Source organism: Carassius carassius, unplaced genomic scaffold, assembly GCF_963082965.1.
Source record: "Carassius carassius unplaced genomic scaffold, fCarCar2.1 SCAFFOLD_61, whole genome shotgun sequence".
Lineage (NCBI taxonomy): Eukaryota > Metazoa > Chordata > Actinopteri > Cypriniformes > Cyprinidae > Carassius > Carassius carassius.
This window is the reverse complement of record NW_026775074.1, coordinates 248,720-312,659: the sequence shown is the minus strand read 5'-3', so window position 1 is coordinate 312,659 and position 63,940 is coordinate 248,720. Positions and strand designations below refer to the sequence as shown.

Here is a 63,940-nt window from a genome sequence, read left to right as displayed (position 1 = left end):
AAAAAACCTGGAAAAAACCTCTTCTGCTTTGTTTCACCAACAATTTCAGGGGAGAGCGCGAACGCAGTCCCCCACTACCATAAATTATGCAGTCGAGATTCCCGCATTTGGGGAATTCGCAGGGGTCAGCATGGCCGGAGTGCAATGGCCAAGCCTCGCCCTGGGTGAACCGCCTTCTTGATCATGGTGTATCCCTTGCCAGGTAAGTATGAAGGCCCAGGCGATCAGCCAGAGGTATGATTTGCGTCTCTACCGTCCACACCAATGGTTAGCCCCCCTCCAGGAAAGGAAGGACGGGTGCCTTCCGTTACTGGCCTGGAAACTGCCAAGCTCATGGGCCGGTGCTTCCCAACGCCGGTTTTAGATGACTCTCTTTAACCAAACACACCTGATTCGATGCATCACCTCGTCTGTGAAAGACCTCAGGTGGGTGCATCGTTCGTGGAAGAGTCCAAGACCCCAGGAGGGCGCATCAGGAAAAAAGTTTGCAATACACCACAGCATGGCAGATCTCATTCCTTGTTCTGCTATTCGACACAATAAACGGCAATCCCCAAAAAGGGAAAGCACACCGTTCCTGGAGACACTGCAATACCAGGCCGATGCTTGGAGTGGACGGAGCAAGCCCCGGCTCCAGCTCCATGATCTAAAAATCAATTTAATATGTAGTCCCCGGATGGGGGACGTATCAGATATTAAACTGATAAGAACAGATTTTTTTTCTTTCGAAAAAGTTTTATTGTCAACAGTTACATTTTTTCCATTTGCATTTTTACTTTCACACACATTTTTCTTTTCAAGCACACATTAAAACAAGCCATATTATATATAATAAATACACATGGTAAAATGAAAGAAACAATCATTGTTAAAAAACATTTGATTAAAACCACAGTGTTTTGCTTGTTTTTAAAAGTCCATATTTGAGGTGTGTTTAAAAGGTGCGATCGGTTTCAAAAGTAAAATACAAATTTAAAAAAGCAAACAAGCCTCATATGCATGTTAATAAAACCAATTTCATTGATAAAACACCATAAAAACCAATTTATTGGATAAAAACCAATAAAAAAAACCATCTGTTGTGCAAGACCGGGGGTGAGTCCTCATCAAGTCGGTCTTCACCCCACTCTCCAGAACAGGGACATGAGATGCTACTTTACGGGCTCAGCGGAGATCCCCTCTCCTCCGGCCCGCTGGCCCGCTGTTCCCGTAGCCAGAATGGTTAGGGTGCATCTACGGGCAGCCAGGGTCGGTGCCTGCCGGGACCCTCTCTGTGCGACCCCGGCCCCCCCGTCCGAATATCGTCGTCCGGTACCCCTGCAGCCTTGATGTTACCTTTAGCTCGCATGCATGGAGGGTTACCGTAACGCGCTTCCCCACCAGCAGGTTTCTGGTGGCCCAGATGGCATCCTTGATGATGTTGAGGGTGAGCCAGAGCGAGGTAAATTTCTGTGCCGTCAAGTCCTTCAAGCCCCGGCCCACGCCAAGGATGGCGAGCTGGTACCCGAACTGGGCCCCACCTGCTGGTAGGCACGGGAAATACACGGGGAGCCGGTCTTGGCCCACAGGTCCCGCGCAGTGCTGCAGTCCCAGAGCAGGTGGTGGGCGGTCTCCGGGGAATTGCAGCCGGACCGAGGGCAGATGGGGTTTTTGGCCATGCCTCTGGAGTGCATAACCGCCCTGACAGGGAGGATCTCATGAGCCACCATCCACGATAAGTCCTTGTGCCTGTTCTGGAGAGCAGGGTGAGCCGCATTCCGCCAAACTTGTTTGGCCTCACTTAGTGTGAGGCCCGGAACTGGACTCACCGGTTTCCGGTCCTGCACAACAGAAATGAGAGACTTGTGTTTAGTTAAATGGTGACATCTTCACTCTCTAAAAGGTATTTCTTTAAAAACTTTTTTATAAAACTGTAGTCTTTAGGCAAGTTAAAAGACACTGGGGTTTTCAAATCTACTGGTAAAATTTTCAAAGTTCTTAGGTAAGACCCCATCCAAAATAGTGCCATTGCAGCCGTCTTGTTTTCTTTGGATGGGGTCATGGCATAACTGATGTGCAAGGCGGTGAAGCGGCTGCCTAAAAACAGGTGGGGGTCTGGGAGGCCTTTTCCAACGTTCTCTGGCCTTTTCTTGACTGTCTCCCTCTTCAGGCACTCCCACTTGGACCCCCACAGGAAGTAAAACACCGCCCTCTCCAGTTTCACCAGGAACCACCGAGGGGGGCTAAAAACAGAACAGACAAGTAAAATCAGAGGTAAAATCACATATTTAAAAATAAAAATTTTACCTTCAATCGTCAACTGTCTTAGTTCCCAAAACCCTAGTCTTTTCCTAACTTTCCCTAGCAAGTCAGTCCAGTTTTCCCGTCCTCCACCCTCTTTATCAAATTTAACACCTAAAATTTTAAAGTCCTCCTGTGTCCACGTCCCCCCACGGCCCGAAGAGCTGGGCCTCAGACTTGTTTCTATTGAGTTTGGCGCCCGAGGCCCGACCGTACCAGTCAGTCAAGTCCAGTGATCTTCGTATAGATAAAATGTCCGTGGTTAAAAGAGTAACATCGCCCATGTATAAGGCACAAGTCGCTGTCAGTCCACCCGTCCCAGGAACGTCCAGTCCTTTGACCCATTTATCCTTTCTCAAGATCTGTGCCAGTGGCTCGATACAAGCCACATACAGGATAGGAGATAAAGGACATCCCTGATGGACACCACTGTGTATGTTCACAGTTTTGGAAAGATGCCCGTTTACAAGGAATTTGCTGACTAGTCCCTTGTACAGCAGTCCCACCCTGGCTACAAACCTCTTTGTTGGAAAACCCATTTTTTGCAGTACCTGAAAAAGGTACTGGTGCGAGACTCGGTCAAATGCTTTTTCAAAGTCTAAATTTAGGACTACTAGCCGAATATTTCTGTCTCTCGCATAACAGATGGCGTCTCTGATCAGTACTAGGCTGTCTGTTATCTTTCTTCCGGGCACAGAACAAGCTTGATCCGGGTGAATCACGTCCTCTAAAGCCGTTGACATGCGTGTTGCTAAAATTTTGCTAAAAAGTTTATAATCAAAATTTAAAAGTGTTATGGGTCTCCAGTTTTTAAGTCAGTCCGGTCACCTTTTTTGTGAAGTAAAGAAACTATCCCTATTCTAAAACTGTCTGGAAGTATGTCGAGGGTCTCAAACTCTTTAAAAACTGTCAAAAGCTCTTGTCCTAAAATGTCCCAAAATGTTAGACAAAACTCTAGGGGAAGTCCATCCACTCCTGGGGACTTCCCCTTCTTAAAACCTCCAAGTGCTTTTTGGATTTCTAAGATGTTAAAATCTTGGGTTAAAATCTCATTTTGACAGTCAACCCTTTCCTCAATAAAATTTAAAACTTCTTTTGCAGTGTCAAAGTGTACCTTTTTAAAACTATATAATGCCCCATAAAATTTTTCCACATCCTCTAAAATCTCTTTTGTTGTGTTAACCTCCCTATCCCCTGTTTTAACCCTGGTTAATCCCCCACCCCTTGTTATTATTTTCTTAAAAAAATATCTGGTACACTTTTCGCCTTTTTCTATTTCTCTCTCTTTACTTCTTAAAAGGACCCCTTTACTTTTTATATTGGCTAAAACTGACATTTCTTTTTTTACTTCCTGAATTTCGTCGATAAAATCAAAACCATTATTTAAAAGATTAAAATACCTTTGTAGTCTTTTCTGCAACCCCAACATGCGTTTCTTTTCCCTACTCTTCTTTTCTTTCCCTATCTTTCTAAAAAACTGTCTTGTCCGGTCCTTTACCATCTCCCACCACTGTGCACGTGTATCGTAAAAGTCTTGGAGGGTCTGCCATTGGCTGAACTGTTCCCTATATTCTAAAACTATATCCTTGTCTTCCAACAGGGAACAGTTCAGCTTCCACAGCCCTCCCCCTACCGTCACACCCATGGGCAGTGAAAGGGTGCAAGACAGCATTATGTGATCAGAGAAAAAGAGGGGGGTTAATGTAGCATCGGTCGGCGGGCAGTCCCTTGTAAAAACGTAGTCGATTCGAGAGGCTTTGGTACTATCACCACTGAACCAGGTGAAGCCCTCCTCTCTTTGATGCAAAATTTTAAAACAGTCGACTAAATTAAAATCTCTGACTAAACCCTGCAATAACACCGACGTTTTGTCCACTCTAAAATCCTCCCCTACCCTTTTCCTGTCTGTTTTGGATAAAACACAATTAAAATCCCCTGCTACCATTAGGGGGGCCCTACCTAGCATGTGGGGTTGCAAGTCTTCTAAAAGCTCATATCTTTCATTCTTTTCCGTAAAACCATATACATTAAGAACATTAAAATCCCTGTCTAAAAAGGTCAGATTTACTAAAAGTGCCCGGCATTGCCTCACCACAGTGCTGCCCTTCACCAAGATGTTAGGATTATTAATTAAAACCGCAACTCCGTCATTTTTGTTAAAATTTGATCCGCTCCATATGGAGGCTCCTGCGGACCATAGCTCCTCCATTTTCTTGTACCTAGTTAAAAAGGGCAGAGAACACTCTTGTAATAAAAACAAATCTGACTTAAAAGATTTTAAAAGGGACAAAATACTCTGTGCTCTAATGGTGGACCTCACACTTCTTACATTGATAGTAGAGATGGTGAGGGCCATGAGCAGTAGGGTTAAAAAGGTATAAGACATTTAAAACAGAAGACAGTAAAAAGCCTACAAAGATACGATTAAAATCATGTTATATCTTGTTGCATTTGCCTTTCCTTTTCCTCAGACGAGCTGGGATCAGGAGGGCAAATGCCTGTCGCTTCAGAGGCCACAGAGGAAACCTCTTGTGGCTCTTTTGGCGATGATGCTGTTAGCTTAATGTGCAAAAAGATACCTCATTAGGGGACTCTAGGGGCCACATGCGCTCCAGATCTACCGAATCGATACTATCAAGCTTATATGCTGCCCTAGATTTTTTCTCCTCTGTTACAATCAGAGGAGACCCCGCGGGTCTTTTTTGCACCTGAGCGTTAGGGAGTGAACACTCTGTCTCACTCCCGGTAGATTCCTGCACCCCATCCGAAACTGTTACTAGTGAGGAATTGGTTTTTTCCTCACTTTCCTCTCCTTCCATGACCATTTCCTGTTCCGTTGCCTCCGCCCCTGTGGCCGTCCCACTTCCTCCTTCCTGCCCAATCCCTGAGGCCGGCTGGGAATTTGAAATTCCCGCCAAAACCTCAGGGACCGCCTCCTCTTTCCTTTGTTCATTCGTTTGTTGCCCATGTGGGGCGGCCATTTTGAGCTCGTTGGCAAAACTTTTAGGGCAGTCTCTGTAGAGGTGGTTTGTTTCTCCACAAAGATTGCACCGTCTGAAATTGGTACAATAATCAAACTGTGACCAATTTCTCTACACTTCCCACATACTAACTCTTGGCATGCTTCAGCGAGATGACCAAACCTGCAACCCTTCCTGCAGAGTTTGGTATGTAGCCTCTGCTCTCTCCGAGCACAATCATGGAAGGCAGATGTTTCAGGCCCTGGTAGCCCCCAGCGTCTTCCCATTGTTTAATGGGAATTCGCCAGGAGCATGTCCAAATCCCATCTTCATCTAACACTTTGACAGGCTGGCCTCGAACAGTGCAAAATCTACCCAACCAAACATAAATATCATCTCCAGTCACTGTTTCATTGAACATCCTTACAATCACAGTTTTAAGTGTGTTATCAGAAAGTTTCTCGACAGTGAACATGGAGAACTGGGCTTTAACTGAATCAAACCTTTGCCAAAAGTCATTAAGCAGGGAAGCGGTTTTAAAACTGACATCAAATCCTTTGTTCAAGGGCAGAGTCATCAAACAATTCAGGTCGTCAGATCTAAAAGCTAAGGTCTTTTGTATCAGCTTGCTGGAAAAGTCCATACGGGACATTCCAAGGAGCTTCCCCTCAACCTGCCTGAATAAAAAACGCACGCTGTGGTGCCTCCGCACGCCGGCAGGGGCAGCCGACATGGTGGAGGCACCAACAGCCTAAAAACTTAAAACAACAATAAATACAATAATAAATAACCAAATAAATAATTAAAAGACCTTACCTTAAAACTTGTTTTAGCCCGAAGCAGCAGAGTTCAATGTACCTCTCGAAGTTGTGTGACTCAAGATATAAAAAGATCTCTAGTCAGGAAACCTCCAAGAGGCGATCGCAGTCTCAACCGTCCGACAAGATATGTGATCTTAGCCAAAAGGCCGAGAAGCGATGCCGCTAAGACGCAGCGGGGAGGAAGCCGGACACGGCGATGCCCATCTCGGCTTTGGTAAGTCTGGGGGACCTAAAAACGCTGGGGGATGGTAGTACCCCTGTCTGCAACGTCACCGGGCCTCGTCACGCTCGGCCTGACGCTGGCACTGCAGCGACGGAAAGTACGGCATCGCTCGTAATTCCCAAACGGTTCGTCGCAGAGCCACGTGCCTTATGTCATGGGAATCCTTGGCTCGAGCCGAACCAGACGCAGGTCTCAGATTGGCTCGTCGCTCTGACGGATATTTCGGGTATTTGGGATTTTGTCGAAAACCTTCTTTTGCAACCTAGCGCCAGGTATTTGGCCCAGTCCCACCCAAAGCAGCACATAAAGCTTCTTTGGAGTCTGCCTGTCAATAATCATCCCAAAAAGGTGGACATTTCCATTCACCTTGGCGAGGGGACCTCAAAACGTGCTAAGGTGGCGTGTCCGAGATGGCTCGAATGGCTATAACTCCAGGAAGGAATGAGATCCCTTCACCCAAATCGGCACACCTGTGCAGGGGCTCAGTCAGAGGCCAGGTGAAAAAGGGCGCTGCGACAGGCCACTCGGTGGCGCTGTAAGTGACAACAAAATTAATACCAATTGAAAAAGGACAACCAAACAACATGGAGACAGCTACAGCTAGGCTGCAGTCAGTCCAATCGACTTTCAAAGTAAGGTCTGTGCTATATTCGAACTGAACCACCCACCAGGGTCCGATTTTTCAAGAGCGTAACTGACTTTGTTTCACAGGCGCACAACACATACCTCGCATGTGACAGAACTCCCCATTCTGAAACGCAAAAAAAAAAAAAAACCCTGGAAAAAAACCTCTTCTGCTTTGTTTCAACAACAATTTCAGGGGAGAGCGCGAACACAGTCCCCCACTACCATAAATTATGCAGCTCTAGATTCCCGCATTTGGGGAATTCGCAGGGGTCAGCATGGCCGGAGTGCAATGGGCAAGCCTCGCCCTAGGTGAACCGCCTTCTTGATTATGGTGTCTCCCCTGCCAGGTAAGTATGAAGTCCCAGGCGGTCAGCCAGAGGTATGATTTGCGTCTCTACCGTCCACACCAACGGTTAGCCCCCCTCCAGGAAAGGAAGGACGGGTGCCTTCCGTTTCTGGCCTGGAAACTGCCAAGCTCATGGGCCGGTGCTTCCCAACGCCGGTTTTAGATGACTCTCTTTAACCAAACACACCTGATTCGGTGCATCACCTCGTCTGTGAAAGACCTCAGGTGGGTGCATCGTTCATGGAAGAGTCCAAGACCCCAGGAGGGCGCATCAGGAAAAAAGTTCGCAATTCACCACAGCATGGCAGATCTCATTCCTTGTTGCAAATACAGTTGCTATTTAATGAAAAGTGAGATACGCACCACATGTGGTGCACATGTGTGCCAAAATTCAACGCTCATTTTTATGCAAATTCTACAGTATTATCGGATAAAACTTACAAAAATGGATTCCTCTGAGTGCCCTGAGTACAGTACAAGTGTTTTCTCTAGGCCTCATAAAAAAATTTCTTCCGACTTCCACCCCCCTCGAGCTGCCTTTTCTAGCCAGGGAGCGTGCACCCTGGCCGGCATGGATGAGTAGGTACGAGGGGGGTGGATGGTACTATTTTTTTGCTAATATCTCCGCGAAGCGGTGGAACCCGGGGCTGAAATTCGGGGGATCCCTAGAGGCTTGAGGGGCCTACCGTATGCGACCACCCTCGAGTTCCTGGGTGGTCCAGTTCCTGAGTTATAATGGTTCAAATTCCACATTTTGGGGGGCCGTAACTCGGACCCCCGGGGTCATAGGGACATGGGGCTAGTGTCGTCGGATAGAGCTCCCAAAGGTCTAATTTTGACCAGAGTTTGGTGTTGTTTCTCCTCTTTTCGAGTGAGTTATGGCCGGTCAAATTTTGGGACTTTTTGCATTTGCGGGTCCATATCTCTGGCTCCCGGGGGTCTTTCGACTTGGGGGAGGTGGCCCCCGGGGTGTTATGGATGGGGGGACAGCGGTGTTCGGTAGGCCTTCTGGAGGTCTTACTCCGTCCGGAGTTTGGTGCAGTTTGGCCCCGTTTTGGCCGTTTTGACCCCCAGGGTCATGGGGACATGGGGCTAGTGTCGTCGGATAGACGGCCCCCTGGTCTGACTTTTTTCTATGCATATTTCTACAGTAAAATGGGATAAAACTTACAAAAATGGATTCCCTGAGTGCTCTGAGTACAGTACAAGTGTTTTCTCTAGGCCTCATAAAAAAAATTTTCTTCCGACTTCCACCCCCCTCAAGCTGCCTTCTCTAGCCGGGGAGTGGATGTCATTAGTCATTAGACTAGAAAATGAATGGGAAATAGACTGGTAAGGGACCAAGGTAATTTACTGTTTATTAGACTAAAAGTGGAATGAGAAATAGACTGGTAAGTCACCAAGAAAATAGTTCCATTTGTAGTTTCTTAGACTAGAGGTGGTATGAAAAATAGACTGGTAACTGAATCAAGGAAATAGTCATATTTGTAGTTTATCAGACTAGAAAATGAATGAGAAATAGACTGGTAGGTGACCAAGGAAATAGTACTATTTGTAGTTTATTAGACTAGAAGTTGAATGAGAAATAGACTGGTAAGTGATCCAAGGGAATAGTCCCATTTGTAGTTTATTAGACTAGAAAAAGAATGAAAAATAGACTGGTGAGTGAATCAAAGGAATAGTCAAATTTGTAGTTTATTAAACTAGAAGTGTAATGAGAAATAGACTGCAAATTGTGCTCTCTAATGTATTAGACTCAAAGTTGTATTAACAGACTACAAATGGGACCTAAAAAGTTATATAAGTAACCAATGCTTGGGCAGTGTCCCTTGCATTCATCCTTTTGCTATTCATCCTTTAGTGTTTTAACAAAAGTAGATATGGCTTTGGACGACTGTCCCTTGTGCTTTCGTGGCTATAATCAGCTAAGCCAACACCTTCGTGTCTTTCACAAGGTGCGGAATGTGAAGGAGCGCAAGCTTCTCCTATCCATTGCTTCTGGGAGAGCTTCTCACGGCGGTACCGGCAGCTGAGGAAGCGGTCAAATCCCACCCCCTCTAGGCAGGTTGCACGGGCAACACATAGTCTGCTATCGGCCCTCAACAGCCCTGGGGAGGAGGAGTGCTCAGAGTCGCAGGTTGACAGACTAGATGAAGAGCCAGCCACCAGGCCTGAGGCAGAGCCAGCCACAGGACCCGAGGAGGAGGTCGCCGGGCCTTCAAAGAAGGCCCACTCCTCCGATGCACCATACCCCTTTCCGGACCACGTGCCAGCCCTAAGTGAGTATGACACTTGTCACTTTGATAACACCATACAATAACTTTCATTAATAAATCTCCTATTTGTAGATTATTAGACTAGAAGTTACCTGAGAAATAGACTGGTAAGTGAACCAAGGAAATAATCTCATTTGTTGTTCATTAGACTAGAAGTTGAATTAGAAATAGACTGGTAAGTGAACCAAGGAAATAGCCCCATTTATAGTTTGTTAGACTACAAGAGAAATGAGAAATAGACTGATAAGTGACCAAGGAAATAGTACCATTTGTAGTTTATTAGACTAGAAAATTATAGTAATATAATTATACATATACACACACATATTATGTATGTATATATATATATATATATATATATATATATATATATATATATATATATATATATATAATTTATTATATATTTAATTTAATTTAATTTAATTTAATATAATAATAATAATAATAATAATGTTTGTTAGTGTTTACCTCTATGTTATCGACCTGACTCACCTGGTCCTTCTCTTGTGCTTTCTTTTTGCAGATCAGCTCATTGAGGAGTCCAGGGCCCACTGGGAGGGCATCAACCCCACTCCGAAATTAATAAATAATGTGTCCTCAAAGATTTTTAGAATAAAAATTTTTATTTCATATATGTCAGCTGGCCAGACCAATCTGGCCAGCTTGATGTTTTTGGACAACAGGGCAAAGGTCCGGTCCTGGCTGTCTTTTTTAAGGAAATGCAACATTGCAGAGCCAACTGTGCACCATTACCTAAAAAATGTGGCACAGTTCCTCAAATATCTTAATGAGACCCCGCCGCCCACATGCCGGCTCTCCCGTGTGGCTTTCATTGGGATTAGGAGGGAAATCCAGAACTTGACCCGCCCAGTAAAGCGCAGCGTGGCAGTCCACGAGCTGGCTGTAAAACAAGCCAAGGAGGCCCGCCTGATCCCTAAAGCCACACTGCGAGCTTGCCGGGACTCTGCCAAAAAAATTATTTCTGAGATTCTGGGTAAGTTTTTGAATCCTTTCTCCTCTCATTATTTGGCGATCAATGTGATCCTTTATGCTTCTCTTTTTTTCTGTGAAGATCGTCTGAAGACTAGTCCTGAGAAAAAGGACCAATGGTCTTTTTATGGACACCTCACCACTTACTGGGCCAGCATTTATGGTCACCGTGGAGGGGTGTTCCAAAATTTAACAATTAAAGAGGTGGAGGATGCCCGTGCGACAGCTACAGAAGGCCACTTTGTCATTAATGTGAGTGGTTCTCTTTCTCTCTGTCTCTCGTTGTCCACATGGTTTTCTTTAAAATAAAACTCAGCTTATGCCACTTCACACTGTTTCTAAAGATATCAGCCCACAAGACCAACCAGGCCTTTGGTGCAGCCCAGCTGGCCCTGGACCAGGAGGAGTATGGGTGGCTTGAGGAATTCCTTTCACTCCGGTCCAACTTGGTAGGGGGACGAGTTGCAAACTACTTCTTCTTTACCTCAAAGGCCAGCTCCTGCAAAAACTTGAACAAGTATTTTCAGGATGCGTGGGCGAGCATGGGGTTACCAGGCACACCCACATTTACTGATGTGAGGACTGCCATCGCCACCCATGTAAGCATTCCTGTACTTGTCCCGGCTTTATGAGTTTCTGGTGTGTTTTTTTTCTAACTCTTTGCCTATGCTGTTCTCTCTCCAAAAAGGCAAAGAACACTCACTGCCCGGAAGATAGGCACAAAGTGGCACAGTTCATGTGCCACGAAACCACCACAGCTGACAGGTTTTATGCCCTCAACCTTAATGCAAAGCAGGCAGCAGAACACCGTCGCCTCTTTGATACAGCTGTGGTGGGTGAGGAAGCTGATAGTCCAAGGCAGCAAGGTGCCAAGAGAAGAAAGACGACAAAACCCCACAAGATGCCAGCTGAGGAAAAGTCCTCATCCACCAGCCCAACGCTCTCCGACAGCCCTCCCGATGCCGAAGAAGGCCAGAAGTCTGGGAAATCTGCTTCAGTAAGTACAATTTCCCATGGATTGGTTTAACTGTTTGTGACAAGTAGACATGTTCACTAACACTTTGCCTTTCTTATTATTTCTATAAGGAAAGAAGCACATTAATGAAGATGGTCCTCAGACGCAGACTGATGGTGAAGAACTCCCCACTTAAATCACCACAGGAAATAGCGTCTAAAAAGCTGGTGCAGCAAGTAAAAAAAGAGACTGGAGAAATTTTTAAAAAAATTCCGTAAATAATTTATGTAGCTATTTAAATTGTTTGTTTTGATATTTTTTATGATAATTGTTCTACTCCTTTTATTTCTACGATAAAAAAGTAAGGTTATCTTTTTATTTGTTTTGATAGCCTCTTCCATTTTTCTTTTTTCTTTTTTCTTTTTTTTGTAAATAGTTATAGTTAAGGTTAATGTCAGTTTGCTCTGAATCTTTCTGAACATGTTTATTTATTTATTTTATTTTTCTTATATAATGCATGTTTCCTATTATACTTTTTATATATTGTGTTTTTTTGTACAGAACTTTGAGGCATTTTTGATTTTGACTTTACAATGTCTGCAAAACAAAAAGTTCAATAAATATTTGAAATTGAATTAAGGTGTCATTACTTTACACACACTCACTCACACACACTCACACACACACACACACACACACACATATATATATTACATGTAATAAAAATAATTTAAACATATTTATATAATGTGTGTGTAAATAAAAAGGTATATGTAATAAATACATAATAAATATATAGTATTTCTATACATAAAATGTTTAATAAAAACATATTTTACTATATTTTGAATAACTTGAAATTAGGATGTTTTCACATAAATACACTTCTATTTCAAATGTATTCAGGCCGATCATCATAACCAGTTAAACTGATTATTAGACTAGAAGTTGAATGAGAAATAGACTGAAATAGTGAAATGTATTGTTTATTAGACTAGAAAAGGAATGAGAAATTGACTGGTAAGTGACCAAGGAAATAGTACTTTTTGTAGTTTATTAGACTAAAAGTTTTGAATAAGAAATAGACTGGCAAGGGATCAGGCAAATAGTGCCATATGTAGTTTATTAGACTATAAAATTACTGAGAAATAGACTGGCAAGTGATCCATGAAATAGTGCCATATGTTTTCACATTAATACACTTCTATTTCAAATTTATTCAGGCCGATCATCATCACCAGTTAAACTGATTATTAGACTAGAAGTTGAATGAGAAATAGACTGAAATAGTGAAATGTATTGTTTATTAGACTAGAAAAGGAATGAGAAATAGTCTGGTAAGTGACCAAGGAAATAGTACTTTTTGTAGCTTATTAGACTAAAAGTTTGAATAAGAAATAAACTGGCAAGTGATCAAGGAAATAGTGCCATATGTAGTTTATTAGACTATAAAAATGAATGAGAAATAGACTGGCAAGTGATCCATGAAATAGTGCCATATGTTTTCACATTAATACACTTCTATTTCAAACTTATTCAGGCCGATCATCATAACCAGTTAAACTGATTATTAGACTAGAAGTTGAATGAGAAATAGACTGAAATAGTGAAATGTATTGTTTATTAGACTAGAAAAGGAATGAGAAATAGACTGGTAAGTGACCAAGGAAATAGTACTTTTTTGTAGTTTATTAGACTAAAAGTTTTGAATAAGAAATAGACTGGCAAGTGATCAAGGAAATAGTGCCATATGTAGTTTATTAGACTATGAAATAAATGAGAAATAGACTGGCAAGTGATCCATGAAATAGTGCCATATGTTTTCACATTAATACACTTCTATTTCAAATGTATTCAGGCCGATCATCATAACCAGTTAAACTGATTATTAGACTAGAAGTTGAATGAGAAATAGACTGAAATAGTGAAATGTATTGTTTATTAGACTAGAAAAGGAATGAGAAATTGACTGGTAAGTGACCAAGGAAATAGTACTTTTTGTAGTTTATTAGACTAAAAGTTTTGAATAAGAAATAGACTGGCAAGGGATCAAGCAAATAGTGCCATATGTAGTTTATTAGACTATAAAATTACTGAGAAATAGACTGGCAAGTGATCCATGAAATAGTGCCATATGTTTTCACATTAATACACTTCTATTTCAAATTTATTCAGGCCGATCATCATCACCAGTTAAACTGATTATTAGACTAGAAGTTGAATGAGAAATAGACTGAAATAGTGAAATGTATTGTTTATTAGACTAGAAAAGGAATGAGAAATAGTCTGGTAAGTGACCAAGGAAATAGTACTTTTTGTAGCTTATTAGACTAAAAGTTTGAATAAGAAATAAACTGGCAAGTGATCAAGGAAATAGTGCCATATGTAGTTTATTAGACTATAAAAATGAATGAGAAATAGACTGGCAAGTGATCCATGAAATAGTGCCATATGTTTTCACATTAATACACTTCTATTTCAAACTTATTCAGGCCGATCATCATCACCAGTTAAACTGATTATTAGACTAGAAGTTGAATGAGAAATAGACTGAAATAGTGAAATGTATTGTTTATTAGACTAGAAAAGGAATGAGAAATAGACTGGTAAGTGACCAAGGAAATAGTACTTTTTGTAGTTTATTAGACTAAAAGTTTTGAATGAGAAATAGACTGGCAAGTGATCAAGGAAATAGTGCCATATGTAGTTTATTAGACTAGAAAATTAATGAGAAATAGACTGGCAAGTGATCCATGAAATAGTGCCATATGTAGTTCATTAGACTATGAGTGGAATGAGAAATAGACTGGTCAGTGACCAAGGAAATAGTCCCATTTGAAGTTGTTTGGACTAAAAGTGGAATGAGAAATAGACTGCAAAGTGTGCACTCTTGTTTTATAAAACGTATTTTACAATACATTATGGATAAATTGGAATTAGGAAGATTTTTAAATAAAGTAACTGTTAAGTGACAAATGAAATAGCCCCATGTGTAGTTCATTAGACTAGAAGTGATTTGAGAAATAGACTGACAATAAAAAATATTGCTATTTAATATACTGCAAGACTTGCAACATTTGTGGTGCAAATGAACCAAAATCCAACATTTTTTCTATGCATATTTCTACAGTATTATGGGATAAAACTTACAAAAATGGATTCCTTTGAGTGCCCTGTGTACAGTACAACTGTTTTCTCTAGGCCTCCAAAAAAAAATTTTCTTCCGACTTCCACCCCCCTCGAGCTGCCTTTTCTAGCCAGGGAGGGTGTACCCTGGCCGGCATGGATGAGTAGGTATGAGGGGGGTGGATGGTACTATTGTTTTGCTAATATCTCCGCGAAGCGGTGGACCCCGAGGCTAAAATTCGGGGGATCCCTAGAAGATCGAGGAGCCTACCGTATGCGACCACCCTCGAGTTCCTGGGTATTCCGGTTCCTGAGTTATAACGGTTCAAATTCCACATTTTGTGGGGCCGTAACTCGGACTCCCGGGGTCATAGGAACATGGGGCTGGTGTAGTCGGATAGAGCTCCCAAAGGTCTAATTTTGACCTGAGTTTGGTGTTTTTTCCTCTCTTTTTGGGTGAGTTATTGCCGGTCAAATTTTGGGACTTCTTGCATTTGCGGGCCCGTATCTCTGGCCCCCGGGGGTCTATCGACTTGGGGGAAGTGGCTTCAGAGAGGGCCCTTTGAGGGCTATCAAGTCACCGAGTTTCAAGTTGCTAGGTCTCTTTCCATTCCATTTGACTTCCATTTGACTATCAAAAATGTGTGGGGCAATAACTCCGCCCCCCGGGGTGTTATGGATGGGGGGGCATCGGTGTTCGGTAGGCCTTCTGGAGGTTTTACTCTGACCCGAGTTTGGTGCAGTTTGGCCCCGTTTTGGCGGAGTTACAGCTTGGCAAAATCTGTGACATTTTGGTTAACATTCACCACAATTTTGGATATGTCCGCAAATGTTCCGGATGTGATCCGTGGTCATTCCGTGAATATAATGGTCAAATGGACAAATAGTGGGTTCGTGGGACCCAGGGTGGGGGTCCGCAAGTGGTCCGCAGATGATCCGCAGTCATTGTGTGAACATAATGGTCAAATGGACAAATAGTGGGTTCGTGGGACCCAGGGTGGGGGTCCGCAAGTGGTCCGCAGATGATCCGCAGTCATTGTGTGAATATAATGGTCAAATGGACAAATACGGGGTTCGTGGGACCCAGGGTGGGGGTCCGCAAGGGGTCTGCAGATGATCCGCAGTCATTGTGTGAATATAATGGTCAAATGGACAAATAATGGGTTCGTGGGACCCGGGTTGGGGGTCCGATGGGGGTCCGCATCGGTTCCATGGTCATTCTGTAACTTTAAAGGTCAAATGGACAAATATAGGTTTCGTGGGCAAAAAAATCGTACACCCCCCATTCGGGTAAATGCCACTGTTTTAAACCTGAGGTGTACTGCTCCGTGCGCCACCCTGTGGAGAAGTGCTGAATGGCATGTAGGGGCCTCAAATTTGGGTGGGCTTCCGCGGGGCCCCTCGGGGGTCCAGATCCTCCTGCGCCGGTCAGGGGTCTCCCGTGGGCCGGCAGACATCGACGCCGCGTCCGTCCAAATTTTTTTGGGGTCAGCGCGCAGGTCCCCTTAACCCACGTACACGAGCCCTCAAACTTATACCTGAATGGACGCTCCAAAAAAAAAAGGACTTTCTGGAGAAGTCAAGACGTGACATCCCTAGGAGCTGGCCATTCACCTCTTTAAAACAAAAGCACACGCTGTGGTGCCTCCGCACGCCGGCACGGGCAGCCGACATGATGGAGGCACCAACAGCCTAGAAACTTAAAACAACAATAAATACAATAATAAATAACCAAATAAATAATTAAAAGACCTTACCTTAAAACGTGTTGGAGCCCGAAGCAGCAGAGTTCAATGTACCTCTCGAAGTTGTGTGACTCAAGATATAAAAAGATCTCGAGTCAGGAAACCTCCAAGAGGCGATCGCAGTCTAAACCGTCTGACAAGATACGTGATCTTAGCCAAAAGGCCGAGAAGCGATGCCGCTAAGACGCAGCGGGCAGGAAGCCGGACACGGCGATGCCCATCTCGGCTTTGGTAAGTCTGGGGGACCTAAAAACGCTGGGGGATGGTAGTACCCTCCCCTGTCTGCAACGTCACCGGGACTCGTCACGCTCGGCCTGACGCTGGCACTGCAGTGACGGAAAGTACGGCATCGCTCGTAACTCCCAAACGGTTCGTCGCAGAGCCACGTGCCTTATGTAATGGGAATCCTTGGCTCGAGCCGAACCAGACGCAGGTCTCAGATTGGCTCGTCGCTCTGACAAAATTTTCGGGTATTTGGGATTTTGTCGAAAACCTTCTTTTGGAACCTAGCGCCAGGTATTTGGCCCAGTCCCACCCAAAGCAGCACAGAAAGCTTCTCTGGAGTCTGCCTGTCAATAATCATCCCAAAAAAGTGGAAATTTCCATTCACCTTGGCGAGGGGACCTCAAAACGTGCTAACGTGGCGTGTCCGAGATGGCTCGAATGGCTATAACTCCAGGAAGGAATGAGATCCCTTCACCCAAATCGGCACACCTGTGCAGGGGCTCAGTCAGAAGCAAGGTGAAAAAGGGCGCTGCGACAGGCCACTCGGTGGCGCTGTAAGCGACAACAAAATTAATACCAATTGAAAAAGGACAACCAAACAACATGGAGACAGCTACAGCTAGGCTGCAGTCAGTCCAATCGACTTTCAAAGTAAGGTCTGTGCTATATTCGAACTGAACCACCCACCAGGGTCCGATTTTTCAAGAGTGTAACTGACTTTGTTTCACAGGCGCACAACACATACCTCGCATGTGACAGAACTCCCCATTCTGAAACGCAAAAAAAAAAAAAAAACCTGGAAAAAACCTCTTCTGCTTTGTTTCACCAAGAATTTCAGGGGAGAGCGCGAACGCAGTCCCCCACTACCATAAATTATGCAGTCGAGATTCCCGCATTTGGGGAATTCGCAGAGGTCAGCATGGCCGGAGTGCAATGGGCAAGCCTCGCCCTGGGTGAACCGCCTTCTTGATCATGGTGTCTCCCCTGCCAGGTAAGTATGAAGGCCCAGGCGGTCAGCCAGAGGTATGATTTGCGTCTCTACCGTCCACACCAACGGTTAGCCCCCCTCCAGGAAAGGAAGGACGGGTGCCTTCCGTTACTGGCCTGGAAACTGCCAAGCTCATGGGCCGGTGCTTGAAAAAAGTTTGCAATACACCACAGCATGGCAGATCTCATTCCTTGTTCTGCTATTCGACACAATAAACGGCAATCCCCAAAAAGGGAAAGCACACCGTTCCTGGAGACACTGCAATACCAGGCCGATGCTTGGAGTGGACAGAGCAAGCCCCGGCTCCAGCTCCGTGATCTAAAAATCCATTTAATATGTAGTCCCCGGATGGGGGACGTATCAGATATTAAACTGATAAGAACAGATTTTTTTTTTTTTTTATTATTAAATCCATACACTCATACAAATTTACAAATTAATCACTTGCAACAAAGGCATACATATTTTCTGAACATACATGTCCCAAGCCTACAGAACTAAAAAATCATTCCGAACTCAAAAATCATTTCATAAAGTGAAGATACAACACATTACAATCAGAACCTCATAACCAGTACTAAATTTTTAACACCCAAGACTTTATCCCACCCCTACCCGAGGGAGCCCCCCCCATACAGCCCTCATCCCCTCCTCCCCATGAACGACCTTATACCCATTTACCTCTTTCACCAAACTAGCCAAAAGTGTTGAAAATAACTTTTGAGGTTCTAAACCAGGCAACTGCTTCCTCAGGCACCTTAGTCGCCAGTCCCATAAGATACGCTTCCCTTCTGAGATAGTAACCCATACTACTCTTCTCTGATTGTTCTCTATATTTCCCAACCCTACTCCATACAACACTAAGTCCCGGGTAATCAATGGTCCTCCCCACTTTCTCCACCAGCCAGTGACTGCTTTCCATAAAGCCACTGCTCCTGGACATGACCACAAGGCGTGCTCAATTGTCTCTTCTTCCCCGCAACCCACTGGGCACAAAGGAGATCTGCCCTGACCATGCCTATATAAACGCTCCCGTACTGGAAGCCTCCCTAATGCTGCCAACCAGTTCACATCCTTACACCTCCCTACCAAATAATCTGGTTGCAAGGACAACCAGTTCACTTCAATTGGAGGCCCTGCCTCTCTAGCTTCCTTAACAGAGCTCTCCTTCAACCTATCATACAGCTTCCTATGATTTAACAACAGTGACTCTTCCAAGCACCAAGGATTCCCTTTAATGATGTCTGCCGCCACTTTATAATGTTCAGGCCTATCCAGTGACCAAGGTACCCTATTACTCCACCCTGTTAAATGCCTCAAAGGCCAGCCCAACCAAAAGTGAGCCAACACATGTGCTTTATGCTCTAGAGCCTGTACCACTAGGCGAGCTGCAAAAGCAATAAACAAAGCCGTAACCTTCCAAGGGAGGCATGGCACCCCTCTGCCTCCCTCACCCAGAGGACGTAACATCTGCGCTCTTGATACTAACTCAGTCCTCCCTCTCCAAATAAAAGAAAAAATCAACTTCTCCATTCTCCTCCCCTGCCAAAAAGGTAGGGGAAAAACATAAGCCAGATAGTTAATACTGGGCAACACATCTGCCTTCACTACCTGTACTCTACCCCATAGTGACAGATCCCTAACACTCCACCGGCTTACTTTAGACTGTAAAGATTCCAACAGCCCCTCCCAATTTTGTTGTGCACTATTCACCTTGAAAAAGCGAACACCCAAAATTTTAATGCCATCCTGACACAAGGTATACCCTCCTGGAACCACAGTCCTCTTACTCCACCGTCCTACAAACATCACTGAAGATTTACTGACGTTTATCTTGGCACCTGTGGCTTCTGAAAAACTATGCAAAATATCTCCTGTCACTACAAAATCTTTTTCAGTGGTCAAAAAGACTGTCATATCATCTGCGTAAGCTAACACTTTTGGCCTTAACCCTCCTCCACCTGGCATTACTACACCAGTCAAAGCTGCTTTTAATCGTAGTCGACTAATCAGAGGCTCTAAAGACAGTATATAACACAAGGGTGACAAAGGACACCCTTGCCTCACACCACCCAACTGTTTCACTGGTTCAGAATAGAACCCGTTTATCCTAATCTGACTGAAAGCCTCACTATACAAAAGCTGGACCCAGGCTATGAACCCTGGGCCAAACCCAAGCTTCTCCAACACTGACCACAAAAAAGAATGGCTAACCCTATCAAAGGCCTTTTCCTGGTCAAGGCTCAGGATTGCCAAAGGAAGCTGACATTGCTCAGCCCAACTGATTAAGTCCCGGACCAAAACTAAATTGAGGCTGCCTGATCTTCCTGGGACCCCACAAGTTTGATCTGGATGAACCACCAAATCTAACACCCCCTTAAGCCGTATGGTTAAGACTTTTGCCAGAATCTTATAATAAGTAGTAAGTAAAGTTTTTGGCCGCCAATTTGCCAAATCCTCCTTACTATTTTTCTTATGCAGGAGGGTCACCAACCCCCTCCTCATAGACAAAGGCAATTTCCCCACTTCCAGACTTTCCTGATAAACTTTAATCAGTTCAGTGCCTACTAAAGGCAAAAAGGCTTGATAAAATTCAGCCGGTAGACCATCACCACCTGGAGACGTGCCTCTCTTCAAGGACTTAATTGCTACCTCTACTTCCTTCAAGGTGACCTCCTTCTCTAACCTGCCTGCCTCCACTTTATCCAAGGTCCTGTCCAGATCCTCTAAAAACCCCTCCGCTGTTGACTCTCTTACTTCTCTATTCGCAAACAGCTCCTTATAAAAGGCAACTGAAGCCTTCAGCATTCCTTCAACTGAGTAGACCTTACCCTTCTCTGTATTTAAACATTCCATACTGCTACGCTTCTGCCTGCTCTTCACAGTAGAAAAGAAAAACTTTGTAGGCCTTTCATCTAGCACACGCTGACATACACCTGACTGCACAACAAACTTCTGTGCTTCTCCTCTATAATGTTCATTCAAAGAATCCTGCAAGAGTTTGGCTTTCTTCCACCCTTGACCAGTGCTCAATAGACCTTGAGAGCATAAAACTTGCAATTCTTTAGTCCATTGACGCACTTGATTCCTCTTAGCCTGCCCCAAAGCTAAACCCCATGCCCTGCAAAAAAAACCTAATCCTCTCCTTCACCCCTTCCCACCAGTCAGAATGTGACTGGTAGAATCCTTTTAAATTACACCACCCAGCAAATAATACCCGGAAAACCTTACAAAAGGTTTGGTCCTGGAGGTATGTTACATTCATCCTCCACTTCAGATCCCCCACGGCTCCATCCACTTGTTCCTTCATACCAGTACACTCCTGACTTGATGCACTCATACTTCTCTGATCACTCGCACCTGTCGCTTGTTGAAGATGCCTCTGCCTTTCTGCTGGTAGACTGCTAAGAATGGCATCCAGGTCCGCCTGCAGATCATCACCTTCCTTCAATATGCTCGCATATGATTTGTTTCTTGATGGACAGGTACGGTAAAGATGATCGGCCTTGCCGCAAAGGCTACAAAGCTTTGGTGCGGGGCAGGCCGAAGCAACGTGGTCTGCCTTCCCACAAAACCGACAGCGCTGTCCTTCACAGTCTGTTTTAACGTGTCCTTCTCCACCACATCTCCTGCAATACACGGGCTGCCCAGGGTAGTAGAGAAAGCCCCTGTTAGGCCCAATGGAAATGGACCCTGGTAGGTGAACCAGGCTTCCAGGGACCGCTGAATCCACCCGGAGCTTCACAAAAAAACGCCTCTTTCCAGTCCAAATCCCAAACCGATTCCTCACACGCTCACCTCCTTTCACAACCTCACAGTGCCTCTCAAGGAAAGTCATTACCTCCACATCCTCAACAAAAGGATTATACAGATGGACTGTGAGAGGTAAGTAATCCTGTGCAAACAAAGGGTGCAAACTCAATCCTTCCAACAACTTGTGTTTTTTCTTCCCCCAAGACTCAAAAAAACTCACACAGTCCGTTAGATTGAAGAAGGTCAGATCCATAAATCCTAGTGCTGTGAAATCCTGAAGACAGAACACTGAAGAAGCTGCTACATTGAAGACTCCTTTCAAGACGTCCACGACCACAAATTCCCTCCTGAAGTTTTCCTTTACAAACCGGACAGCATTCTGAAGCACTTGAATCCGTACAGTATTCTTCAACCACGCCATCATGGTCGGCAAAGTACCATCTCCGCTCGACATAGCAATCGTCGCTACACTTGATCTTAGCCAAAAGGCCGAGAAGCGATGCCGCTAAGACGCAGCGGGGAGGAAGCCGGACACGGCGATGCCCATCTCGGCTTTGGTAAGTCTGGGGGACCTAAAAACGCTGGGGGATGGTAGTACCCTCCCCTGTGTGCAACGTCACCGGGCCTCGTCACTCTCGGCCTGACGCTGGCACTGCAGCGACGGAAAGTACGGCATCGCTCGTAACTCCCAAACGGTTCGTCACAGAGCCACGTGCCTTATCTCATGGGAATCCTTGGCTCGAGCCGAACCAGACGCAGGTCTCAGATTGGCTCGTCGCTCTGACAGAATTTTCGTGTATTTGGGATTTTGTCAAAAACCTTCTTTTGCAACCTAGCGCCAGGTATTTGGCCCAGTCCCACCCAAAGCAGCACAGAAAGCTTCTCTGGAGTCTGTCTGTCAATAATCATCCCAAAAAAGTGGAAATTTCCATTCACCTTGGCGAGGGGACCTCAAAACGTGCTAAGGTGGCTTGTCCGAGATGGCTCGAATGGCTATAACTCCAGGAAGGAATGAGATCCCTTCACCCAAATCGTCACACCTGTGCAGGGGCTCAGTCAGAGGCCAGGTGAAAAAGGGCGCTGCGACAGGCCACTCAGTGGCGCTGTAAGCGACAACAAAATTAATACCAATTGAAAAAGGACAATCAAACAACATGGAGACAGCTACAGCTAGGCTGCAGTCAGTCCAATCGACTTTCAAAGTAAGGTCTGTGCTATATTCGAACTGAACCACCCACCAAGGTCCGATTTTTCAAGAGCGTAACTGACTTTGTTTCACAGGCGCACAACACATACCTCGCATGTGGTAGAACTCCCCATTCTGAAATGCAAAAAAAAAAAAAAAACCTGGAAAAAACCTCTTCTGCTTTGTTTCACCAACAATTTCAGGGGAGAGCGCGAACGCAGTCCCCCACTACCATAAATTATGCAGTCGAGATTCCCGCATTTGGGGAATTCGCAGGGGTCAGCATGGCCGGAGTGCAATGGCCAAGCCTCGCCCTGGGTGAACCGCCTTCTTGATCATGGTGTATCCCTTGCCAGGTAAGTATGAAGGCCCAGGCGATCAGCCAGAGGTATGATTTGCGTCTCTACCGTCCACACCAATGGTTAGCCCCCCTCCAGGAAAGGAAGGACGGGTGCCTTCCGTTACTGGCCTGGAAACTGCCAAGCTCATGGGCCGGTGCTTCCCAACGCCGGTTTTAGATGACTCTCTTTAACCAAACACACCTGATTCGATGCATCACCTCGTCTGTGAAAGACCTCAGGTGGGTGCATCGTTCGTGGAAGAGTCCAAGACCCCAGGAGGGCGCATCAGGAAAAAAGTTTGCAATACACCACAGCATGGCAGATCTCATTCCTTGTTCTGCTATTCGACACAATAAACGGCAATCCCCAAAAAGGGAAAGCACACCGTTCCTGGAGACACTGCAATACCAGGCCGATGCTTGGAGTGGACGGAGCAAGCCCCGGCTCCAGCTCCATGATCTAAAAATCAATTTAATATGTAGTCCCCGGATGGGGGACGTATCAGATATTAAACTGATAAGAACAGATTTTTTTTCTTTCGAAAAAGTTTTATTGTCAACAGTTACATTTTTTCCATTTGCATTTTTACTTTCACACACATTTTTCTTTTCAAGCACACATTAAAACAAGCCATATTATATATAATAAATACACATGGTAAAATGAAAGAAACAATCATTGTTAAAAAACATTTGATTAAAACCACAGTGTTTTGCTTGTTTTTAAAAGTCCATATTTGAGGTGTGTTTAAAAGGTGCGATCGGTTTCAAAAGTAAAATACAAATTTAAAAAAGCAAACAAGCCTCATATGCATGTTAATAAAACCAATTTCATTGATAAAACACCATAAAAACCAATTTATTGGATAAAAACCAATAAAAAAAACCATCTGTTGTGCAAGACCGGGGGTGAGTCCTCATCAAGTCGGTCTTCACCCCACTCTCCAGAACAGGGACATGAGATGCTACTTTACGGGCTCAGCGGAGATCCCCTCTCCTCCGGCCCGCTGGCCCGCTGTTCCCGTAGCCAGAATGGTTAGGGTGCATCTACGGGCAGCCAGGGTCGGTGCCTGCCGGGACCCTCTCTGTGCGACCCCGGCCCCCCCGTCCGAATATCGTCGTCCGGTACCCCTGCAGCCTTGATGTTACCTTTAGCTCGCATGCATGGAGGGTTACCGTAACGCGCTTCCCCACCAGCAGGTTTCTGGTGGCCCAGATGGCATCCTTGATGACGTTGAGGGTGAGCCAGAGCGAGGTAAATTTCTGTGCCGTCAAGTCCTTCAAGCCCCGGCCCACGCCAAGGATGGCGAGCTGGTACCCGAACTGGGCCCCACCTGCTGGTAGGCACGGGAAATACACGGGGAGCCGGTCTTGGCCCACAGGTCCCGCGCAGTGCTGCAGTCCCAGAGCAGGTGGTGGGCGGTCTCCGGGGAATTGCAGCCGGACCGAGGGCAGATGGGGTTTTTGGCCATGCCTCTGGAGTGCATAACCGCCCTGACAGGGAGGATCTCATGAGCCACCATCCACGATAAGTCCTTGTGCCTGTTCTGGAGAGCAGGGTGAGCCGCATTCCGCCAAACTTGTTTGGCCTCACTTAGTGTGAGGCCCGGAACTGGACTCACCGGTTTCCGGTCCTGCACAACAGAAATGAGAGACTTGTGTTTAGTTAAATGGTGACATCTTCACTCTCTAAAAGGTATTTCTTTAAAAACTTTTTTATAAAACTGTAGTCTTTAGGCAAGTTAAAAGACACTGGGGTTTTCAAATCTACTGGTAAAATTTTCAAAGTTCTTAGGTAAGACCCCATCCAAAATAGTGCCATTGCAGCCGTCTTGTTTTCTTTGGATGGGGTCATGGCATAACTGATGTGCAAGGCGGTGAAGCGGCTGCCTAAAAACAGGTGGGGGTCTGGGAGGCCTTTTCCAACGTTCTCTGGCCTTTTCTTGACTGTCTCCCTCTTCAGGCACTCCCACTTGGACCCCCACAGGAAGTAAAACACCGCCCTCTCCAGTTTCACCAGGAACCACCGAGGGGGGCTAAAAACAGAACAGACAAGTAAAATCAGAGGTAAAATCACATATTTAAAAATAAAAATTTTACCTTCAATCGTCAACTGTCTTAGTTCCCAAAACCCTAGTCTTTTCCTAACTTTCCCTAGCAAGTCAGTCCAGTTTTCCCGTCCTCCACCCTCTTTATCAAATTTAACACCTAAAATTTTAAAGTCCTCCTGTGTCCACGTCCCCCCACGGCCCGAAGAGCTGGGCCTCAGACTTGTTTCTATTGAGTTTGGCGCCCGAGGCCCGACCGTACCAGTCAGTCAAGTCCAGTGATCTTCGTATAGATAAAATGTCCGTGGTTAAAAGAGTAACATCGCCCATGTATAAGGCACAAGTCGCTGTCAGTCCACCCGTCCCAGGAACGTCCAGTCCTTTGACCCATTTATCCTTTCTCAAGATCTGTGCCAGTGGCTCGATACAAGCCACATACAGGATAGGAGATAAAGGACATCCCTGATGGACACCACTGTGTATGTTCACAGTTTTGGAAAGATGCCCGTTTACAAGGAATTTGCTGACTAGTCCCTTGTACAGCAGTCCCACCCTGGCTACAAACCTCTTTGTTGGAAAACCCATTTTTTGCAGTACCTGAAAAAGGTACTGGTGCGAGACTCGGTCAAATGCTTTTTCAAAGTCTAAATTTAGGACTACTAGCCGAATATTTCTGTCTCTCGCATAACAGATGGCGTCTCTGATCAGTACTAGGCTGTCTGTTATCTTTCTTCCGGGCACAGAACAAGCTTGATCCGGGTGAATCACGTCCTCTAAAGCCGTTGACATGCGTGTTGCTAAAATTTTGCTAAAAAGTTTATAATCAAAATTTAAAAGTGTTATGGGTCTCCAGTTTTTTAAGTCAGTCCGGTCACCTTTTTTGTGAAGTAAAGAAACTATCCCTATTCTAAAACTGTCTGGAAGTATGTCGAGGGTCTCAAACTCTTTAAAAACTGTCAAAAGCTCTTGTCCTAAAATGTCCCAAAATGTTAGATAAAACTCTAGGGGAAGTCCATCCACTCCTGGGGACTTCCCCTTCTTAAAACCTCCAAGTGCTTTTTGGATTTCTAAGATGTTAAAATCTTGGGTTAAAATCTCATTTTGACAGTCAACCCTTTCCTCAATAAAATTTAAAACTTCTTTTGCAGTGTCAAAGTGTACCTTTTTAAAACTATATAATGCCCCATAAAATTTTTCCACATCCTCTAAAATCTCTTTTGTTGTGTTAACCTCCCTATCCCCTGTTTTAACCCTGGTTAATCCCCCACCCCTTGTTATTATTTTCTTAAAAAAATATCTGGTACACTTTTCGCCTTTTTCTATTTCTCTCTCTTTACTTCTTAAAAGGACCCCTTTACTTTTTATATTGGCTAAAACTGACATTTCTTTTTTTACTTCCTGAATTTCGTCGATAAAATCAAAACCATTATTTAAAAGATTAAAATACCTTTGTAGTCTTTTCTGCAACCCCAACATGCATTTCTTTTCCCTACTCTTCTTTTCTTTCCCTATCTTTCTAAAAAACTGTCTTGTCCGGTCCTTTACCATCTCCCACCACTGTGCACGTGTATCGTAAAAGTCTTGGAGGGTCTGCCATTGGCTGAACTGTTCCCTATATTCTAAAACTATATCCTTGTCTTCCAACAGGGAACAGTTCAGCTTCCACAGCCCTCCCCCTACCGTCACACCCATGGGCAGTGAAAGGGTGCAAGACAGCATTATGTGATCAGAGAAAAAGAGGGGGGTTAATGTAGCATCGGTCGGCGGGCAGTCCCTTGTAAAAACGTAGTCGATTCGAGAGGCTTTGGTACTATCACCACTGAACCAGGTGAAGCCCTCCTCTCTTTGATGCAAAATTTTAAAACAGTCGACTAAATTAAAATCTCTGACTAAACCCTGCAATAACACCGACGTTTTGTCCACTCTAAAATCCTCCCCTACCCTTTTCCTGTCTGTTTTGGATAAAACACAATTAAAATCCCCTGCTACCATTAGGGGGGCCCTACCTAGCATGTGGGGTTGCAAGTCTTCTAAAAGCTCATATCTTTCATTCTTTTCCGTAAAACCATATACATTAAGAACATTAAAATCCCTGTCTAAAAAGGTCAGATTTACTAAAAGTGCCCGGCCTTGCCTCACCACAGTGCTGCCCTTCACCAAGATGTTAGGATTATTAATTAAAACCGCAACTCCGTCATTTTTGTTAAAATTTGATCCGCTCCATATGGAGGCTCCTGCGGACCATAGCTCCTCCATTTTCTTGTACCTAGTTAAAAAGGGCAGAGAACACTCTTGTAATAAAAACAAATCTGACTTAAAAGATTTTAAAAGGGACAAAATACTCTGTGCTCTAATGGTGGACCTCACACTTCTTACATTGATAGTAGAGATGGTGAGGGCCATGAGCAGTAGGGTTAAAAAGGTATAAGACATTTAAAACAGAAGACAGTAAAAAGCCTACAAAGATACGATTAAAATTATGTTATATCTTGTTGCATTTGCCTTTCCTTTTCCTCAGACGAGCTGGGATCAGGAGGGCAAATGCCTGTCGCTTCAGAGGCCACAGAGGAAACCTCTTGTGGCTCTTTTGGCGACGATGCTGTTAGCTTAATGTGCAAAAAGGATACCTCATTAGGGGACTCTAGGGGCCACATGCGCTCCAGATCTACCGAATCGATACTATCAAGCTTATATGCTGCCCTAGATTTTTTCTCGTCCGTTACAATCAGAGGAGACCCCGCAGGTCTTTTTTGCACCTGAGCGTTAGGGAGTGAACACTCTGTCTCACTCCCGGTAGATTCCTGCACCCCATCCGAAACTGTTACTAGTGAGGAATTGGTTTTTTCCTCACTTTCCTCTCCTTCCATGACCATTTCCTGTTCCGTTGCCTCCGCCCCTGTGGCCGTCCCACTTCCTCCTTCCTGCCCAATCCCTGAGGCCGGCTGGGAATTTGAAATTCCCGCCAAAACCTCAGGGACCGCCTCCTCTTTCCTTTGTTCATTCGTTTGTTGCCCATGTGGGGCGGCCATTTTGAGCTTGTTGGCAAAACTTTTAGGGCAGTCTCTGTAGAGGTGGTTTGTTTCTCCACAAAGATTGCACCGTCTGAAATTGGTACAATAATCAAACTGTGACCAATTTCTCTACACTTCCCACATACTAACTCTTGGCATGCTTCAGCGAGATGACCAAACCTGCAACCCTTCCTGCAGAGTTTGGTATGTAGCCTCTGCTCTCTCCGAGCACAATCATGGAAGGCAGATGTTTCAGGCCCTGGTAGCCCCCAGCGTCTTCCCATTGTTTAATGGGAATTCGCCAGGAGCATGTCCAAATGCCATCTTCATCTAACACTTTGACAGGCTGGCCTCGAACAGTGCAAAATCTACCCAACCAAACATAAATATCATCTCCAGTCACTGTTTCATTGAACATCCTTACAATCACAGTTTTAAGTGTGTTATCAGAAAGTTTCTCGACAGTGAACATGGAGAACTGGGCTTTAACTGAATCAAACCTTTGCCAAAAGTCATTAAGCAGGGAAGCGGTTTTAAAACTGACATCAAATCCTTTGTTCAAGGGCAGAGTCATCAAACAATTCAGGTCGTCAGATCTAAAAGCTAAGGTCTTTTGGATCAGCTATACGGGACATTCCAAGGAGCTTCCCCTCAACCTGCCTGAATAAAAAACGCACGCTGTGGTGCCTCCGCACGCCGGCAGGGGCAGCCGACATGGTGGAGGCACCAACATTCTAAATACTTAAAACAACAATAAATACAATAATAAATAACCAAATAAATAATTAAAATACCTTACCTTAAAACTTGTTTTAGCCCGAAGCAGCAGAGTTCAATGTACCTCTCGAAGTTGTGTGACTCAAGATATAAAAAGATCTCTAGTCAGGAAACCTCCAAGAGGCGATCGCAGTCTCAACCGTCCGACAAGATATGTGATCTTAGCCAAAAGGCCGTGAAGCGATGCCGCTAAGACGCAGCGGGGAGGAAGCCGGACACGGCGATGCCCATCTCGGCTTTGGTAAGTCTGGGGGACCTAAAAACGCTGGGGGATGGTAGTACCCTCCCCTGTCTGCAACGTCACCGGGCCTCGTCACGCTCGGCCTGACGCTGGCACTGCAGCGACGGAAAGTACTGCATCGCTCGTAATTCCCAAACGGTTCGTCGCAGAGCCGCGTGCCTTATGTCATGGGAATCCTTGGCTCGAGCCGAACCAGACGCAGGTCTCAGATTGGCTCGTCGCTCTGATGGAATTTCGGGGATTTGGGATTTTGTCGAAAACCTTCTTTTGCAACCTAGCGCCGCCAGGTATTTGGCCCAGTCCCACCCAAAGCAGCACAGAAAGCTTCTTTGGAGTCTGCCTGTCAATAATCATCCCAAAAAAGTGGAAATTTCCATTCACCTTGGCGAGGGGACCTCAAAACGTGCTAAGGTGGCGTGTCCGAGATGGCTCGAATGGCTATAACTCCAGGAAGGAATGAGATCCCTTCACCCAAATCGGCACACCTGTGCAGGGGCTCAGTCAGAGGCCAGGTGAAAAAGGGCGCTGCGACAGGCCACTCGGTGGCGCTGTAAGCGACAACAAAATTAATACCAATTGAAAAAGGACAACCAAACAACATGGAGACAGCTACAGCTAGGCTGCAGTCAGTCCAATCGACTTTCAAAGTAAGGTCTGTGCTATATTCGAACTGAACCACCCACCAGGGTCCGATTTTTCAAGAGCGTAACTGACTTTGTTTCACAGGCGCACAACACATACCTCGCATGTGACAGAACTCCCCATTCTGAAACGCAAAAAAAAACGCAAAACGCAAAAAAAACCTCTTCTGCTTTGTTTCACCAACAATTTCAGGGGAGAGCGCGAACGCAGTCCCCCACTACCATAAATTATGCAGTCGAGATTCCCGCATTTGGGGAATTCGCAGGGGTCAGCATGGCCGGAGTGCAATGGGCAAGCCTCGCCCTGGGTGAACCGCCTTCTTGATCATGGTGTCTCCCCTGCCAGGTAAGTATGAAGGCCCAGGCGGTCAGCCAGAGGTATGATTTGCGTCTCTACCGTCCACACCAACGGTTAGCCCCCCTCCAGGAAAGGAAGGATGGGTGCCTTCCGTTACTGGCCTGGAAACTGCCAAGCTCATGGGCCGGGGCTTCCCAACGCCGGTTTTAGATGACTCTCTTTAACCAAACAAACCTGATTCGGTGCATCACCTCGTCTGTGAAAGACCTCAGGTGGGTGCATTATTCGTGGAAGAGTCCAAGACCCCAGGAGGGCGCATCAGGAAAAAAGTTCGCAATACACCACTGCATGGCAGATCTCATTCCTTGTTGCAAATACAGTTGCTATTTAATGAAAAGTGAGATACGCACCACATGTGGTGCACATGTGTGCCAAAATTCAACGCTCATTTTTATGCAAATTCTACAGTATTTTGGGATAAAACTTACAAAAATGGATTCCTCTGAGTGCCCTGAGTACAGTACAACTGTTTTCTCTAGGCCTCATAAAAAAATTTCTTCCGACTTCCACCCCCCTCGAGCTGCCTTTTCTAGCCAGGGAGCGTGCACCCTGGCCGGCATGGATGAGTAGGTACGAGGGGGGTGGACGGTACTATTTTTTTGCTAAATTCGGGGGATCCCTAGGGGTCGAGGGGCCTACCGTATGCGACCATCCTCGAGTTCCTGGGTGGTCCAGTTCCTGAGTTATAACGGTTCAAATTCCACATTTTGGGGGGCCGTAACTCGGACCCCCGGGGTCATAGGGACATGGGGCTAGTGTCGTCGGATAGAGCTCCCAAAGGTCTAATTTTGACCAGAGTTTGGTGTTTTTTCCCCTCTCTTTGGGTGAGTTATGGCCGGTCAAATTTTGGGACTTTTTGCATTTGCGGGCCCGTATCTCTGGCCCCCGGGGTCTATCGACTTGTGGGAGGTGGCTTCAGAGAGGGCCCTTTGAGGGCTATCAAGTCACCGAGTTTCAAGTCGCTAGGTCTCTTCCTTCCATTTGACTATCAAAAATGTGGGGGGCCATAAATTCGCCCCCCGGGGTGTTATGGATGGGGGGACAGCGGTGTTCGGTAGGCCTTCTGGAGGTCTTACTCCGTCCTGAGTTTGGTGCAGTTTGGCCCCGTTTTGGCCGTTTTGACCCCCGGGGTCATAGGGACATGGGGCTAGTGTCGTCGGATAGACGGCCCCCTGGTCTGACGTTTTTCTATGCATATTTCTACAGTATAATGGGATAAAACTTACTAAAATGGATTCCCTGAGTGCCCTGAGTGCAGTACAAGTGTTTTCTCTAGGCCTCATAAAAAAATTTTCTTCCGACTTCCACCCCCCTCAAGCTGCCTTCTCTAGCCGGGGAGGGTGCACCCTGGCCGGCATGGATGAGTAGGTGCGAGGGGGGTGGATGTCATTAGTCATTAGACTAGAAAATGAATGGGAAATAGACTGGTAAGGGACCAAGGTAATTTACAGTTTATTAGACTAAAAGTGGAATGACAAATAGACTGGTAAGTGACCAAGAAAATAGTTCCATTTGTAGTTTCTTAGACTAGAGGTGGTATGAAAAATAGACTGGTAACTGAATCAAGGAAATAGTCATATTTGTAGTTTATCAGACTAGAAAATGAATGAGAAATAGACTGGTAGGTGACCAAGGAAATAGTACTATTTGTAGTTTATTAGACTAGAAGTTGAATGAGAAATAGACTGGTAAGTGATCCAAGGGAATAGTCCCATTTGTAGTTTATTAGACTAGAAAAAGAATGGAAAATAGACTGGTGAGTGAATCAAAGGAATAGTCAAATTTGTAGTTTATTAAACTAGAAGTGTAATGAGAAATAGACTGCAAATTGTGCTCTCTAATGTATTAGACTCAAAGTTGTATTAACAGACTACAAATGGGACCTAAAAAGTTATATAAGTAACCAATGCTTGGGCAGTGTCCCTTGCATTCATCCTTTTGCTATTCATCCTTTAGTGTTTTAACAAAAGTAGATATGGCTTTGGACGACTGTCCCTTGTGCTTTCGTGGCTATAATCAGCTAAGCCAACACCTTCGTGTCTTTCACAAGGTGCGGAATGTGAAGGAGCGCAAGCTTCTCCTATCCATTGCTTCTGGGAGAGCTTCTCACGGCGGTACCGGCAGCTGAGGAAGCGGTCAAATCCCACCCCCTCTAGGCAGGTTGCACGGGCAACACATAGTCTGCTATCGGCCCTCAACAGCCCTGGGGAGGAGGAGTGCTCAGAGTCGCAGGTTGACAGACTAGATGAAGAGCCAGCCACCAGGCCTGAGGCAGAGCCAGCCACAGGACCCGAGGAGGAGGTCGCCGGGCCTTCAAAGAAGGCCCACTCCTCCGATGCACCATACCCCTTTCCGGACCACGTGCCAGCCCTAAGTGAGTATGACACTTGTCACTTTGATAACACCATACAATAACTTTCATTAATAAATCTCCTATTTGTAGATTATTAGACTAGAAGTTACCTGAGAAATAGACTGGTAAGTGAACCAAGGAAATAATCTCATTTGTTGTTGATTAGACTAGAAGTTGAATTAGAAATAGACTGGTAAGTGAACCAAGGAAATAGCACCATTTATAGTTTGTTAGACTACAAGAGAAATGAGAAATAGACTGATAAGTGACGAAGGAAATAGTACCATTTGTAGTTTATTAGACTAGAAAATTATAGTAATATAATTATACATATACACACACATATTATGTATGTATATATATATATATATATATATATATATATATATATATATATATATATATATATATATATATGTATAATATAGTTTATTATATATTTAATTTAATTTAATTTAATATAATAATAATAATAATAATGTTTGTTAGTGTTTACCTCTATGTTATCGACCTGACTCACCTGGTCCTTCTCTTGTGCTTTCTTTTTGCAGATCAGCTCATTGAGGTGTCCAGGGCCCACTGGGAGGGCATCAACCCCACTCCGAAATTAATAAATAATGTGTCCTCAAAGATTTTTAGAATAAAAATTTTTATTTCATATATGTCAGCTGGCCAGACCAATCTGGCCAGCTTGATGTTTTTGGACAACAGGGCAAAGGTCCGGTCCTGGCTGTCTTTTTTAAGGAAATGCAACATTGCAGAGCCAACTCTGCACCATTACCTAAAAAATGTGGCACAGTTCCTCAAATATCTTAATGAGACCCCGCCGCCCACATGCCGGCTCTCCCGTGTGGCTTTCATTGGGATTAGGAGGGAAATCCAGAACTTGACCCGCCCAGTAAAGCGCAGCGTGGCAGTCCACGAGCTGGCTGTAAAACAAGCCAAGGAGGCCCGCCTGATCCCTAAAGCCACACTGCGAGCTTGCCGGGACTCTGCCAAAAAAATTATTTCTGAGATTCTGGGTAAGTTTTTGAATCCTTTCTCCTCTCATTATTTGGCGATCAATGTGATCCTTTATGCTTCTCTTTTTTTCTGTGAAGATCGTCTGAAGACTAGTCCTGAGAAAAAGGACCAATGGTCTTTTTATGGACACCTCACCACTTACTGGGCCAGCATTTATGGTCACCACGGAGGGGTGTTCCAAAATTTAACAATTAAAGAGGTGGAGGATGCCCGTGCGACAGCTACAGAAGGCCACTTTGTCATTAATGTGAGTGGTTCTCTTTCTCTCTGTCTCTCGTTGTCCACATGGTTTTCTTTAAAATAAAACTCAGCTTATGCCACTTCACACTGTTTCTAAAGATATCAGCCCACAAGACCAACCAGGCCTTTGGTGCAGCCCAGCTGGCCCTGGACCAGGAGGAGTATGGGTGGCTTGAGGAATTCCTTTCACTCCGGTCCAACTTGGTAGGGGGACGAGTTGCAAACTACTTCTTCTTTACCTCAAAGGCCAGCTCCTGCAAAAACTTGAACAAGTATTTTCAGGATGCGTGGGCGAGCATGGGGTTACCAGGCACACCCACATTTACTGATGTGAGGACTGCCATCGCCACCCATGTAAGCATTCCTGTACTTGTCCCGGCTTTATGAGTTTCTGGTGTGTTTTTTTTCTAACTCTTTGCCTATGCTGTTCTCTCTCCAAAAAGGCTAAGAACACTCACTGCCCGGAAGATAGGCACAAAGTGGCACAGTTCATGTGCCACGACACCACCACAGCTGACAGGTTTTATGCCCTCAACCTTAATGCAAAGCAGGCAGCAGAACACCGTCGCCTCTTTGATACAGCTGTGGTGGGTGAGGAAGCTGATAGTCCAAGGCAGCAAGGTGCCAAGAGAAGAAAGACGACAAAACCCCACAAGATGCCAGCTGAGGAAAAGTCCTCATCCACCAGCCCAACGCTCTCCGACAGCCCTCCCGATGCCGAAGAAGGCCAGAAGTCTGGGAAATCTGCTTCAGTAAGTACAATTTCCTATGGATTGGTTTAACTGTTTGTGACAAGTAGACATGTTCACTAACACTTTGCCTTTCTTATTATTTCTATAAGGAAAGAAGCACATTAATGAAGATGGTCCTCAGACGCAGACTGATGGTGAAGAACTCCCCACTTAAATCACCACAGGAAATAGCGTCTAAAAAGCTGGTGCAGCAAGTAAAAAAAGAGACTGGAGAAATTTTAAAAAAAATCCCGTAAATAATTTATGTAGCTATTTAAATTGTTTGTTTTGATATTTTTTATGATAATTGTTCTACTGCTTTTATTTCTACGATAAAAAAGTAAGGTTATCTTTTTATTTGTTTTGATAGCCTGTTCCATTTTTCTTTTTTCTTTTTTCTTTTTTTTGTAAATAGTTATAGTTAAGGTTAATGTCAGTTTGCTCTGAATCTTTCTGAACATGTTTATTTATTTATTTTATTTTTCTTATATAATGCATGTTTCCTATTATACTTTTTATATATTGTGTTTTTTTGTACAGAACTTTGAGGCATTTTTGATTTTGACTTTACAATGTCTGCAAAACAAAAAGTTCAATAAATATTTGAAATTGAATTAAGGTGTCATTACTTTACACACACTCACACACACTCACACACACACACACACACACACACACACACACATATATATTACATGTAATAAAAATAATTTAAACATATTTATATATTGTGTGTGTAAATAAAAAGGTATATGTAATAAATACATAATAAATATATAGTATTTCTATACATAAAATGTTTAATAAAAACATATTTTACTATATTTTGAATAACTTGAAATTAGGATGTTTTCACATAAATACACTTCTATTTCAAATGTATTCAGGCCGATCATCATAACCAGTTAAACTGATTATTAGACTAGAAGTTGAATGAGAAATAGACTGAAATAGTGAAATGTATTGTTTATTAGACTAGAAAAGGAATGAGAAATTGACTGGTAAGTGACCAAGGAAATAGTACTTTTTGTAGTTTATTAGACTAAAAGTTTTGAATAAGAAATAGACTGGCAAGGGATCAGGCAAATAGTGCCATATGTAGTTTATTAGACTATAAAATTACTGAGAAATAGACTGGCAAGTGATCCATGAAATAGTGCCATATGTTTTCACATTAATACACTTCTATTTCAAATTTATTCAGGCCGATCATCATCACCAGTTAAACTGATTATTAGACTAGAAGTTGAATGAGAAATAGACTGAAATAGTGAAATGTATTGTTTATTAGACTAGAAAAGGAATGAGAAATAGTCTGGTAAGTGACCAAGGAAATAGTACTTTTTGTAGCTTATTAGACTAAAAGTTTGAATAAGAAATAAACTGGCAAGTGATCAAGGAAATAGTGCCATATGTAGTTTATTAGACTATAAAAATGAATGAGAAATAGACTGGCAAGTGATCCATGAAATAGTGCCATATGTTTTCACATTAATACACTTCTATTTCAAATTTATTCAGGCCGATCATCATCACCAGTTAAACTGATTATTAGACTAGAAGTTGAATGAGAAATAGACTGAAATAGTGAAATGTATTGTTTATTAGACTAGAAAAGGAATGAGAAATAGTCTGGTAAGTGACCAAGGAAATAGTACTTTTTGTAGCTTATAAGACTAAAAGTTTGGATAAGAAATAAACTGGCAAGTGATCAAGGAAATAGTGCCATATGTAGTTTATTAGACTAGAAAATTAATGAGAAATAGACTGGCAAGTGATCCATGAAATAGTGCCATATGTAGTTCATTAGACTATGAGTGGAATGAGAAATAGACTGGTCAGTGACCAAGGAAATAGTCCCATTTGAAGTTGTTTGGACTAAAAGTGGAATGAGAAATAGACTGCAAAGTGTGCACTCTTGTTTTATAAAACGTATTTTACAATACATTATGGATAAATTGGAATTAGGAAGATTTCAAATAAAGTAACTGTTAAGTGACAAATGAAATAGCCCCATGTGTAGTTCATTAGACTAGAAGTGATTTGAGAAATAGACTGACAATAAAAAATATTGCTATTTAATATACTGCAAGACTTGCAACATTTGTGGTGCAAATGAACCAAAATCCAACATTTTTTCTATGCATATTTCTACAGTATTATGGGATAAAACTTACAAAAATGGATTCCTTTGAGTGCCCTGAGTACAGTACAACTGTTTTCTCTAGGCCTCATAAAAAAAATTTTCTTCCGACTTCCACCCCCCTCGAGCTGCCTTCTCTAGCCGGGGAGGGTGCACCCTGGCCGGCATGGATGAGTAGGTGCGAGGGGGGTGGATGGTACTATTCTCTTGCTAATATCTCCACGAAGCGGTGGACCCCGGGGCTGAAATTACCTACCGTATGCGACCACCCTCGAGTTCCTGGGTGGTCCGGTTCCTGAGTTATAACGGTTCAAATCCCACATTTTGGGGGGCCGTAACTCGGACGCCCGGGGTCATAGGAACATGGGGCTGGTGTCGTCGGATAGAGCTCCCAAAGGTCTAATTTTGACCAGAGTTTGGTGTTGTTTCCCTTCTTTCCGAGTGAGTTATGGCCGGTCAAATTTTGGGACTTTTTGCATTTGCGGGTCCATATCTCTAGCCCCCGGGGGTCTATCGACTTGGGGGAGGTGGCTTCAGAGAGGGCCCTTCGAGGGCTATCAAGTCACCAAGTTTCAAGTCGCTAGGTCTCTTCCTTCCATTTGACTATCAAAAATGTGGGGGGCCATAACTCCGCCCCCGGGGTGTTATGGATGGGGGGGGCAGCGGTGTTCGGTAGGCCTTCTGGAGTTCTTACTCTGACCCGAGTTTGGTGCAGTTTGGCCCCGTTTTGGCGGAGTTACAGCTTGGCAAAGTCTGTGACATTTTGGTTAACATTCACCACATTTTTCTATGCATATTTCTACAGTATAATGGGATAAAACTTACAAAAATGGATTCCTCTGAGTGCCCTGAGTACAGTACAAGTGTTTTCTCTAGGCTTCATAAAAAAAATTTTCTTCCGACTTCCACCCCCCTCGAGCTGCCTTTTCTAGCCAGGGAGGGTGCACCCTGGCCGGCATGGATGAGTTGGTATGAGGGGGGTGGATGGTACTATTTTTTTGCTAATATCTCCGCGAAGCGGTGGACCCCGAGGCTAAAATTTGGGGGATCCCTAGAAGATCGAGGGGCCTACCGTATGCGACCACCCTCGAGTTCCTGGGTATTCCGGTTCCTGAGTTATAACGGTTCAAATTCCACATTTTTTGGGGCCGTAACTCGGACCCCCGGGGTCATAGGAACATGGGGCTGGTGTAGTCGGATAGAGCTCCCAAAGGTCTAATTTTGACCTGAGTTTGGTGTTTTTTCCTCTCTTTTTGGGTGAGTTATTGCCGGTCAAATTTTGGGACTTTTTGCATTTGCGGGCCCGTATCTCTGGCCCCCGGGGGTCTATCGACTTGGGGGAGGTGGCTTCAGAGAGGGCCCTTTGAGGGCTATCAAGTCACCGAGTTTCAAGTTGCTAGGTCTCTTCCTTCCATTTGACTATCAAAAATGTGTGGGGCAATAACTCCGCCCCCCGGGGTGTTATGGATGGGGGGGCATCGGTGTTCGGTAGGCCTTCTGGAGGTCTTACTCTGACCCGAGTTTGGTGCAGTTTGGCCCCGTTTTGGCGGAGTTACAGCTTGGCAAAATCTGTGACATTTTGGTTAACATTCACCACAATTTTGGATATGTCCGCAAATGTTCCGGATGTGATCCGTGGTCATTCCGTGAATATAATGGTCAAATGGACAAATAGTGGGTTCGTGGGACCCAGGGTGGGGGTCCGCAAGTGGTCCGCTGATGATCCGCAGTCATTGTGTGAACATAATGGTCAAATGGACAAATAGTGGGTTCGTGGGACCCAGGGTGGGGGTCCGCAAGTGGTCCGCAGATGATCCGCAGTCATTGTGTGAATATAATGGTCAAATGGACAAATACGGGGTTCGTGGGACCCAGGGTGGGGGTCCGCAAGGGGTCTGCAGATGATCCGCAGTCATTGTGTGAATATAATGGTCAAATGGACAAATAATGGGTTCGTGGGACCCGGGATGGGGGTCCGATGGGGGTCCGCATCGGTTCCGTGGTCATTCTGTAACTTTAAAGGTCAAATGGACAAATATAGGTTTCGTGGGCAAAAAAATCGTACACCCCCCATTCGGGTAAATGCCACTGTTTTAACCCTCTGGAGTCTAAGGGTATTTTTGGGGCCTGGAGAAGTTTTGTCATGCCCTGACATTTGTGCTTTTTCAGTTTCTTATAAATATCTAAATGGCTAAAGTCTAATCTCACTGTAATCAGCACAAACTGGGCTATAATAATATAAGAAATGCATGTATGTACATGATTGTGTTTTTGAGAAAAAAAATATTATGCGTGGTTAGTGAAAAACTAAAAATGTTAAAACACTTGAATAAGGCAAAAAAACACATAAAGAACAATGGTTCCCAGGATTTTTGAGAACTGGAGCTTGTAGCCTAGAATTTTTCTTTCTAAATGATGTGAAAATCATCTTGTTTACTCACTCACAGAGAACAATATATTGATTTAAATTTTCTAAGACACTTTTTGTTGGTAAAAGTCATATGCGAGTAGGCGTCAACTACCATGAATATCATTGTGATTTACACCTGAGAAGACAAAGGCCTGCATAATGAGCTGCATAATGAGCCATTCAGTCATCTGTGCCACTGAGAGGAAGGAGTTACAAGAAAGAATGCAAGAACAAAATAAATCTATATAATTTTATGTTTGTAGTTTATTTAGAATATATTTAATTATCCCACAACACATTTTAATATCCACTTGGGGGTGCAGTTAAACAGTTTATTAGAAACAATCAAAGCTGACTTTCAAACAAATTGTTTGGCATCATTGTGTGACTCCAGTCACACAAACCTTCAGAAATCCTTTTAACAATCTTATTTTCTACAAAAAAAAACATTTATTGTTATTATTATTATCATTATTATTAATGTTGAAAAGAGCTGAGAATATTTTTCTGGGTTTTTAGGGGGAATAAATTGAAAGAAAAGCATGTTTTTACATTTGTGACAGTTATCTATTTGTTACATTTATATTATTTACATCAAGCTTTTGAATGGTATATTATTGTATATTGTTATTGAAACTTCATAATGTTTCACTTGATTACTATACATTTAGTCAGGAATTATAGTTTGGAAAAAGTATTTGGAATAAGTCTAACTAGTAAAATGTTTACACGTTATGTGAAAACTAGTACAAGTATATAAATAAATAAAAAGAGACTTACTCATGTTTATGATCTCTGCTGAATAAAGTGCTGCATTCTTTTTTTCTGAGGAAATCCATTTCTCAAATCCTCAACCACATGACATCTTTTTGGGGTGAATTATGTCTTATTCCTCTCATCGCGAAGCAAACAGTAAAATAAACACTTGAAGAACAGTCTCGCTGCTTTTTCTTCTGTTATGGGCGTATTCAAGCCGCGCGCTTCAGTTTGAATCTGAATAGCGCGTTCAGCGCGGGGGCGTGGTCACATTAGATATAATGAAGGGAGACTTGAAAAACAGACATCGCGTTGTTTTCATATGGATTACTTTATCACAGAATATCTGTTTTCGGCGGCACTTGTTTAGTTTAAAAATAGACATGTCAAGCTTTCTATAGATATCTCCCCCATGTATTTTCGTTGAGTATTCACGGAGTTACAGTTCATTTTAATGACTTGTTTGTAAATGAAGATAAGCGCAGACAAAGGCTGCAGACAGCACACCTTGTTTGTTATCTTTATTTTATGAGTGCACAAAGTTTTGTTGTTATTATGTCTGTATCCAAAAAAAAGTAGACCCTTTACAGATTCGATTGATGTATTGCTCTTATCTGTACGATTAAAACTGAAAGTGTAATTTAAGGTCTTTTCGGAGTTATCAGGAGAAAATGACTCAAAACGCGTATCCGCGTTAATCGACTCGAAAGGGTTAAACCTGAGGTGTACTGCTCCGTGCGCCACCCTGTGGAGAAGTGCTGAATGGCATGTAGGGGCCTCAAATTTGGGTGGGCTTCCGCGGGGCCCCTCGGGGGTCCTGATCCTCCTGCGCCGGTCAGGGGTCTCCCGTGGGCCGGCAGACATCGACGCCGCGTCCGTCAAAAATTTTTTGGGGTCAGCGCGCAGGTCCCCTTAACCCACGTACACGAGCCCTCAAACTTATACCTGAATGGACGCTCCAAAAAAAAAAGGACTTTCTGGAGAAGTCAAGACGTGACATCCCTAGGAGCTTGCCATTCACCTCTTTAAAACAAAAGCGCACGCTGTGGTGCCTCCGCACGCCGGCACGGGCAGCCGACATGATGGAGGCACCAACAGCCTAGAAACTTAAAACAACAATAAATACAATAATAAATAACCAAATAAATAATTAAAAGACCTTACCTTAAAACGTGTTGGTGCCCGAAGCAGCAGAGTTCAATGTACCTCTCGAAGTTGTGTGACTCAAGATATAAAAAGATCTCGAGTCAGGAAACCTCCAAGAGGCGATCGCAGTCTAAACCGTCTGACAAGGTACGTGATCTTAGCCAAAAGGCCGAGAAGCGATGCCGCTAAGACGCAGCGGGCAGGAAGCTGGACACGGCGATGCCCATCTCGGCTTTGGTAAGTCTGGGGGACCTAAAAACGCTGGGGGATGGTAGTACCCTTATGTAATGGGAATCCTTGGCTCGAGCCGAACCAGACGCAGGTCTCAGATTGGCTCGTCGCTCTGACAGAATTTTCGTGTATTTGGGATTTTGTCAAAAACCTTCTTTTGCAACCTAGCGCCAGGTATTTGGCCCAGTCCCACCCAAAGCAGCACAGAAAGCTTCTCTGGAGTCTGTCTGTCAATAATCATCCCAAAAAAGTGGAAATTTCCATTCACCTTGGCGAGGGGACCTCAAAACGTGCTAAGGTGGCTTGTCCGAGATGGCTCGAATGGCTATAACTCCAGGAAGGAATGAGATCCCTTCACCCAAATCGGCACACCTGTGCAGGGGCTCAGTCAGAGGCCAGGTGAAAAAGGGCGCTGCGACAGGCCACTCGGTGGCGCTGTAAGCGACAACAAAATTAATACCAATTGAAAAAGGACAATCAAACAACATGGAGACAGCTACAGCTAGGCTGCAGTCAGTCCAGTCGACTTTCAAAGTAAGGTCTGTGCTATATTCGAACTGAACCACCCACCAAGGTCCGATTTTTCAAGAGCGTAACTGACTTTGTTTCACAGGCGCACAACACATACCTCGCATGTGATAGAACTCCCCATTCTGAAATGCAAAAAAAAAAAAAACCTGGAAAAAACCTCTTCTCCTTTGTTTCACCAACAATTTCAGGGGAGAGCGCGAACGCAGTCCCCCACTACCATAAATTATGCAGTCGAGATTCCCGCATTTGGGGAATTCGCAGGGGTCAGCATGGCCGGAGTGCAATGGGCAAGCCTCGCCCTGGGTGAACCGCCTTCTTGATCATGGTGTCTCCCCTGCCAGGTAAGTATGAAGGCCCAGGCGGTCAGCCAGAGGTATGATTTGCGTCTCTACCGTCCACACCAACGGTTAGCCCCCCTCCAGGAAAGGAAGGATGGGTGGCTAACCGAAGGATTCCCAACGCCGGTTTTAGATGACTCTCTTTAACCAAACACACCTGATTCGGTGCATCACCTCGTCTGTGAAAGACCTCAGGTGGGTGCATCGTTCATGGAAGAGTCCAAGACCCCAGGAGGGCGCATCAGGAAAAAAGTTCGCAATACACCACAGCATGGCAGATCTCATTCCTTGTTGCAAATACAGTTGCTATATAATGAAAAGTGAGATACGCACCACATGTGGTGCATATGTGTGCCAAAATTCAACGCTCATTTTCATGCAAATTCTACAGTATTATCGGATAAAACTTACAAAAATGGATTCCTCTGAGTGCCCTGAGTACAGTACAACTGTTTTCTCTAGGCCTCATAAAAAAATTTTCTTCCGACTTCCACCCCCCTCGAGCTGCCTTCTCTAGCCGGGAAGTGTGCACCCTGGCCGGCATGGATGAGTAGGTACGAGGGGGGTGGATGGTACTATTTTTTTGCTAATATCTCCGCGAAGCGGTGGAACCCGGGGCTCAAATTCGGGGGATCCCTAGAGGGTCGAGGGGCCTACCGTATGCGACCACCCTCGAGTTCCTGGGTGGTCCAGTTCCTGAGTTATAATGGTTCAAATTCCACATTTTGGGGGGCCGTAACTCGGACCCCCGGGGTCATAGGGACATGGGGCTAGTGTCGTCGGATAGAGCTCTCAAAGGTCTAATTTTGACCAGATTTTGGTGTTGTATCTCCTCTTTTCGAGTGAGTTATGGCCGGTCAAATTTTGGGACTTTTTGCATTTGCGGGTCCATATCTCTGGCTCCCGGGGGTCTATCGACTTGGGGGAGGTGGCTTCAGACAGGGCCCTTTGAGGGCTATCAAGTCACCGAGTTTCAAGTTGCTAGGTCTCTTCCTTCCATTTGACTATCAAAAATGTGGGGGGCCATAAATTCGCCCCCCGGGGTGTTATGGATGGGGGGACAGCGGTGTTCGGTAGGCCTTCTGGAGGTCTTACTCCGTCCCGAGTTTTGTGCAGTTTGGCCCCGTTTTGGCCATTTTGACCCCCGGGGTCATAGGGACATGGGGCTAGTGTCGTCGGATAGACGGCCCCCTGGTCTGACTTTTTTCTATGCATATTTCTACAGTATAATGGGATAAAACTTACAAAAATGGATTCCCTGAGTGCCCTGAGTACAGTACAAGTGTTTTCTCTAGGCCTCATAAAAAAAATTTTCTTCCGACTTCCACCCCCCTTAAGCTGCCTTCTCTAGCCGGGGAGGGTGCACCCTGGCCGGCATGGATGAGTAGGTGTGAGGGGAAAATGAATGGGAAATAGACTGGTAAGGGACCAAGGTAATTTACAGTTTATTAGACTAAAAGTGGAATGAGAAATAGACTGGTAAGTGACCAAGAAAATAGTTCCATTTGTAGTTTCTTAGACTAGAGGTGGTATGAAAAATAGACTGGTAACTGAATCAAGGAAATAGTCATATTTGTAGTTTATCAGACTAGAAAATGAATGAGAAATAGACTGGTAGGTGACCAAGGAAATAGTACTATTTGTAGTTTATCAGACTAGAAGTTGAATGAGAAATAGACTGGTAAGTGATCCAAGGGAATAGTCCCATTTGTAGTTTATTAGACTAGAAAAAGAATGAAAAATAGACTGGTGAGTGAATCAAAGGAAAAGTCAAATTTGTAGTTTATTAAACTAGAAGTGTAATGAGAAATAGACTGCAAATTGTGCTCTCTAATGTATTAGACTCAAAGTTGTATTAACAGACTACAAATGGGACCTAAAAAGTTATATAAGTAACCAATGCTTGGGCAGTGTCCCTTGCATTCATCCTTTTGCTATTCATCCTTTAGTGTTTTAACAAAAGTAGATATGGCTTTGGACGACTGTCCCTTGTGCTTTCGTGGCTATAATCAGCTAAGCGCAAGCTTCTCCTATCCATTGCTTCTGGGAGAGCTTCTCACGGCGGTACCGGCAGCTGAGGAAGCGGTCAAATCCCACCCCCTCTAGGCAGGTTGCACGGGCAACACAGTCTGCTATCGGCCCTCAACAGCCCTGGGGAAGAGGAGTGCTCAGAGTCGCAGGTTGACAGACTAGATGAAGAGCCAGCCACCAGGCCTGAGGCAGAGCCAGCCACAGGACCCGAGGAGGAGGTCGCCGGGCCTTCAAAGAAGGCCCACTCCTCCGATGCACCATACCCCTTTCCGGACCACGTGCCAGCCCTAAGTGAGTATGACACTTGTCACTTTGATAACACCATACAATAACTTTCATTAATAAATCTCCTATTTGTAGATTATTAGACTAGAAGTTACCTGAGAAATAGACTGGTAAGTGAACCAAGGAAATAATCTCATTTGTTGTTCATTAGACTAGAAGTTGAATTAGAAATAGACTGGTAAGTGAACCAAGGAAATAGCCCCATTTATAGTTTGTTAGACTACAAGAGAAATGAGAAATAGACTGATAAGTGACCAAGGAAATAGTACCATTTGTAGTTTATTAGACTAGAAAATTATAGTAATATAATTTTACATATACACACACATATTATGTATGTATATATATATAAATATATATATATATATATATATATATATATATATATATATATATATATATATATATATATATATATATAAATTATAATTTAATTTAATTTAATTTAATTTAATTTAATTTAATTTAATTTAATTTAATTTAATAATAATAATGTTTGTTAGTGTTTACCTCTATGTTATCGACCTGACTCACCTGGTCCTTCTCTTGTGCTTTCTTTTTGCAGATCAGCTCATTGAGGAGTCCAGGGCCAACTGGGAGGGCATCAACCCCACTCCGAAATTAATAAATAATGTGTCCTCAAAGATTTTTAGAATAAAAATTTTTATTTCATACATGTCAGCTGGCCAGACCAATCTGGCCAGCTTGATGTTTTTGGACAACAGGGCAAAGGTCCGGTCCTGGCTGTCTTTTTTAAAGAAATGCAACATTGCAGAGCCAACTGTGCACCATTACCTAAAAAATGTGGCACAGTTCCTCAAATATCTTAATGAGACCCCGCCGCCCACATGCCGGCTCTCCCGTGTGGCTTTCATTGGGATTAGGAGGGAAATCCAGAACTTGACCCGCCCAGTAAAGCGCAGCGTGGCAGTCCACGAGCTGGCTGTAAAACAAGCCAAGGAGGCCCGCCTGATCCCTAAAGCCACACTGCGAGCTTGCCGGGACTCTGCCAAAAAAATTATTTCTGAGATTCTGGGTAAGTTTTTGAATCCTTTCTCCTCTCATTATTTGGCGATCAATGTGATCCTTTATGCTTCTCTTTTTTTCTGTGAAGATCGTCTGAAGACTAGTCCTGAGAAAAAGGACCAATGGTCTTTTTATGGACACCTCACCACTTACTGGGCCAGCATTTATGGTCACCGTGGAGGGGTGTTCCAAAATGTAACAATTAAAGAGGTGGAAGATGCCCGTGCGACAGCTACAGAAGGCCACTTTGTCATTAATGTGAGTGGTTCTCTTTCTCTCTGTCTCTCGTTGTCCACATGGTTTTCTTTAAAATAAAACTCAGCTTATGCCACTTCTCACTGTTTCTAAAGATATCAGCCCACAAGACCAACCAGGCCTTTGGTGCAGCCGAGCTGGCCCTGGACCAGGAGGAGTATGGGTGGTTTGAGGAATTCCTTTCACTCCGGTCCAACTTGGTAGGGGGACGAGTTGCAAACTACTTCTTCTTTACCTCAAAGGCCAGCTCCTGCAAAAACTTGAACAAGTATTTTCAGGATGCGTGGGCGAGCATGGGGTTACCAGGCACACCCACATTTACTGATGTGAGGACTGCCATCGCCACCCATGTAAGCATTCCTGTACTTGTCCCGGCTTTATGAGTTTCTGGTGTGTTTTTTTCTAACTCTTTGCCTATGCTGTTCTCTCTCCAAAAAGGCAAAGAACACTCACTGCCCGGAAGATAGGCACAAAGTGGCACAGTTCATGTGCCACGACACCACCACAGCTGACAGGTTTTATGCCCTCAACCTTAATGCAAAGCAGGCAGCAGAACACCGTCGCCTCTTTGATACAGCTGTGGTGGGTGAGGAAGCTGATAGTCCAAGGCAGCAAGGTGCCAAGAGAAGAAAGACGACAAAACCCCACAAGATGCCAGCTGAGGAAAAGTCCTCATCCACCAGCCCAACGCTCTCCGACAGCCCTCCCGATGCCGAAGAAGGCCAGAAGTCTGGGAAATCTGCTTCAGTAAGTACAATTTCCCATGGATTGGTTTAACTGTTTGTGACAAGTAGACATGTTCACTAACACTCTGCCTTTCTTATTATTTCTATAAGGAAAGAAGCACATTAATGAAGATGGTCCTCAGACGCAGACTGATGGTGAAGAACTCCCCACTTAAATCACCACAGGAAATAGCGTCTAAAAAGCTGGTGCAGCAAGTAAAAAAAGAGACTGGAGAAATTTAAAAAAAAATCCCGTAAATAATTTATGTAGCTATTTAAATTGTTTGTTTTGATGTTTTTTATGATAATTGTTCTACTCCTTTTATTTCTACGATAAAAAAGTAAGGTTATCTTTTTATTTGTTTTGATAGCCTGTTCCATTTTTCTTTTTTCTTTTTTTTGTAAATAGTTATAGTTAAGGTTAATATCAGTTTGCTCTGAATCTTTCTGAACATGTTTATTTATTTATTTTATTTTTCTTATATAATGCATGTTTCCTATTATACTTTTTATATATTGTGTTTTTTTGTACAGAACTTTGAGGCATTTTTGATTTTGACTTTACAATGTCTGCAAAACAAAAAGTTCAATAAATATTTGAAATTGAATTAAGGTGTCATTACTTTACACACACTCACACACACTCACACACACACACACACACACACACACACACACAAATATATATTACATGTAATAAAAATAATTTAAACATTTATATATTGTGTGTGTAAATAAAAAGGTATATGTAATGAATACATAATAAATATATAGTATTTCTATACATAAAATGTTTAATAAAAACATATTTTACTATATTTTGAATAACTTGAAATTAGGATGTTTTCACATAAATACACTTCTATTTCAAATGTATTCAGGCCGATCATCATAACCAGTTAAACTGATTATTAGACTAGAAGTTGAATGAGAAATAGACTGAAATAGTGAAATGTATTGTTTATTAGACTAGAAAAGGAATGAGAAATAGACTGGTAAGTGACCAAGGAAATAGTACTTTTTGTAGTTTATTAGACTAAAAGTTTTGAATAAGAAATAGACTGGCAAGGGATCAAGGAAATAGTGCCATATGTAGTTTATTAGACTATAAAATTAATGAGAAATAGACTGGCAAGTGATCCATGAAATAGTGCCATATGTTTTCACATTAATACACTTCTATTTCAAATTTATTCAGGCCGATCATCATCACCAGTTAAACTGATTATTAAACTAGAAGTTGAATGAGAAATAGACTGAAATAGTGAAATGTATTGTTTATTAGACTAGAAAAGGAATGAGAAATAGACTGGTAAGTGACCAAGGAAACAGTACTTTTTGTAGTTTATTAGACTAAAAGTTTTGAATAAGAAATAGACTGGCAAGTGATCAAGGAAATAGTGCCATATGTAGTTTATTAGAATATGAAATGAATGAGAAATAGACTGGCAAGTGATCCATGAAATAGTGCCATATGTTTTCACATTAATACACTTCTATTTCAAATGTATTCAGGCCGATCATCATAACCAGGTAAACTGATTATTAGACTAGAAGTTGAATGAGAAATAGACTGAAATAGTGAAATGTATTGTTTATTAGACTAGAAAAGGAATGAGAAATAGTCTGGTAAGTGACCAAGGACATAGTACTTTTTGTAGCTTATTAGACTAAAAGTTTGAATAAGAAATACACTGGCAAGTGATCAAGGAAATAGTGCCATATGTAGTTTATTAGACTAGAAAATTAATGAGAAATAGACTGGCAAGTGATCCATGAAATATTGCCATAGGTAGTTCATTAGACTATGAGTGGAATGAGAAATTGACTGGTCAGTGACCAAGGAAATAGTCCCATTTCAAGTTGTTTGGACTAAAAGTGGAATGAGAAATACACTGCAAAGTGTGCACTCTTGTTTTATAAAACGTATTTTACAATACATTATGGATAAATTGGAATTAGGAAGATTTCAAATAAAGTAACTGTTAAGTGACTAATGAAATAGCCCCATGTGTAGTTCATTAGACTAGAAGTGATTTGAGAAATAGACTGACAATAAAAAAATATTGCTATTTAATATACTGCAAGACTTGCAACATTTGTGGTGCAAATTAACCAAAATCCGACAGTTTTTTCTATGCATATTTCTACAGTATTATGGGATAAAACTTACAAAAATGGATTCCTCTGAGTGCCCTGAGTACAGTACAACTGTTTTCTCTAGGCCTCATAAAAAAAATTTTCTTCCGACTTCCACCCCCCTCGAGCTGCCTTCTCTAGCCGGGGAGGGTGCACCCTGGCCGGCATGGATGAGTAGGTGCGAGGGGGGTGGATGGTACTATTTTCTTGCTAATATCTCCGCGAAGCGGTGGACCCCGGGGCTGAAATTACCTACCGTATGCGACCACCCTCGAGTTCCTGGGTGGTCCGGTTCCTGAGTTATAACGGTTCAAATCCCACATTTTGGGGGGCCGTAACTCGGACGCCCGGGGTCATAGGAACATGGGGCTGGTGTCGTCGGATAGAGCTCCCAAAGGTCTAATTTTGACCAGAGTTTGGTGTTGTTTCCCTTCTTTCCGAGTGAGTTATGGCCGGTCAAATTTTGGGACTTTTTGCATTTGCGGGTCCATATCTCTGGCCCCCGGGGGTCTATCGACTTGGGGGAGGTGGCTTCAGAGAGGGCCCTTCGAGGGCTATCAAGTCACCAAGTTTCAAGTCGCTAGAACTCTTCCTTCCATTTGACTATCAAAAATGTGGGGAGCCATAACTCCGCCCCCGGGGTGTTATGGATGGCGGGGCAGCGGTGTTCGGTAGGCCTTCTGGAGTTCTTACTCTGACCCGAGTTTGGTGCAGTTTGGCCCCGTTTTGGCGGAGTTACAGCTTGGCAAAGTCTGTGACATTTTGGTTAACATTCACCACAATTTTGGATATGTCCGCAAATGTTCCGGATGTGATCCGTGGTCATTCCGTGAATATAATGGTCAAATGGACAAATAGTGGGTTCGTGGGACCCAGGGTGGGGGTCCGCAAGTGGTCCGCAGATGATCCGCAGTCATTGTGTGAACATAATGGTCAAATGGACAAATAGTGGGTTCGTGGGACCCAGGGTGGGGGTCCGCAAGTGGTCCGCAGATGATCCGCAGTCATTGTGTGAATATAATGGTCAAATGGACATATACGGGGTTCGTGGGACCCAGGGTGGGGGTCCGCAAGGGGTCTGCAGATGATCCGCAGTCATTGTGTGAATATAATGGTCAAATGGACAAATAATGGGTTCGTGGGACCCGGGTTGGGGGTCCGACGGGGGTCCGCATCGGTTCCGTGGTCATTCTGTAACTTTAAAGGTCAAATGGACAAATATAGGTTTCGTGGCCAAAAAAATCGTACACCCCCCATTCGGGTAAATGCCACTGTTTTAAACCTGAGGTGTACTGCTCCGTGCGCCACCCTGTGGAGAAGTGCTGAATGGCATGTAGGGGCCTCAAATCTGGGTGGGCTTCCGCGGGGCCCCTCGGGGGTCCAGATCCTCCTGCGCCGGTCAGGGGTCTCCCGTGGGCCGGCGCGGTCCAGCAGACATCGACGCCGCGTCCGTCAAAAATTTTTTGGGGTCAGCGCGCAGGTCCCCTTAACCCACGTACACGAGCCCTCAAACTTATACCTGAATGGACGCTCCAAAAAAAAAGGACTTTCTGGAGAAGTCAAGACTTGACATCCCTAGGAGCTTGCCATTCACCTCTTTAAAACAAAAGCGCACGCTGTGGTGCCTCCGCACGCCGGCACGGGCAGCCGACATGATGGAGGCACCAACAGCCTAGAAACTTAAAACAACAATAAATACAATAATAAATAACCAAATAAATAATTAAAAGACCTTACCTTAAAACGTGTTGGAGCCCGAAGCAGCAGAGTTCAATGTACCTCTCGAAGTTGTGTGACTCAAGATATAAAAAGATCTCGAGTCAGGAAACCTCCAAGAGGCGATCGCAGTCTAAACCGTCTGACAAGGTACGTGATCTTAGCCAAAAGGCCGAGAAGCGATGCCGCTAAGACGCAGCGGGCAGGAAGCCGGACACGGCGATGCCCATCTCGGCTTTGGTAAGTCTGGGGGACCTAAAAATGCTGGGGGATGGTAGTACCCTCCCCTGTCTGCAACGTCACCGGGACTCGTCACGCTCGGCCTGACGCTGGCACTGCAGCGACGGAAAGTACGGCATCGCTCGTAACTCCCAAACGGTTCGTCGCAGAGCCACGTGCCTTATGTAATGGGAATCCTTGGCTCGAGCCGAACCAGACGCAGGTCTCAGATTGGCTCGTCGCTCTGACAAAATTTTTGGGTATTTGGGATTTTGTCGAAAACCTTCTTTTGCAACCTAGCACCAGGTATTTGGCCCAGTCCCACCCAAAGCAGCACAGAAAGCTTCTCTGGAGTCTGCCTGTCAATAATCATCCCAAAAAAGTGGAAATTTCCATTCACCTTGGCGAGGGGACCTCAAAACGTGCTAACGTGGCGTGTCCGAGATGGCTCGAATGGCTATAACTCCAGGAAGGAATGAGATCCCTTCACCCAAATCGGCACACCTGTGCAGGGGCTCAGTCAGAAGCAAGGTGAAAAAGGGCGCTGCGACAGGCCACTCGGTGGCGCTGTAAGCGACAACAAAATTAATACCAATTGAAAAAGGACAACCAAACAACATGGAGACAGCTACAGCTAGGCTGCAGTCAGTCCAATGGACTTTCAAAGTAAGGTCTGTGCTATATTCGAACTGAACCACCCACCAGGGTCCGATTTTTCAAGAGCGTAAAAATCGGTGAAAGCGTTGTTTCACAGGCACACAACACATACCTCGCATGTGACAGAACTCCCCATTCTGAAACGCAAAAAAAAAAAAAACCTGGAAAAAACCTCTTCTGCTTTGTTTCACCAACAATTTCAGGGGAGAGCACGAACGCAGTCCCCCACTACCATAAATTATGCAGTCGAGATTCCCGCATTTGGGGAATTCGCAGGGGTCAGCATGGCCGGAGTGCAATGGGCAAGCCTCGCCCTGGGTGAACCGCCTTCTTGATCATGGTGTCTCCCCTGCCAGGTTAGTATGAAGGCCCAGGCGGTCAGCCAGAGGTACGATTTGCGTCTCTACCGTCCACACCAACGGTTAGCCCCCCTCCAGGAAAGGAAGGACGGGTGCCTTCCATTACTGGCCTGGAAACTGCCAAGCTCATGGGCCGGTGCTTCCCAACGCCGGTTTTAGATGACTCTCTTTAACCAAACACACCTGATTCGATGCATCACCTCGTCTGTGAAAGACCTCAGGTGGGTGCATCGTTCGTGGAAGAGTCCAAGACCCCAGGAGGGTGCATCAGGAAAAAAGTTCGCAATACACCACAGCATGGCAGATCTCATTCCTTGTTCTGCTATTCGACACAATAAACGGCAATCCCCAAAAAGGGAAAGCACACCGTTCCTGGAGACACTGCAATACCAGGCCGATGCTTGGAGTGGACGGAGCAAGCCCCGGCTCCAGCTCCGTGATCTAAAAATCCATTTAATATGTAGTCCCCGGATGGGGGACGTATCAGATATTAAACTGATAAGAACAGATTTTTTTTCTTTCAAAAAAGTTTTATTGTCACGAGTTACATTTTTTCCATTTGCATTTTTACTTTCACACACATTTTTCTTTTCAAGCACACATTAAAACAAGCCATATAATATATAATAAATACACATGGTAAAATGAAAGAAACAATCATTGTTAAAAAACATTTGATTAAAACCACAGTGTTTTGCTTGTTTTTAAAAGGCCATATTTGGGGTGTGTTTAAAAGGTGCGATTGGTTTCAAAAGTAAAATACATATTTAAAAAAGCAAACAAGCCTCATATGCATGTTAATAAAACCAATTTTATTGATAAAACACAATAAAAACCAATTTATTGGATAAAAACCAATAAAAAAAAACATCTGTTGTGCAAGACCGGGGGTGAGTCCTTATCAAGTCGGTCTTCACCCCACTCTCCAGAACAGGGACATGAGATGCTACTTTACGGGCTCAGTGGAGATCCCCTCTCCTCCGGCCCGCTGGCCCGCTGTTCCCGTAGCCAGAATGGTGAGGGTGCATCTACGGGCAGCCAGGGTCGGTGCCTGCCGGGACCCTCTCTGTGCGACCCTGGCCCCCCCGTCCGAATATCGTCGTCCGGTACCCCTGCAGCATTGATGTTACCTTTAGCTCGCATGCATGGAGGGTTACCGTAATGCGCTTCCCCACCAGCAGGTTTCTGGTGGCCCAGATGGCATCCTTGATGACGTTGAGGGTGAGCTAGAGCGAGGTAAATATCTGTGCCGTCAAGTCCTTCAAGCCCCGGCCCACCCCAAGGATGGCGAGCTGGTACCCGAACTGGGCCCCACCTGCTGGTAGGCACGGGAAATACAGGGGGCCGGTCTTGGCCCACAGGACCCGCGCAGTGCTGCAGTCCCAGAGCAGGTGGTGGACGGTCTCCGGGGAATTGCAGCCGGACCGAGGGCAGATGGGGTTTTTGGCCATGCCTCTGGAGTGCATAACCGCCCTGACCGGGAGGATCTCATGAGCCACCATCCACGATAAGTCCTTGTGCCTTTTCTGGAGAGCAGGGTGAGCCGCATTCCGCCAAACTTGTTTGGCCTCACTTAGTGTGAGGCCCGGAACTGGACTCACCGGTTCCCGGTCCTGCACAACAGAAATGAGAGACTTGTGTTTAGTTAAAATGGTGACATCTTCCCTCTCTAAAAGGTATTTCTTTAAAAACTTTTTTATAAAACTGTACTCTTTAGGCAAGTTAAAAGACACTGGGGTTTTCAAATCTACTGGTAAAATTTTCAAAGTTCTTAGGTAAGACCCCATCCAAAATCGCGCCATTGCAGCCGTCTTGTTTTCTTTGGATGGGGTCATGGCATAACTGATGTGCAGGGCGGTGAAGCAGCTGCCTAAAAACAGGTGGGGGTCTGGGAGGCCTTTTCCACCGTTCTCTGGCCTTTTCTTGACTGTCTCCCTCTTCAGGCGCTCCCACTTGGACCCCCACAGGAAGTAAAACACCGCCCTCTCCAGTTTCACCAGGAACTGCCGAGGGGGGCTAAAAACAGAACAAACAAGTAAAATCAGAGGTAAAATCACAGATTTAAAAATTAAAATTTTACCTTCAATCGTCAACTGTCTTAGTCCCCAAAACTCTAGTCTTTTCCTAACTTTCCCTAGCAAGTCAGTCCAGCTTTCCCGTCCTCCACCCTCTTTATCAAATTTAACACCTAAAATTTTAAAATCGTTGTCTTTAAAAACCAAATCAAGTCCTCCTGTGTCCACGTCCCCCCACGGCCCGAAGAGCTGGGCCTCAGACTTGTTTCTATTGAGTTTGGCGCCCGAGGCCCGACCGTACCAGTCAGTCAAGTCCAGTGCTCTTCGTATAGATAAAATGTCTGTGGTTAAAAGAGTAACATCGTCCATGTATAAGGCACAAGTCGCTGTCAGTCCACCCGTCCCAGGAACGTCCAGTCCTTTGATCCATTTATCCTTTCTCAAGATCTGTGCCAGTGGCTCGATACAAGCCACAAACAGGAGAGGAGATAAAGGACATCCCTGACGGACACCACTGTGTATGTTCACAGTTTTGGAAAGATGCCCGTTTACAAGGAATTTGCTGACTAGTCCCTTGTACAGCAGTCCCACCCAGGCTACAAACCTCTTTGGAAAACCCATTTTTTGCAGTACCTGAAAAAGGTACTGGTGCGAGACTCGGTCAAATGCTTTTTCAAAGTCTAAATTTAGGACTACTAGCCGAATATTTCTGTCTCTCGCATAACAGATGGCGTCTCTGATCAGCACTAGGCTGTCTGTTATCTTTCTTCCGGGCACAGAACAAGCTTGATCCGGGTGAATCACGTCCTCTAAAGCCATTGACATGCGTGTTGCTAAAATTTTGCTAAAAAGTTTATAATCAAAATTTAAAAGTGTTATGGGTCTCCAGTTTTTTAAGTCAGTCCGGTCACCTTTTTTGTGAAGTAAATAAACTATCCCTATTCTAAAACTGTCTGGAAGTCTGTCGAGGGTCTCAAACTCTTTAAAAACTGTCAAAAGCTCTTGTCCTAAAATGTCCCAAAATGTTAGATAAAACTCTAGGGGAAGTCCATCCACTCCTGGGGACTTCCCCTTCTTAAAACCTCCAAGAGCTTTTTGGATTTCTAAGATGTTAAAATCTTGGGTTAAAATCTCATTTTGACAGTCAACCCTTTCCTCAATAAAATTTAAAACTTCTTTTGCAGTGTCAAAGTGTACCTTTTTAAAACTATATAATGCCCCATAAAATTTTTCCACATCCTCTAAAATCTCTTTTGTTGTGTTAACCTCCCTATCCCCTGTTTTAACCCTGGTTAACCCCCCACCCCTTGTTATTATTTTCTTAAAAAAATATCTGGTACACTTTTCGCCTTCTTCTATTTCTCTCTCTTTACTTCTTAAAAGGACCCCTTTACTTTCTATATTGGCTAAAACTGACATTTCTTTTTTTACTTCCTGAATTTCCTCGTTAAAATCAAAACCATTATTTAAAAGATTAAAATACCTTTGTAGTCTTTTCTGGAACCCCAACATGCGTTTCTTTTCCCTACTCTTCTTTTCTTTCCCTATCTTTCTAAAAAACTGTCTTGTCCGGTCCTTTACCATCTCCCACCACTGTGCACGTGTATCGTAAAAGTCTTGGAGGTTCTGCCACTGGCTGAACTGTTCCCTATATCCTAAAACTATATCCTTGTCTTCCAACAGGGAACAGTTCAGCTTCCACAGCCCTCCCCCTACCGTCACACCCATGGGCAGTGAAAGGGTGCAAGACAGCATCATGTGATCAGAGAAAAAGAGGGGGGTTAATGTAGCATCGGTCGGCGGGCAGTCCCTTGTAAAAACGTAGTCGATTCGAGAGGCTTTGGTACCATCACCACTGAACCAGGTGAAGCCCTCCTCTCTTTGATGCAAAATTTTAAAACAGTCGACTAAATTAAAATCTCTGACTAAACCCTGCAATAAAACCGACGTTTTGTCCACTCTAAAATCCTCCCCTACCCTTTTCCTGTCTGTTTTGGATAAAACACAATTAAAATCCCCTGCTACCATTAGGGGGGCCCTACCTAGCATGTGGGGTTGCAAGTCTTCTAAAAGCTCATATCTTTCATTCTTTTCCGTAAAACCATATACATTAAGAACATTAAAATCCCTGTCTAAAAAGGTCAGATTTACTAAAAGTGCCCGGCCTTGCCTCACCACAGTGCTGCCCTTCACCAAGATGTTAGGATTATTAATTAAAACCGCAACTCCGTCATTTTTGTTTTGTTTTTGGCAGTCTCTGTAGAGGTGGTTTGTTTCTCCACAAATATTGCACCGTCTGCCATTGGTACAATCATCAAACTGTGACCAATTTCTCTACACTTCCCACATACTAACTCTTGGCATGCTTCAGCGAGATGACCAAACCTGCAACCCTTCCTGCAGAGTTTGGTATGTAGCCTCTGTTCTCTCCGAGCACAATCATGGAAGGCAGATGTTTCAGGCCCTGGTAGCCCCCAGCGTCTTCCCATTGTTTAATGGGAATTCGCCAGAAGCATGTCCAAATGCCATCTTCATCTAACACTTTGACAGGCTGGCCTCGAACAGTGCAAAATCTACCCAACCAAACATAAATATCATCTCCAGTCACTGTTTCATTGAACATTCTTACAATCACAGTTTTAAGTGTGTTATCAGAAAGTTTCTCGACAGTGAACATGGAGAACTGGGCTTTAACCCTCTGGAGTCTAAGGGTATTTTTGGGGCCTGGAGAAGTTTTGTCATGCCTTGACATTTGTGCTTTTTTCAGTTTCTTATAAATATCTAAATGGGTAAAGACTAATCTCACTGTAATCAGCACAAACTGGGCTGTAATAATATGTGAAATGCATGTATGAACATGATTGTGTTTTTGAGAAAAAAAATATTATGCGTGGTTAGTGAAAAACTAAAAATGTTAAAACACTTGAATAAGGCAAAAAAACACATAAAGAACAATGGTTCCCGGGATTTTTGAGAACTGGAGCTTGTAGCCTAGAATTTTTCTTTCTAAATGATGTGAAAATCATCTTGTTTACTCACTCACAGAAAACAATATATTGCTTAAAATTTTCTAAGACACTTTTTGTTGGTAAAAGTCAAATGCGAGTAGGCGTCAACTACCATGAATATCATTGTGATTTACACCTGAGAAGACAAAGGCCTGCATAATGAGCTGCATAATGAGCCTCTCAGTCATCTGTGCCACTGTGAGTGAGAAGTTACAAGAGAGAATGTGAGAACAAAATAAATCTATATAATTTTATGTTTGTAGTTTATTAAGAATATATTTAATTATCCCACAACATAATTTAATATCCACTTGGGGGAGCAGTTAAACAGTTTATTAGAAACAATCAAAGCTGACTTTTAAACAAATTGTTTGGCATGCTTACTCCAGTCACACAATCCTTCAGAAATCCTTTTAACAATCTTATTTTCTACAAAAAAAAAAAAAAAACGTTTGTTGTTATTATTATCATCATTATTATTAATGTTGAAAAGAGCTGAGAATATTTTTCTGGGTTTTTAGGGGGAATAAATGGAAAGAAAAGCATTGTTTTTACATTTGTTACAGTTATCTATTTGTTACATTTATATTATTTACATCAAGCTTTCGAAGGGTATAGTGTTGTATATTGTTATTGAAACTTCATAATGTTTCACTTGATTATATATTTAGTCAGGAATTATAGTTCGGAAAAAGTCTAACTAGTAAAACGTTTACACGTTATGTGAAAACTAGTACAAGTATATAAATAAATAAAAAGAGACTTACTCGTGTTTATGATCTCTGCTGAATAAAGTGCTTCATTCTTTTTTTCTGAGGAAATCCATTTCTCAAATCCTCAACCACATCACATCTTTTTGGGGTGAATTATGTGTTATTCCTATCATCGCGAAGCAAACAGTAAAATAAAAAAAACTTGAACAGTCTGGCTGCTTTTTCTTCTGTGTGGGCGTATTCAAGCTGCGCGCTTCAGTTTGAATCTGAATAGCGCGTTCAGCGCGGGGGCGTGGTCACATTAGATATAATGAAGGGAGACATGAAAAACAGACATCGCGTTGTTTTCATATGGATTACTTTATCACAGAATATCTGTTTTCGGCGGCACTTGTTTAGTTTAAAAATAGACATGTCAAGCTTTCTATAGATATCTCTCTCATGTATTTTCGTTGAGTATTCACGGAGTTACAGTTCATTTAAATGACGTGTTTGTAAAAGAAGATCAGCGCAGACAAAGGCTGCAGACAGCGCACCTTGTTTGTTATCTTTATTTTATAAGTGCACAAAGTTTTGTTGTTATTATGTATGTATCCAAAAAAAAGTAGACCCTTTACAGATTCGATTGATGTATTGCTCTTATCTGTACGATTAAAACTGAAAGTGTAATTTAAGTTCTTTTCGGGGTTATCAGGAGAAAATGACTCAAAACGCGTATCCGCGTTAATCGACTTGATAGGGTTAACTGAATCAAACCTTTGCCAAAAGTCATTAAGCAGGGAAGCGGTTTGTTTAATTTGATTAAACATCAAATCCTTTGTTCAAGGGCAGAGTCATCAAACAATTCAGGTCGTCAGATCTAAAAGCTAAGGTCTTTTGGATCAGCTTGCTGGAAAAGTCCATACGGGACATTCCAAGGAGCTTCCCCTCAACCTGCCTGAATAAAAAACGCACGCTGTGGTGCTAAAAACTTAAAACAACAATAAATACAATAATAAATAACCAAATAAATAATTAAAAGACCTTACCTTAAAACTTGTTTTAGCCCGAAGCAGCAGAGTTCAATGTACATGTACCTCTCGAAGTTGTGTGACTCAAGATATAAAAAGATCTCTAGTCAGGAAACCTCCAAGAGGCGATCGCAGTCTCAACCGTCCGACAAGATACGTGATCTTAGCCAAAAGGCCGAGAAGCGATGCCGCTAAGACGCAGCGGGGAGGAAGCCGGACACGGCGATGCCCATCTCGGCTTTGGTAAGTCTGGGGGGCCTAAAAACGCTGGGGGATGGTAGTACCCTCCCCTGTCTGCAACGTCACCGGGCCTCGTCACGCTCGGCCTGACGCTGGCACTGCAGCGACGGAAAGTACGGCATCGCTCGTAATTCCCAAACGGTTCGTCGCAGAGCCACGTGCCTTATGTCATGGGAATCCTTGGCTCGAGCCGAACCAGACGCAGGTCTCAGATTGGCTCGTCGCTCTGACAAAATTTTCGGGTATTTGGGATTTTGTCAAAAACCTTCTTTTGCAACCTAGCGCCAGGTATTTGGCCCAGTCCCACCCAAAGCAGCACAGAAAGCTTCTTTGGAGTCTGCCTGTCAATAATCATCCCAAAAAAGTGGAAATTTCCATTCACCTTGGCGAGGGGACCTCAAAACGTGCTAAGGTGGCGTGTCTGAGATGGCTCGAATGGCTATAACTCCAGGAAGGAATGAGATCCCTTCACCCAAATCGGCACACCTGTGCAGGGGCTCAGTCAGAGGCCAGGTAAAAAAAGGGCGCTGCGACAGGCCACTCGGTGGCGCTGTAAGCGACAACAAAACTAATACCAATTGAAAAAGGACAACCAAACAACATGGAGACAGCTACAGCTAGGCTGCAGTCAGTCCAATCGACTTTCAAAGTAAGGTCTGTGCTATATTCGAACTGAACCACCCACCAGGGTCCGATTTTTCAAGAGCGTAACTGACTTTGTTTCACAGGCGCACAACACATACCTCGCATGTGACAGAACTCCCCATTCTGAAACGCAAAAAAAAACGCAAAACGCAAAAAAAAACCTCTTCTGCTTTGTTTCACCAACAATTTCAGGGGAGAGCGCGAACGCAGTCCCCCACTACCATAAATTATGCAGTCGAGATTCCCGCATTTGGGGAATTCGCAGGGGTCAGCATGGCCGGAGTGCAAAGGGCAAGCCTCGCCCTGGGTGAACCGCCTTCTTGATCATGGTGTCTCCCCTGCCAGGTAAGTATGAAGGCCCAGGCGGTCAGCCAGAGGTATGATTTACGTCTCTACCGTCCACACCAACGGTTAGCCCCCCTCCAGGAAAGGAAGGATGGGTGCCTTCCGTTACTGGCCTGGAAACTGCCAAGCTCATGGGCCGGGGCTTCCCAACGCCGGTTTTAGATGACTCTCTTTAACCAAACACACCTGATTCGGTGCATCACCTCGTCTGTGAAAGACCTCAGGTGGGTGCATCGTTCATGGAAGAGTCCAAGACCCCAGGAGGGCGCATCAGGAAAAAAGTTCGCAATACACCACAGCATGGCAGATCTCATTCCTTGTTGCAAATACAGTTGCTATTTAATGAAAAGTGAGATACGCACCACATGTGGTGCACATGTGTGCCAAAATTCAACGCTCATTTTTGTAAGGGATAAAACTTACAAAAATAGATTCCTCTGAGTGCCCTGAGTACAGTACAACTGTTTTCTCTAGGCCTCATAAAAAAATTTCTTCCGACTTCCACCCCCCTCGAGCTGCCTTTTCTAGCCAGGGAGCATGCACCCTGGCCGGCATGGATGAGTAGGTACGAGGGGGTGGATGGTACTATTTTTTTGCTAATATCTCCGCGAAGCAGTGGAACCCGGGGCTGAAATTCGGGGGATCCTTAGAGGGTCGAGAGGCCTACCGTATGCAACCACCCTCGAGTTTCTGGGTGGTCCAGTTCCTGAGTTATAATGGTTCAAATTCCACATTTTGGGGGGCCGTAACTCGGACCCCCAGGGTCATAGGGACATAGGGCTAGTGTCGTCGGATAGAGCTCCCAAAGGTCTAATTTTGACCAGAGTTTGGTGTTGTTTCTCCTCTTTTCGAGTGAGTTATGGCCAGTCAAATTTTGGGACTTTTTGCATTTGCGGGTCCATATCTCTGGCTCCCGGGGGTCTATCGACTTGGGGGAGGTGGCTTCAGAGAGGGCCCTTTGAGGGCTATCAAGTCACCGAGTTTCAAGTTGCTAGGTCTCTTCCTTCCATTTGACTATCAAAAATGTGGGGGGCCATAAATTCGCCCCCCAGGGTGTTATGGATGGGGGGACAGCTGTGTTCGGTAGGCCTTCTGGAGGTCTTACTCTGTCCCGATCTTGGTGCAGTTTGGCCCCGTTTTGGCCGTTTTGACCCCCGGGGTCATAGGGACATGGGGCTAGTGTCGTCGGATAGACGGCCCCCTGGTCTGACTTTTTTCTATGCATATTTCTACAGTATAATGGGATAAAACTTACAAAAATGGATTCCCTGAGTGCCCTGAGTACAGTACAAGTGTTTTCTCTAGGCCTCATAAAAAAAAAATTTCTTCCGACTTCCACCCCCCCTCAAGCTGCCTTCTCTAGCCGGGGAGGGTGCACCCTGGCCGGCATGGATGAGTAGGTGCGAGGGGGGTGGATGTCATTAGTCATTAGACTAGAAAATGAATGGGAAATAGACTGGTAAGGGACCAAGGTAATTTACAGTTTATTAGAACAAAAGTGGAATGAGAAATAGACTGGTAAGTGACCAAGAAAATAGTTCCATTTGTAGTTTCTTAGACTAGAGGTGGTATGAAAAATAGACTGGTAACTGAATCAAGGAAAGAGTCATATTTGTAGTTTATCAGACTAGAAAATGAATGAGAAATAGACTGGTAGGTGACCAAGGAAATAGTACTATTTGTAGTTTATTAGACTAGAAGTTGAATGAGAAATAGACTGCTAAGGGATCCAAGGGAATAGTCCCATTTGTAGTTTATTAGACTAGAAAAAGAATGAAAAAAAACTGGTGAGTGAATCAAAGGAATAGTCAAATTTGTAGTTTATTAAACTAGAAGTGTAATGAGAAATAGACTGCAAATTGTGCTCTCTAATGTATTAGACTCAAAGTTGTATTAACAGACTACAAATGGGACCTAAAAAGTTATATAAGTAACCAATGCTTGGGCAGTGTCCCTTGCATTCATCCTTTTGCTATTCATCCTTTAGTGTTTTAACAAAAGTAGATATGGCTTTGGACGACTGTCCCTTGTGCTTTCGTGGCTATAATCAGCTAAGCCAACACCTTCGTGTCTTTCACAAGGTGCGGAATGTGAAGGAGCGCAAGCTTCTCCTATCCATTGCTTCTGGGAGAGCTTCTCACGGCGGTACCGGCAGCTGAGGAAGCGGTCAAATCCCACCCCCTCTAGGCAGGTTGCACGGGCAACACATAGTCTGCTATCGGCCCTCAACAGCCCTGGGGAGGAGGAGTGCTCAGAGTCGCAGGTTGACAGACTAGATGAAGAGCCAGCCACCAGGCCTGAGGCAGAGCCAGCCACAGGACCCGAGGAGGAGGTCGCCGGGCCTTCAAAGAAGGCCCACTCCTCCGATGCACCATACCCCTTTCCGGACCACGTGCCAGCCCTAAGTGAGTATGACACTTGTCACTTTGATAACACCATACAATAACTTTCATTAATAAATCTCCTATTTGTAGATTATTAGACTAGAAATTACCTGAGAAATAGACTGGTAAGTGAACCAAGGAAATAATCTCATTTGTTGTTCATTAGACTACAAGTTGAATTAGAAAGAGACTGGTAAGTGAATCAAGGAAATAGCCCCATTTATAGTTTGTTAAACTACAAGAGAAATGAGAAATAGACTGATAAGTGACCAAGGAAATAGTACCATTTGTAGTTTATTAGACTAGAAAATTATAGTAATATAATTATACATATACACACACATATTATGTAGACTAGAAGTATATATATATATATATATATATATATATATATATATATATATATATATATAATTTATTATATATTTAATTTAATTTAATTTAATATAATAATAATAATAATAATAATGTTTGTTAGTGTTTACCTCTATGTTATCGACCTGACTCACCTGGTCCTTCTCTTGTGCTTTCTTTTTGCAGATCAGCTCATTGAGGAGTCCAGGGCCCACTGGGAGGGCATCAACCCCACTCCGAAATTAATAAATAATGTGTCCTCAAAGATTTTTAGAATAAAAATTTTTATTTCATATATGTCAGCTGGCCAGACCAATCTGGCCAGCTTGATGTTTTTGGACAACAGGGCAAAGGTCCGGTCCTGGCTGTCTTTTTTAAGGAAATGCAACATTGCAGAGCCAACTGTGCACCATTACCTAAAAAATGTGGCACAGTTCCTCAAATATCTTAATGAGACCCCGCCGCCCACATGCCGGCTCTCCCGTGTGGCTTTCATTGGGATTAGGAGGGAAATCCAGAACTTGACCCGCCCAGTAAAGCGCAGCGTGGCAGTCCACGAGCTGGCTGTAAAACAAGCCAAGGAGGCCCGCCTGATCCCTAAAGCCACACTGCGAGCTTGCCGGGACTCTGCCAAAAAAATTATTTCTGAGATTCTGGGTAAGTTTTTGAATCCTTTCTCCTCTCATTATTTGGCGATCAATGTGATCCTTTATGCTTCTCTTTTTTTCTGTGAAGATCGTCTGAAGACTAGTCCTGAGAAAAAGGACCAATGGTCTTTTTATGGACACCTCACCACTTACTGGGCCAGCATTTATGGTCACCGTGGAGGGGTGTTCCAAAATGTAAAAATTAAAGAGGTGGAGGATGCCCGTGCGACAGCTACAGAAGGCCACTTTGTCATTAATGTGAGTGGTTCTCTTTCTCTCTGTCTCTCGTTGTCCACATGGTTTTCTTTAAAATAAAACTCAGCTTATGCCACTTCTCACTGTTTCTAAAGATATCAGCCCACAAGACCAACCAGGCCTTTGGTGCAGCCCAGCTGGCCCTGGACCAGGAGGAGTATGGGTGGCTTGAGGAATTCCTTTCACTCCGGTCCAACTTGGTAGGGGGACGAGTTGCAAACTATTTCTTCTTTACCTCAAAGGCCAGCTCCTGCAAAAACTTGAACAAGTATTTTCAGGATGCGTGGGCGAGCATGGGGTTACCAGGCACACCCACATTTACTGATGTGAGGACTGCCATCGCCACCCATGTAAGCATTCCTGTACTTGTCCCGGCTTTATGAGTTTCTGGTGTGTTTTTTTCTAACTCTTTGCCTATGCTGTTCTCTCTCCAAAAAGGCAAAGAACACTCACTGCCCGGAAGATAGGCACAAAGTGGCACAGTTCATGTGCCACGACACCACCACAGCTGACAGGTTTTATGCCCTCAACCTTAATGCAAAGCAGGCAGCAGAACACCGTCGCCTCTTTGATACAGCTGTGGTGGGTGAGGAAGCTGATAGTCCAAGGCAGCAAGGTGCCAAGAGAAGAAAGACGACAAAACCCCACAAGATGCCAGCTGAGGAAAAGTCCTCATCCACCAGCCCAACGCTCTCCGACAGCCCTCCCGATGCCGAAGAAGGCCAGAAGTCTGGGAAATCTGCTTCAGTAAGTACAATTTCCCATGGATTGGTTTAACTGTTTGTGACAAGTAGACATGTTCACTAACACTTTGCCTTTCTTATTATTTCTATAAGGAAAGAAGCACATTAATGAAGATGGTCCTCAGACGCAGACTGATGGTGAAGAACTCCCCACTTAAATCACCACAGGAAATAGCGTCTAAAAAGCTGGTGCAGCAAGTAAAAAAAGAGACTGGAGAAATTTAAAAAAAAATCCCGTAAATAATTTATGTAGCTATTTAAATTGTTTGTTTTGATGTTTTTTATGATAATTGTTCTACTCCTTTTATTTCTACGATAAAAAAATAAGGTTATCTTTTTATTTGTTT

General features: G+C 44.0%; 9 non-coding genes and 3 pseudogenes across 9 annotated transcripts; all 12 read right to left on the bottom strand.

The window, feature by feature from the left end:
- Window positions 1-46: 46 nt before the first annotated feature.
- On the bottom strand, window positions 47-210 carry LOC132134609 (U1 spliceosomal RNA). Its single transcript, XR_009429665.1, has one exon. It is a non-coding gene; the product is annotated as a U1 spliceosomal RNA (small nuclear RNA).
- Window positions 211-561: 351 nt separating this feature from the next.
- Window positions 562-738, bottom strand: LOC132134672 (U2 spliceosomal RNA; annotated as a pseudogene).
- Window positions 739-7,101: 6,363 nt separating this feature from the next.
- Window positions 7,102-7,266, bottom strand: LOC132134656 (U1 spliceosomal RNA). The gene has a single exon (XR_009429711.1). It is a non-coding gene; the product is annotated as a U1 spliceosomal RNA (small nuclear RNA).
- A 10,146-nt stretch (window positions 7,267-17,412) lies between these two features.
- On the bottom strand, window positions 17,413-17,576 carry LOC132134767 (U1 spliceosomal RNA). Its single transcript, XR_009429761.1, has one exon. It is a non-coding gene; the product is annotated as a U1 spliceosomal RNA (small nuclear RNA).
- A 222-nt stretch (window positions 17,577-17,798) lies between these two features.
- LOC132134722 (U2 spliceosomal RNA) lies at window positions 17,799-17,980 on the bottom strand. The gene has a single exon (XR_009429731.1). It is a non-coding gene; the product is annotated as a U2 spliceosomal RNA (small nuclear RNA).
- A 4,724-nt stretch (window positions 17,981-22,704) lies between these two features.
- LOC132134607 (U1 spliceosomal RNA) lies at window positions 22,705-22,868 on the bottom strand. Its single transcript, XR_009429663.1, has one exon. It is a non-coding gene; the product is annotated as a U1 spliceosomal RNA (small nuclear RNA).
- Window positions 22,869-23,219: 351 nt separating this feature from the next.
- LOC132134671 (U2 spliceosomal RNA) lies at window positions 23,220-23,396 on the bottom strand (annotated as a pseudogene).
- Window positions 23,397-29,752: 6,356 nt separating this feature from the next.
- LOC132134631 (U1 spliceosomal RNA) lies at window positions 29,753-29,916 on the bottom strand. The gene has a single exon (XR_009429686.1). It is a non-coding gene; the product is annotated as a U1 spliceosomal RNA (small nuclear RNA).
- Window positions 29,917-41,669: 11,753 nt separating this feature from the next.
- LOC132134620 (U1 spliceosomal RNA) lies at window positions 41,670-41,833 on the bottom strand. The gene has a single exon (XR_009429675.1). It is a non-coding gene; the product is annotated as a U1 spliceosomal RNA (small nuclear RNA).
- Window positions 41,834-51,075: 9,242 nt separating this feature from the next.
- LOC132134633 (U1 spliceosomal RNA) lies at window positions 51,076-51,239 on the bottom strand. Its single transcript, XR_009429688.1, has one exon. It is a non-coding gene; the product is annotated as a U1 spliceosomal RNA (small nuclear RNA).
- A 351-nt stretch (window positions 51,240-51,590) lies between these two features.
- Window positions 51,591-51,767, bottom strand: LOC132134695 (U2 spliceosomal RNA; annotated as a pseudogene).
- Window positions 51,768-59,054: 7,287 nt separating this feature from the next.
- On the bottom strand, window positions 59,055-59,218 carry LOC132134754 (U1 spliceosomal RNA). Its single transcript, XR_009429749.1, has one exon. It is a non-coding gene; the product is annotated as a U1 spliceosomal RNA (small nuclear RNA).
- Between the last annotated feature and the right edge of the window lie 4,722 nt (window positions 59,219-63,940).